The sequence below is a fragment of the Nicotiana tomentosiformis genome, chromosome 12 (assembly GCF_000390325.3).
Source record: "Nicotiana tomentosiformis chromosome 12, ASM39032v3, whole genome shotgun sequence".
Taxonomy (NCBI): Eukaryota; Viridiplantae; Streptophyta; class Magnoliopsida; order Solanales; family Solanaceae; genus Nicotiana; species Nicotiana tomentosiformis.
In genome coordinates, this window is record NC_090823.1 from 4,927,949 (window position 1) to 5,000,037 (window position 72,089).

The 72,089-nt window shown below is 36.2% G+C and overlaps 2 protein-coding genes, 2 long non-coding RNA genes and 1 pseudogene across 6 annotated transcripts; 1 reads left to right on the forward strand and 4 right to left on the reverse strand.

Moving 5' to 3' along the window:
* Nucleotides 1–14,931: 14,931 nt before the first annotated feature.
* LOC117280676 (uncharacterized) lies at nucleotides 14,932–20,722 on the reverse strand. Its single transcript, XR_011412707.1, has 2 exons — nucleotides 20,261–20,722; nucleotides 14,932–17,169 (listed from the first exon to the last, which is right to left on the reverse strand). It is a non-coding gene; the product is annotated as an uncharacterized lncRNA (long non-coding RNA).
* A 2,983-nt stretch (nucleotides 20,723–23,705) lies between these two features.
* On the reverse strand, nucleotides 23,706–28,865 carry LOC104112771 (MYB-like transcription factor ODO1; annotated as a pseudogene).
* Nucleotides 28,866–32,817: 3,952 nt separating this feature from the next.
* On the forward strand, nucleotides 32,818–35,408 carry LOC138903463 (uncharacterized). Its single transcript, XR_011412550.1, has 2 exons — nucleotides 32,818–33,141; nucleotides 34,807–35,408. It is a non-coding gene; the product is annotated as an uncharacterized lncRNA (long non-coding RNA).
* Nucleotides 33,754–39,618, reverse strand: LOC104117700 (FAM10 family protein At4g22670-like). 3 transcript variants are annotated; one of them, XM_009628778.4, is made up of 11 exons: nucleotides 39,334–39,618; nucleotides 39,079–39,121; nucleotides 37,796–37,966; nucleotides 37,615–37,702; nucleotides 37,442–37,522; nucleotides 37,265–37,329; nucleotides 36,872–37,012; nucleotides 36,640–36,756; nucleotides 36,272–36,562; nucleotides 36,019–36,076; nucleotides 33,754–34,103 (listed from the first exon to the last, which is right to left on the reverse strand). In XM_009628778.4, the coding sequence occupies exons 1-11, from the start codon at nucleotides 39,441–39,443 to the stop codon at nucleotides 34,006–34,008; spliced, it is 1,263 nt and encodes a 420-aa protein (XP_009627073.1). In that variant the 5' UTR covers nucleotides 39,444–39,618; the 3' UTR covers nucleotides 33,754–34,005. The 3 variants fall into 3 exon arrangements, with proteins under 3 accessions (XP_009627073.1, XP_009627082.1, XP_033517565.1); XM_009628787.4 differs by having other exon boundaries at nucleotides 37,796–37,963; nucleotides 39,334–39,610; XM_033661674.2 differs by lacking the exon at nucleotides 39,079–39,121 and having other exon boundaries at nucleotides 39,334–39,608.
* Nucleotides 39,619–66,635: 27,017 nt separating this feature from the next.
* LOC104117681 (non-specific lipid transfer protein GPI-anchored 7-like) lies at nucleotides 66,636–70,780 on the reverse strand. Its single transcript, XM_009628754.4, has 3 exons — nucleotides 70,388–70,780; nucleotides 68,650–68,694; nucleotides 66,636–66,944 (listed from the first exon to the last, which is right to left on the reverse strand). The coding sequence occupies exons 1-3, from the start codon at nucleotides 70,695–70,697 to the stop codon at nucleotides 66,844–66,846; spliced, it is 456 nt and encodes a 151-aa protein (XP_009627049.1). The 5' UTR covers nucleotides 70,698–70,780; the 3' UTR covers nucleotides 66,636–66,843.
* Nucleotides 70,781–72,089: the final 1,309 nt, after the last annotated feature.

Genomic DNA, 72,089 nt, shown 5'->3' on the forward strand with positions numbered 1-72,089 from the left:
ATCAGTTTCTCGGCCTCCCTCAGTCATAAATCTCTCCAGTCTCTCGGGCTCTCAATAATCATGAATCAGTCCAAACAACAATGATATGATGTATCAATAATAATAACAGAGACTGAGATAAAATGTGCAAGTAAAAACTGAGACTGAGTAAATATAGCATTTAGCAGACAATTCAATAAGTACACGACCTCTGTGGGTCCCAACAGTACTATCACATAACCTAAGCATGATTTCTAACATGATTTATAGTCAAATTTTATCAACACATATAGGGCATATAGCTAGCAACAAATTATTCAACTTTATAGTTTCTCGGGACGGACCAAGTCACAATCCACTCGGTGCACGCCCACACGCTCGTCACCTAGCATGTGCGTCACCTCCAAAATAATCACATGATACCAAAATCTGGGGTTTAATACCCTCAGGACCAGATTTAAAATTGTTACTTACCTCATCCCGTGTATTTATTTATTCTGCTATGCCCTTGCCACGAGAATTGGTCTCTAAAAGCCTCGTATCTAGGCACAATTAATTCGATTCAATCAATACCAATTATTGTAATTAATTCCATAAGAAAATACTAATTTTTCCAATAAAATCCGAAATTAACTCAAAAATCGCCCGTGGGTCCCATATCTCGGAACCTAACAAAAGTTACAAAATATGAACGCCTATCCAACCACGAGTCCAACCATACAAATTTTACCAAATTCCGACATCAACTCGACCCTCAAATCTTCAATTAAAGTCTTTGAAGATTTCTACTATTTTCAACCCAATCTATACCTATTTGAACTCAACAATCTTTCCATAAATCTTAATGATATGTATAAATGATACTATTATACCCAAGAATCATACTCTTAATCATCCATATTTATCCAAACTCGAAATTGAAGACAAGGGGTTAGAACCTTACCTCTTGGGTGAAGATGTTGTGATATTTCCTTGTTGGATTTCAAAGCTTGAACAAGATCTTGATGAACAAAGCACTTGAGCCTCTTCCTCTATCTACAGCACTCTCCCTTCTCCCTAAAAATGTCAGAATTTTGCTCCAAAATGAGTCCCAAAGCCTATTTATCAAAATGGGGTCGGGTTATGAAAATAAAATAATTAACCCTCCGAAAGCAGGTCTGCGGTCGCATAATGGACCGCAAAAAAGGTATGCGGGCCGCAAAACTGATCGCAAAATCGGCGCCCAAAACTGGGCTCTTCTGGTCTATTCTGCGACCTGTTTTGCGGTCGTAGAAGCAGTTTTGCGATCGCATAATTGGTCACAGAATTACATTTTTCCAGCCTTTGGTAATTTGGTCATAACTCTTGTAGGAATGTCCAAATGACGAACGGTTTGAAGCGTTAGTAACTAGACTCAAAGATCTTTCATTTGATAGGTAATACACCATATAACACTTAGTATCATGATAGTTATACTCATTTAAAATTAGGTCTTGTGCAAACTCACTTGAAACTTTAGTCTTATGAAATTTCCAACTTCTACATTCGATGCCGAAACCTATCGAATCAAGTCCGATTGACCTCAAATTTTTGCACACAAGTCATAAATGACATAATAAAACTATTCCAATTTTCATAATCGGATTCCAACCTCGATATCAAAAAGTCAACCCCCCCGGTCAAACTTTCCAAAAATTTAACTTTCGGCATTTCGAGATAAATTTCACTACGTACCTCCAAATAATTTTTCGGACACACTCCTAAGTTCAAAATAACCATATGGAGCTATTAGAATTATCAAAACTCCATTCCTAGGTCGTTTATATATAAGTCGACATCCGGTCAACTATTTCAACTTAAGCTTCCAAGCTAACTCCGAAGTACCTTAAAATCAAAACTGATAATTTACACAAGTCATAATACTTCGTAGGAAGTTATTCAATACTTCAAATAGTTAAAAGGAGCGTAAATGCTTAAAACGGTCGGTCGGGTCGTTACAATCTTCCCCACTTAAACATACGTTCGTCCTCGAACGTGCCAAGAGTTGTTTCCAAGCCACCACATCACTATTCCATCTTACCACACACGTACCCGGGGGTGATCGCACGTCACCATATTCTATATAGGCCTGACCACACAACATAACTGAAAATCATTAATTTAACCTTAGCTCAAAAACCATAGAGCCAAATTTCTAACATCCAAAATTTTTTTCCATACCCGAATCACACATCTACACACTGTATGAGTATGAACAAGTTGTATCCGGCCATAACTATAATCCCAGATAAAATCACTTTCTATGCCGACCTTCAATATTATCCTCCCAATATACCGGAATCTAACCTGATAGTATCCATTCTAGGTCCAATAACCTTATATTATAAAACACAACTATCCTATTGACATTCCACACCAATGCAACGCAATCCACAACTGCGCAACTTTGTACCCAAAAATGAAAAATGCCTCAAAGTAGAGAACCGTATTGTAAGTTCAACAAGAACCACCACAACTGTAATGCTATAATCTCATTATATATTGTACAACCGATACAGACAAGTTTAATAACAGTAACCAGCTCTTTTAGAGCTCACATTAACATCACTTGCACGGACAGCTCACGTGATATCATATCAATATCTGAACCCGCACGGACAACTCACGTGCCAAAAACATCAGGCCTCCAGTCCAAGAATATCATAGAGGAGCAATCAAATAAATACACATGTATGTGATAAATGAAATAATATTCACATGCTCCTGGACTGGTATAAATAACATACCATAGTGTAAGCATGTGCAAAGTCTGGTGTCACACTTCAAATTGGCAAGTTAACGCAAAAATAATAACTACCCTATTTATTTAGGGGAATTAACCTTTTTTAAACCTCAAATGTATCCCAGATAGTTCTCAACAAAGGTACGAACACGAGAAACGTTATAACTTTACGCTCAACATACAACTCTAGGCATATCATAGCCTAAGCATTCTTTCGAGTATGAGTACTTGCCCTGGTGCCCGCCTATGCACACTTATAGTGCGTAGCACAATTAATTAACGCAACTAGTGCCTCCACTGAGTAAAAGTTAAAATGCTCACCTCAAACAGGCCGCAACCTAAAATAATATACTTCTGAGAACTCCCAGTTTCCAAATTCATCAAACACATGAATCACCGTAACTGATCCCAACTCCAGCACTAGAATGACTAACACGTCTTCTTTTCACGATCTTCCCATGAGGAATACTTTCATAATTCTTTCGTGCCACATAGAAATAATTTGAATATTATCAGTCTATAACCCAGGTGGGTACCACAATATCGATGAACATCCGTATGTCAAAACATAACGCGTCTTCTGAAATGCGCACCCTTCTCAGGGATCCTCGAGCAGTTATAACATCCTCTAAATAGCTGAAACTGACCATTCTGTCCAAAATTCATGATCTTTCTTTCAAGAATGAACTTCCACCTTATGCGTGTGAATCTAAATCCCGTACAACACACCACATCTACCATGTGAAAGGCACAAGAATCTCATTATCAACTCTGAGTCACCGGCAAATTACATACCCGGTTAGTTAGAAACCTTTCTCTCGCTTCCTTCCAGGAGGAAATCACAATATACAACATATTTCCCATGCCAGTAGAAACTATCCGGTTCAAACCGTCATGAACACTTTAAAATCCATCTGCACATAAGTAAGCTATTAGAACTAAATTCCTCTAACTTGACCAAACCACGTAGGTCACCAAAACCCAAGAATATTGCCACCAAAATATATATAGAGTCTCTCCACATCATAATTACCCTTATAAATACCACAACTGAAACACCCACTCTAAAAATACCTTATTTGAGTCTAAGGCAGTTTCGTTCACCTTCCTGATACCGAAATATAAAATCCCTAATGATATACAAAAATGGCACAAATTTCGATACCATCCAACTTAAATCTCATATTTTATCCATAAACAAATTCGCCAAAAATTCTCAATTGTTACATATTAATCATGAATCCATTAGAACTTTCTTGAGAGTCACCCCCTTTGTTCAAATCCACATTATACCGCACAAATGGGCCAAAAGACATGTTCCCCATTAGCACAACAACACTCAAAGGAGTAACTCTACTTTAATACCACCTATCAAATTCATACTCCGTGCGTACTACATCATTCATAAATAACAACTCACTCATCCCACGATTTTCATATACTCATAAAGCGCAATATAACCCGTATCTAGAAATTTCCTTACTCGACTCATTCTCGAACTCCACCTCTGCAAGTCATCACTGATTCCTAAGTATACTTCAGACCAAAACAAAAAATATTTGACACAAAACTATGAATTGAATTGTCAATAGCAGGCTCCCCTACTTGTCTCAAAGCCATAGACTAAAACACTTCATAACTCACAATACCCATACTTTAATACTGCCATCATACTACAGTCAGTTCAACGAAAATTCTTCTCAAGATCAAGTCACACCAACTATAATTACCTCAAGCATCCGTTAAGTTCGCATTTATTCTCGTGACAGTCAAGTCAACTTTCTCAACCAGATTCAAATTTAAATCCCAATACATCTGCCCTACTGGTAGAAAAGAAGATTCTCCACACAACATTATAAAGATCACACCTCTGTAGTTTATTCCGCAGGTGATAAGTTTAGCCTCAAACTGGCATCTTTCTATACCCTTTTTACTCCCACAACTCCTACATAATCACTTAACCTTCATGAGTTTGAATTCATCAACAAGACACGAAAATTCAATTTGTTCCACAATTACACCACAAAAAAGATTCTTCAACACATTCATAACTCGAGACTCTATGTCAAATCGAGAGAGAAATTAAATACCCAATAGTCCTTTTTACATCCCTTAACCATCTGAATACATCCCATGGTCACAATAAAATCATCATATGGTCATCCAGCCATTCATCGAGCTACAAATTCCACTCATAGGGACACTACCACCGGACATATGAGTCCAATTGTACAAGTTCATAAAATTGAAACTACCGAGCCTAAGCTGCGGTCTAATCCTGGCCTCAAGTTCTCCATACTGGCCCATCACCAAAACACAGAATGCACATTTCGAACCTCGTTAATGAAATAACAAGTCGTGATGCACAGCTGATATCGAGCGATATGTGCATATGAATGTGTGGAAGGAATTCAAAGAGTTATGTTTCAAGATAATTCAATTCTGCATGATAGAATACAAGAAAGTGAAATTTTCCTAAGGGTTCGGCAACCTCTCGAAGATAAGTACAGACGTCTCCATACCGATCCACAAGACTCTACTAAACCTGCTCAAGACTCGTGAGACCTATGTTACCTAGAGCTCTGATACCAACTTGTCACGATCCAAAATCTCACCCGTCGTGATGGCGCCTATCTCAATACTAGGCAAGCCGAAAATCTCAATAAATCACAATTTCTCTCAAGATTGAAAATATAATATTTAAATACAATACAAACACTCCTTAAAACCTGGTGTCACTAAGTACATGAGCATCTAATATGAGTACAAGTCTAGAAAATACGGTCTATAATAGTCTAAGACCAAAATACAGTAATATAGAGACGGGGAAGGAGAGACAAGGTCTGCGAAACACGGTAGCTACCTCTAAATCTCCGAAAAATCAGGTATACGGAAGAATTAACACCCGCTATATCCGGGAATACCTGGATCTGCACACGAAGTACAGGGTGTAGTATGAGTACAACCAACTCAGCAAGTAACAATAATAAATAAGGAACTGAAGATAGTAACGAGCTACACAGTTATGGTTCATTTCCAGTAATTCCAGCAAAAGAATAGACATGCTATCAAATCTGGCAGTTTAATGTCAAATCAATTTTTATACAGTTCATGTTCATGCCATCCGTATATCAACAATCTTTCAGAGATTTCACAACAATGACAGATAGCAACTAAGTGCAACAACAAATGAAAATCAAGTACAACCTCTTAAGACAACAATCACTCACTGGGCTCCCAGCCCTCATCACTCAATGGGCTCCCAGTCCTCATCACTACCTGGGCTCCCAGCCCTCATCACTCACTCTCAATGGGTACCCGCGCTCACTGGGGGTGTACAGATTCATGAGGGGCTCCTACAGCCCAAGCGCTATAAGCACGGATAACTCACGTGCAAAAATATAAATATCTAGATCTGCACGGCTAACTCACGTATGTTGTACGGCCAACCCACGTGCAATAATAATATAAGGATCCGCACGTCCAACTCACGTGCTGCACGACCAACTCACGTACAATAATAAGCCAATAAGGCTTGTTGTAGGCGGGCAGCCCCGATCCATAAATTATCCTCACAATCAGGCCATCGGGCTCCCTCAGTCATAAATCTCTCCAGTCTCTCGGGCTCTCAATAATCATGAATCAGCCCAAATAACAATGATATGATGTATCAATAATAATAGCAGAGACTGAGATAAAATGTGCAAGTAAAAATTGAGACTGAGTAAATATAGCATTTAGCAGACAATTTAACAAGTACACGACCTCTGTGTGTCCTAACAGTACTATCACATAGTCTAAGCATGATTTCTAACATGATTTACAGTCAAATTTTATCAACACATAGAGGGCATATAGCTAGCAACAAATTATTCAACTTTACATTTTCCCAGGACGGACCAAGTCACAATCCACTCGGTGCACGCCCACACGCTCGTCATCTAGCATGTGCGTCACCTCCAAAATAATCACATGATACCAAAATCAGGGGTTTAATACCCTCGGGATCGGATTTAAAACTGTTACTTACCTCATCCCGTATATTTATTTATTCTGATATGCCCTTGCCATGAGAATTGGTCTCCAAAAGCCTCGTATCTAGCCACAATTAATTCGATTCAATCAATACCAATTATTGTAATTAATTCTATAAGAAAATACTAATTTTTCCAATAAAATCCGAAATTAACTCAAAAATCGTCTGTGGGTCTCACATCTCGAAACCAGACAAAAGTTACAAAATATGAACGCTAATCCAACCACGAGTCCAACCATAAAAATTTCACCAAATTCCGACATCAACTCGACCCTCAAATCTTCAATTAAAGTCTTTGAAGATTTCTACCATTTTCAACCCAATCTATACCCATTTGAACTCAACAATCTTTTCATAAATCTTATTGATATGTATAAATGATACTATTATACCCAAGAATTATACTCTTAATCACCCATATTTACCCAAACTCGAAATTGAAGACTAGGGGTTAGAACCTTACCTCTTGGGTGAAGATGTTGTGATATTTCCTTGTTGGATTTCAAAGCTTGAACAAGATCTTGATGAACAAAGCACTTGAGCTTCTTCCTCTCTCTAGAACACTCTCCCTTCTCTCTAAAAATATCAGATTTTTGCTCCAAAATGAGTCCCAAAGCCTATTTATCAAAATAGGGTCGGGTTATGAAAATAAAAAAATTAACCCTCCGAAAGCAGGTATGCGATCGCATAATGGACCGCAGAAAGGGTATGCGGGCTGCAAAGCTGATCGCAAAATCGGCGCCCAAAACTGGGCTCTTCTGGTCCATTCTGTGACCTGTTTTGCGATCGCAGAAGCAGTTTTGCAATCCCATAACTATTTTGCGATCGCATAACTGTTTTGCGATCGCATAATTGGTCGCAGAATTATATTTTTCCAGCCTTTGGTAATTTGGTCATAACGTTTTGTGGGAATGTCCAAATGACGAACGGTTTGAAGCTTTAGAAACTAGACTCAAAGATCTTTCTTTTGATAGGTAATAAACCATATAACACTTAGTATCATAATAGTTATACCCATTTAAAATTAAGTCTTATGCAAACTCACTTGAATTTTAGTCTTGTGAAATGTCTAGCTTCTAAATTCGATGCCGAAACCTATCGAATCAAGTCCGATTGACCTCTAATTTTGCACACAAGTCATAAATGACATAATGAAGTTATTCCAATTTTCATAATCGGATTCCGACCTCGATATCAAAAAGTCAACCCCCGGTCAAACTTTCCAAAAATTCGACTTTCGGCATTTCAAGTCAAATTCCACTACGTACCTCCAAATAATTTTTTGGACACGCTCCTAAGTCCAAAATCACCATACGGAGCTATTGGAATTATCAAAACTCCATTTTGAGGTCGTTTACATATAAGTCGACATCCGGTCAACTATTTTAACTTAAGCTTCCAACATGAAATTCATTCTTGCAAGCTACCTCCAAAGTACCTTAAAACCAAAACTGATAATTTACACAAGTCATAATATTTCGTAGAAGTTATTCAATACTTCAAATAGTTGAAAGGAGTATAAATGCTTAAAATGGCCGGTCGGATCGTTACAGTAATTTCCTTCATAGTTATTAGACACCATCAAGCAAGGTTAATAAACATTTATAAATTATAGAAAAATACTACTGAATATTTAGGTTATGAACACGGTTTACAATAGTTGAAAGCAATTTAGTTATTATTTTATTTTAGTTCGAGAATTAAGTTAAAGATTAAATTTTCCTAATCTTGTTTAATCCTTATTATGAGTTCAAGTTTATATTCATAATTCTTTTTAAATCTATATTCTATATACTTTTATTGACATATGTAAAGTTCGCGTGCAACGCACGTATATTAAAGCTAGTGTTACACAAATGGGGTTAGTGCATGTTATAACTAAGGTACTAAATTTGCTATGATGTACAATGAAGTCATTTTATTAAAGTAAATCTTAATTTGCGTTAGATGGAATATGATGGGTTTAAGTACTTGGCTATCGCAAAAAATAGAATTTTCTATCGCAAAATATTTCCTTAATTATAAAAAGTTCAGATAAATTGGTTACATGTTGAACGAATTCACTAGCGTAAGGTTAACACTTCACTGTCATATATACATAAAAAAGGTGAACTCTGTACAAAAAATAAATAATTGAGAAAATGAAAGTGGTAAACAAGAGAATGTTATAAAATAAAAGCAACTTAGTAAAACATGAACCAGATATGTTGTTATGAAATAAAATCAATTTAGTAAATCATGAACAAGAAATGGAGATAGAGAGAAGGAAGAGATTTTCTTCTTCAATTGTGTGTATTTTCCTATCTATTACAAGTCATTTATATAGGCATAAAAAGTAAAGAAAAATATCTCATTGAATATGTCATTAAGCATAGAAATATGTCATTGAATAAGTCATTAAGCATTTGAGAAGATCATGGAGGAAGAGTAGACATCCACCAGAATTTGATTTTTCTTATAACACTCCCCCTTGGATGTTCATAGATAATGTGCCTCGTTAAAACCTTATTAAAAACCTTTTGGTTTTTAATACGCCTGTTTAGAAATACGCCTTTTGGTTGCCTCGTTAAAAACCTTGCAAGGAAAACCCAGTGGGACAAAACCTTGTAAGGAAAAAAGAGTACAACGCGTATTAACTCCCCCTGATGAGATCATCAATTCACATCCTTGAGCCTTCGCATCCCAATCTTGTACACTAGTTTCTTGAAGGTTGACGTCGGTAGAGATTTGGTGAACAAATGAGCCATATTATCACTTGAACGGATCAGTTGCACATTGATATCACCATTCTTTTGAAGATCATGTGTGAAAAATAACTTGGGTGAAATGTGCTTTGTCCTATCCCCTTTTATGAATCCTCCCTTCAACTAGGCTATGCATGCTGCATTGTCTTCATACAAAATTGTGGGTAGTTTGTCACACTTCAAACCACATTTGTCTCGAATAAGGTGTATTATAGACCTCAACCATACACATTCTCGACTTGCTTCATAAATAGCAATTATCTCAGCATGATTAGATGAAGTAGCCACGATTGATTGCTTAGTCGATCGCCAAGATATGGCAGTGACTCCATATTTAAACATATAGTATGTTTGAGATCGAACCTTTTGTGGGTCATATAAATACCCAGCATCGGCATAACCAACAAGATCAGGACTGCAATTATTTTCATAAAATAATCTCATACCAGTAGTCCCTTTTAGATACCACAATATGTGTTTGATTCCATTCCAATGTCTCTTTGTAGGATCAGAGCTATATCTTGTTAAGACATTAACTGAAAAAGTTATGTCAGACCTTGTAATGTTATAAAGATACATTAGTGCACCAATTGCACTAAAATATGGTACGTCGGGACCAAGAAGCTCTTCATTATTTTTATGAGGTCGGAATGGATGTGCTTTATATATATAAAATCGCTTTAAAATCATTTTAATGTATGTTGATTGATGGACAAAAATTTCATCTTTCATATACTCAATTTGTAGACCAAGATAAAATTTTGTCTTTCCAAGATCTTTCATTTCAAATTCTTTCTTTAAATAGTCTACTACTTTAGGAAGCTCTACTGCTTTAGGAAGCTCCCTATGAGTTCTAATGATATTTAAATAATCAACATACATGGTGTTTATAACAAATTTAGATCCAGATCGTTTTATAAAGACAGAAGGACAAATTGAATCATTCATGTACCCTTCTTTCAATAGGTACTCACTCAGGCGATTATATCACATGCGCCGTGATTGTTTCAATCCGTATAAGGATTTTTGAAGCTTTATTTAATAAATTTCTTGAAAACCTTAATATGCTTCAAAACAATTTAAATCCTTCAATGATTTTCATTATACGCATATTATGTTTTTCTTGTATTGCCAGATTAAAACCTAAAATGGCGACATCCACCACAGGAGAACATGTCTCCATATAATCAATGCTAGGATATTTACAAATTTTCTTGTGACACAAGTCGTCTTTATGTCTATCGACTTGACCTTTTTTTTCGCACAAGAACACATTTATACCTCCACTGGCTTTATACTTTTAGGTGTTGGGACTATCCGTACAACTTCATATTTTTCATGTGAAATCAATTTTTATTGCGTATTTTTCATTTGGCCAATCATTTATCTGTCCAAATTTCATGACATATTTGAGCTCAAGATCCTCTTCAATATTAATAATATTGAGCGCTAGATTATATTAACAATATCGTCGACGATCATTTTATATCGGTTCTACTATTACCCAATAAAGACATAACTTATTGAGATCTTTTTATCTTATTATTTTCAGTTACCTGAGCCTCTCCCATGAGGTCTTATGAATTGTTATGTCGTGGTGCTCTTCTAGAGCACTTGCCTCCTTATTATGACCATCTTGAACATTTGCTCCTCTCCTTCTTCAAGGAGTTTTATCTTTAGAACCGATTAGTCTATTATGCTTTATGCATGCCATGGACTCTATTCATTATGAACTTTATTTTATTTGGAGTATTAGCAATTGAATATGATATTTATCTTTGGGTCAGCAAATACACCTGGCAATATTTTGTAAATGAATTATCACTCGAATTTCAAGTTCACATTTTTTCGTACGAGGATCTCGATATAAAAATAATAATTCATTACATGCATTACTTTTTCAGCTGTCCATTTTCTTCCCCTATTGTTGGGATCACCAACACATATCCCTAGCCTTTGTCACACCTCTTTTTTCCCGAAGGGAGATACGGGAATTTTTCCAATTAAAGTGACATTGTTCGAAATAGGATTATTTATTTAATTCAGAGTCGCCACTTGGAATAATTTATGGTGTCCCAAGTTATCAGTTTATTTTTAGATCCCAAATCGAGAAAATTGACTCTATTTATGGTCCGCAAACACAGAAGACCGGGTAAGAAATTCTGTTAACCAGGGAGAAGGTGTGAGGCACTCTCGAGTTCCATGATTTTAGCACGGTCGCTTAACAATTAATACTTAGCTTAATTATCTTATTTATTATATGTTTAAAAACCTATTGTGCATTTTTATTTTTTGACCGCTTTTAATCATTTTAAACAATTACGGAATTTATTAGAACAAGTCGCGATGTCGCGCACCTGCTACTTTATACATATCGCAAATCACGCCACGTAAAATATATCCGTGATTCACAACGTATTTATTTTAATTATTATTATTTGAAGTTATGGTCGGGTCACATGAAATGCACACCCGAATTGAGATTATGTATCATAATATTGTTCTTTGCTCCGAAAACTCTTCGTATTTTCAAGCAAAGAGGGGCAACTGTAAGCACATAATTTTTTACCCACGCAACTTTTAAAAGTAGTATTTCAAAAATATTTGTTTATTTTCATTTTTAATAGGATTTTAGACAACTTTTAGTTTTAACTTTAAAACATAAGTTTGAAAACACAAAAATAGTTTTATAATATTTTTTTAGCTTATTAGTATTTTATAATATTTATAACATTTTTAAAAACATATAAAAAATATTTTCATTTTAATATATAATTCACTTTAATAATGTATTCTTATTAACTAAGATTAATTAGTATATTTTGATAGTATTTTTATTTTTATTTTTATTCAATGAGAAATAATTGAATTTGGGCCAATTGGGAGCTCATTTTCGGATTTTAGTAGCCCAGTAAGACAAAGACCCATTCTTCCCAATCCTTTCTAGCCTAAACCCTTTTCTCACTCATCAAACCCCTCCTTGATCTACTTTCATCCAAGGGCCAACAATCACTCCCCACTACCATATAAAAATTAAATTAACACCCAAAAATCCTAAGCTAATTCCCTCACTTGAGTCACAAGATGCACGCATAAAAAACAGAGAAAAGAGAGACGAGGACACCCTTCAGGAGATCTCCAAAAAAGGGAAACGAGTCAAAAAGGGAGAGACGAGGACACCCTTCAAGAGATCTCTAAAAAAATAATTTTTTGAATTTTGAATGAAAGACTTCTATAAAGGAAGAAAATATTTTTGATTTTAATTTTTTTTTTTTTGTATTTAGAATTATCTAAGGAAAGACTTCTAAAGAAGGAATTAAAAGAAAATATTTTTGAATTTTTTTTTTTTTAAAAAACAATTGGGGTCTCAAAGAAAGACTTTTCTAAAGAAGGAAGTAAAGGAAAATATTTTTAGATTTTTAAAAATTATGGGACGGAACCGATGAAGTTTGCCTACGTATCTCACATCTGGTGAGAATCAGACCCGCGTAGTTCGGCAGTTTTGACGAAACAGAGGAAACACTGACTTTTGAAATTATTGGCTTATTTTCTCTCTTTTTTTCAAAATTTCGGCAGAGTTTTGAAATGTTTCAAATACCTATCTCGCACTCTTTTTTTTTATTTTTTTTTATTTTCTTTTCCTATTCTAGAAGTCAGTCAACATGCAAGCCGAAACAAACAATTGCGTATGTAACACATAAGATGCATCAGGATAGACTTTTTAATTTGGGTACACCTGTCCTAGACGGACCCAACCCCTATGTTAACTCCCCAAAGTCAAATGCATGTGATGCAAACAAACGTTCCAACTAGGGATCCGACATGAGGCTTTGTTCTTCTAAGTTTAAACCTCACGGTGTGGAGTTCTAGACAAGGCTTACCCGAGTGGACAACTCGAGTCGAGGGGGGGCAACGTACCGGGAATACAGAAGCTTCACCGACTTTGCAACTTGTCTGATCCTCGTTCTAAAATTAGGGGTATGACTCTAACAAAAAAGAAGCCACGCGAAGCGCACGCTTCCCAAAAGATTTAGAAGATTTAGAGAGAAGAAGGGTGTCGTAACAATTTTATATACAGTTCACGACAATATCAAAGCGGTAAATGAGCGGTAATTAGCACATTAGGCCCAAACATGTAATATCAGACAATCAACAAAAGTCAAGTATAACAGTCATCTAAGCTCGAATTCTGAACCCTGAACCAGAGATTCTGGGTTCTTCTTCCCAGCAGAGTCACCAGAGCTGTCACACCTCCTTTTTTCCCGAAGGGAGATAGGGGAGTTTTTCCAATTAAAGTGACATTATTCGAAATGGGATTATTTATTTAATTCAGAGTCGCCACTTGGAATAATTTATGGTGTCCCAAGTCATCGGTTTATTTTTAAATCCCAAATCGAGGAATTGACTCTATTTATGGTCCGCAAACACAGAAGACCGGGTAAGAAATTCTGTTAACCAAGGAGAAGGTGTGAGGCACTCCCGAGTTCCATGGTTTTAGCACGTTCGCTTAACAATTAATACTTAGTTTAATTATCTGATTTATTACATGTTTAAACCTATTGTGCATTTTTTTACTTTTAAAACAGCTTTTAGTATTTATGAAATTCGTTTGAACAAGTGGCGATGTCACACACTCGTTTGTTTTTGTACACATTGTGAATCGCGTCACGTGAAACACACCCGTGACTTACAACACGTTTATTTTTTATTATTATTAGAAATTATGGTCGGGTCACATGAAATGCACACCTGAATGAGATTTATGTATCGTGACCATGCCACGAGAACCATACCCATAGTCACGATGATTTATTAATCATGTCTAAAGCAAGCTACGATATTCATGATTATTTCTTTCTACGTTTGATTTTATTCACATAATCTAATTTGAACTAAAATCAGTGTTCGACTTAATCATTATTAGTCTCCAATATGGGCCGATTCAAAGCGGTGCCTGAAAGCAGAGCACCAGCATCTCAATTTTGCGGATTTAATACCTTTGCATACATTATCACAATCCCATTCAGATATTTTGATATTAGAAAAAGGAAAATCACAACCAGTGCATTCATCACAATAGTCATTTAGTTTCGCCAGAAATCTACAACTAATATTCGACATATTCTCCATTTTAATATACAAAAAGAACTCTTTTATCATGTACCAATGCAACAGAAATTAACTTTGGGCTCAGGATTCTTAAAATGCCAAAGACCAGTTGCCTATATTCATATAGTCCAAAACAAATTGAGCCATAAATCTTACATGTGATATAAATAAACTATCAGAATAGTAACACTGCTTTAAGCAAATTTGAACCCAGATATCATAAATTCAACAATTGAAATTACAAACAATTGGCTTTTCAAACACACAGGTAGTAGTAAACACCAAACAGAAAAAAAAACCAATAAACAAATTTAATAGCTAAACATGATGGCTCCGTGAATTCAAAACAAACATGTAACACGAATAAACCCAGATTTCAATTATGAATTCGACAAAGGATCATATATGAGTATGGCGTACCTCAAACAAGAAATCGACAGAAAATGACCAAATGAGGTCTGAAATATAGGGGTAAATCCAGCAACAGAAACAGAAACAGCACATCAACAATGAAAACGCAGCGAGATTAACTTCAAAGCGAGCACGCATACACAGATCCGTATCTGAAACACTCAAAAACTTTTTAGAACCTTCAGATTTCAATTGAGTGACGCAAAAAGGAAGCTTAGAAGGGAATGTCGAAATGGAACTTCGGATAGCAAAGCCGAGGAGAGAATGAAACTATGAACATGTCTGTCTTTGTGTGTATGTGTGTGCGCGCTTTCGGTCCCTTTGCTGAGACTGAGGTGAGGGAGGGGGTAGCTGCTCAGACGGAATGGATAAGAAGAAATCGGCGGATAGGGTTTTGTGAGGGGGTGTCCGTTTTCTGTCTCTGATCTTCTGTTCTCTCTCGTGTATCTACATGAGTGCGTTTGGGTTGTTGGGATACGGAGAAGGGTGGGATTCAGGCCACGTGTAGTTCAGAAGTTAATGAAGTGATAGAGTATATGAAAATGATGAGAGAGTCGAGTGAGGTTCCGTCGAGGTTCCAGTCCGCGGTCCCTGTCATTACATCATGAATTGAAAGCAAAAATTACAACAAAAATAAAAGAAAAATACAAGATCCTATCTACTTCTTCTCTTGAATCTTCCTTGAATCTCCACTTGATCCTTCAATATGAAACTGAAAATTCACCCCATTCTTCAGGTGGGCATCCTGCTTACTTGAATTTGAAGAAAGCTGGAAGTTGACCCTATTCTTCAGGCGGGCACCCTGCTGCTTGCACTTGAAATAAACTTGAACTTGCAGTAGACTTGAGCTTGCAAACCTTGTTCTTCAGGCAGCTCGCGCTACTTCTGATTTGAATTGAAAACTGGAGATTGCCCCTATTTTTCAGGCGAGATCCTGATGTCTCTACTTGAACTTGAAAACTGAAAGTTGACCATGTTCTTCAAGCGGGATCCAAATGCCTCTCTAACTTGAACTTGTAAACTGAAAATTGACCATGTTCTTCAAGCATGCTCTTGATGCTTCTCTAACTTGAACTTGAAAATTGAAAGTTGACCCTGTTCTTCAGGCGGGCTCCTGATGCCTCTCTAACTTGAACTTAAAAATTAAAAGTTGACCATGTTCTTCAGGCGGGCTCTTGATGCCTCTCTAACTTGAACTTGTAAACTGAAAATTGACCATGTTCTTCAGGCGGGCTCCTGCTGCCTCTAACTCGAACTTGAAAATTGAAAGCTGACCCTGTTCTTCAGGCGGGCTCCTGGTGCCTCTAACTCGAACTTTAAGTGAATTCTGAAATGACTTCCCTCGTTCTCTAGGTGGGCGCCTGTGACTGACTTGAACTTGAAATGAATTCCTCGTTCTCCAGGTGGGCGCCTGGTAATTACTTGAAACTTAAAATGAGTTCCCTCATTCTCCAGGTGGATGCCTGCAAATGCCTTGAACTTGAAATAAATTTTCTCATTCTCCAGGTGGGCGCCTGATGACTTAAAACCTGAAATAAATTCCCTCGTTCTCCAGGTGGGCGCCTGATGACTTAAAACTTGAAATAAATTCCCTCGATCTCCAAGTGGGCACCTGATGACTTAAACTTGAAATGAATTCCCTCGTTCTCCGGGTGGGCGCCTGATGACTTAAGACTTGAAATAAATTCCCTCATTCTCCAGGTGGGTGCCTGCTACTGACTTGAACTTGAAATAAATTCCCTTATTCTCCAGGTGGGCGCCTGCGACTGACTTGAACTTAAAATAAATTCTCTTATTCTCCGGGTGGGTGTCTGCTGACTTAAAACTTGAAATAAATTCCCTCGTTCTTCAGGTGGGCGCCTGATGACTTAAAACTTGAAATGAATTCCCTCATTCTCCAGGTGGACGCCTGATGACTTAAAACTTAAAATGAATTCCCTCATTCTTCGGGTGGGCGCATGCTAACTTAAAACTTGAAATAAATTCCCTCATTCTCTAGGTGTGCTAATGACTTGAACTTAAAATGAATTCCCTCATTCTCCAGGTGGGTGCCTGCTACTGACTTGTAACTTGAAAACTAAAAGTTGACCATGTTCTTCAGGCGGGCTCCTGGTACTTCTGACTTGAACCTAAAATCATTCAAAACAAATAAAATTTTCTGCCCCAGTTTGCACTAGGAAGATTTGTGAGTTGTTAGCAAAACTGTAAATCACTTATGCTATCGATGAAGGATGCAATGATGAGACTAGAACTAAAGACTTGACTAGGATGTGCGTCTACTGTGAGTAAAACCAAGAAAAGTTTGACTAGCAAATGCGTCTACTAAAAATAAAACCCGAATGACCCAAACTAGGAAGTGCATCTCCTAGGGGTGACACTTGAATGATCCAAACTAGGAAGTGCGTCTCCTAAGGATGAACTCAAACTACCCAAACTAGGAAGTGCGTCTCCTAGAAGTGAAATATCAATTTAGGAAGTGCGTCTCCTAAAAGAATGGCCTAAAAGACCCAGACTAGGAAGTGTGTCTCCTAGGGGTGAAACTTGAATGATCCAAATTAGGAAGTGTGTCTCCTAAGGATGAACTCAAACTACCCAAATTAGGAAGTGCGTCTCCTAGAAGTGAAATCTCAATTTAGGAAGTGCGTCTCCTAAAAGAATGACTTGAAAGACCTAGACTAGAAAGTGCGTCTCCTAGGGATGAACTCAAACTACCCAAACTAGGAAGTGCGTCTCCCAAAATTGAAATCTGAATTTAGGAAGTATGTCTCCTAAAAGAATAATCTGAAAGACCCATACTATGAAGTGCGTCTCCTAGGGGGGAAACTTGAACTAGGAAGTGCATCTCCTAGAAACTGAATAACTCAAACTAGGAAGTGCATCTCCCGGACCCTATGTGGGCAGCCTACGTATCCCGCCTCGAAAAACGAAAATCAGGTATGGGTAGTTCGGGAAGATCAAGAATAAGGAAATAAACTAACTTTCTCTTCTTCTTTTTTTGGATTTTGAATTTTTTTTAATTTCCAAAAGAAAGACTTATAAAGAAGAAAGAAAATATTTTTGAATTTCGATTTATTTTTTATTTTTTTGGATTTTTGGGAGAAAGACTTCCAAAAAAGAAAAAAAATATATATTTTTGAATTTTGATTGAATTTATTTTTTGAATGAAAGACTTCTATAAAGGAAGAAAATATTTTTGATTTTAATTTTTTTTGTATTTAGAATTTTCGAAGGAAAGACTTCTAAAGAAGGAATTAAACGAAAATATTTTTGGATTTTATTTAAAAAAGAAAAATAATTGGGGTCTCAAAGAAAGACTTTTCTAAAGAAGGAGGTAAAGAAAAATATTTTTAGATTTTTAAAGATTGTGGGCCGGAACCGATGAAGTTTGCCTACGTATCTCACATCCGGTGAGAATCAGACCCGCGTAGTTCGGCAGTTTTGAGAAACAGAAGAAACACTGACTTTTGAAAATATTGGCTTATTTTTTCTCTCTTTTTTCAAAATTTCGACAGAGTTTCGAAATGTTTCAAATACCTACCTCACACTCTTTTTTTCGTTTTTTTAAATTTTTTTTTCCTATTCTAGAAGCCAGTCAACATGCAGGCCGAAACAAACAATTACGCATGTAGCACGTAAGATGCATCAGGATGGTCTTTTTAATTTGGGTACACCTGTCCTAGACGGACCCAACTCCTGTGTTGAGTCCCCAAAGTCAAATGCATGTGATGCAAACAAACGTTCCCACTAGGGATCTGACATAAGGCTTTGTTCTTCTAAGTTTAAACCTTACGGTGTGAAGTTCTAGACAAGGCTTACCCGAGTGGACAACTCGAGTCGAGGGGGAGCCAGCGTACCGGGAATACATAAACTTCACCGGCTTTGCAACTTGTCCGATTCTAGTTCTAAAATTAGGGGTATGACTCTAACAGAAAAGAAGCCACGCGAAGCGCATGCTTCCCAAAAGATTTAGAAGACTTAGAGAGAAGAAGGGTGTCGTAACAGTTTTATATACAGTTCACGGCAATATCAAAGCGGTAAATGAGCGGTAATTAGCATATTAGGCCCAAATATGTAATATCAGACAATCAACAAAAGTCAAGTATAATAGTCATCTAAGCTCGAATTTTGTACCCTGAACCAGAGATTCTGGGTTCTTCTCCCCAGCAGAGTCGCCAGAGCTGTCACACCTCCTTTTTTTTTCCAAAGGGAGATAAAGGAGTTTTTTCAATTAAAGTGACATTGTTGGAAATGAGATTATTTATTTAATTCAGAGTCGCCACTTGAAATAATTTATGGTGTCCCAAGTCACCGGTTTATTTTTAAATCCCAAATCGAGGAACTATTTATGGTCCGCGAACACAGAAGATCGGGTAAGGAATTCTGTTAACCAGGGAGAAGGTGTGAGGCATTCTCGAGTTTCATGGTTTTAGCACGGTCGCGTAACAATTAATACTTAGCTTAATTATCTTATTTATTACATGTTTAAAAACTTATTGTGCGTTTTTATTTTTTGACCGCTTTTAATCATTTTAAACAATCACGGAATTTATTAGAACAAGTCGCGATATCGCGCACCTGCTACTTTGTACACATCGCAAATCACGCCTCGTGAAATGTATCCGTGATTCACAACGTGTTTATTTTAATTATTATTATTTGAAGTTATGGTCGGGTCACATGAAATGCACACCCAAATTGGGATTATGTATCATGACTATGCCGGGGGAACCGTACCCATAGTCACGATGATTTATTATTAATAACGCCTAAAGAAGCTATGTAGGTTTATGAGTATTAACTGTCTAAGCATGCCAAAACTAACAAATTTTAAATCATCTCAATAAGTAAACTAAAGATCCCAAAAACTAAAGGAAATAATACTGCGAGTTACGAATTAAAAGCAAAATCTATGAGATTAAATATTTTTCCTAAATGTGACAACCAAAGAAAACCTTAAACCATGTTGGAAATAACCTACTGATATACTATTAAAAAGGAAGAATGCCAACAAAATAAATTAAATTTTCAAAATATCCTACTACAAAGTATCAGAAGAACTGTAAAATAATATATGGATATAAGAATAGAAATTCTAATACCTTTGGTTTAAGAGCTTTTAAGACTACCCTAATTTAACAACTAATCACAAGGCACTTATCTTGCTCTTAGATCATTCAACATATAAGCAAGCGTGAAAATAAGAAGAGAGAAGAGAGGGACCTTTAAATAGCTTTCTTCAATATATGAGTTTGATTACAATGAACTCTGGCGAAGCAGATCTGGACCATACAATAGAAACGGCAACGAGAGCTGGAACCGTGAACCACGAACGGCGACGGAAATACGTCGGACTCCTTAAGCTTAAACCAAATACAGCCACCTCATGCTACACTCCATTTTTTTATTTTTCTTCTTAGAGATGACTAGATCAACTGCGAACTAAACTAAGGGGTGAATGTTTTCTTTTCATTTTTGAAATCGGGAGATTTACCAGCAAAGCAAACTATTCATTTTTGGTTTTCTTTCTCAAAACTCCAAAGAAACGGAAAGGGGAAAAGTTTAGGGGTGGGGTGCTGTGGAAAAATGGCTAAGGTGTGCGGCTGGTTTTCCTTTTTTGGAGATCTCCCGAAGGGTGTCCTCGTCTCTCTTTTCTCTTTTTTTGTGCGTGTCTCTTGTGGCTGAAGTGGGAGAATCAACTTAGGATTTTTGGGTGTTAATTTAGTTTTTATATGGTAGTGGAGAGTGATATTGACCCTTGGATGAAAGTAGATCAATAGTTATGATTAAGGGAGAAGTTTGATGGGAAGAATGGGTCTTTGTCTTGCTGGACTACTAAAATCCGAAAATGAGCTCCCAATTGGTCCAAATTCAACTATTTCTCATTGAATAAAAAAAATAAAAAATACTACCAAAATATACTAATTAATCTCAGTTAATAAGAATACATTATTAAAGTGAATTATATATTAAAATAAAAATATTTTTTGTATTTTTTTAAAATATTATAAATATTATAAAATGCTAATAAGCTAAAAAAACGTTATAGAACTATTTTTGTGTTTTCAAACTTATGTTATTAAGTTAAAAATAAAAGTTGACTGAAATCCTATTAAAAATGAAAATAAACAAATATTTTTGAAATATTACTTTTAAAAGTTACGCGGGTAAAATATTACGTGCTTACAGCCTTATTTGGGGATCCATCTTTGTGCTTTGTGATGGAACAATTAAATCATATAGCACATTCATATTTCTAGATGGAAATTATTTGGTTCCTGACCCTGAACCGATTGTGATAGGGAGAACTTATCATAACTTGGCTAGATGCGTACAAGTGTTGTTGTATATTAAATAATACATCACATATCAAATTTTATTTTGGCAATTTTGTTCTCATAACCAATGGTTTAGATATAATTTGAGGCATACAATTTTTGCTAAACCAACTTGGATTTAAACTAGTATTATCATGATAAATCATCATAATTTATATTCTGGAACTGTGCTCTAATAATTTGAGCAATCAATCTTGCAAAAACCAAACTACAAGTTGATAACAAATGCACATGTGACCATAGAATAGATGCATCTATTAAAATAATATAATAGTAAACGGTCCACATGGAAGGTGACTGGGCCCATATATTTATCACCATTTATTCGTTCCAGAAATCAAGGGATTCATTCCAACCTTAACTAGTATATCATGAGAATAAGCAGCACAAGAGAATTCTTGAAGAATCTTATATTTCTTCAATATATGCCAATGTAATTTTTAATTAATTTTTTTCGCATCATAATTGAACCGAGATGGTCAACCGGTCATGCCAACTAATATTTATTTCAGTAAACCTCTAGTTTACTTGTGGCTTGTGATTGCATCATCATGCTTATACTTGTGTAGTACAAATAAAAGAAAAGTTAGGTAACCTTTCATATTTACCCGGTATGATTATAGTAATATAAAGATATTCAATCTTCTTTTCATTTATAGTCTCAATATGCCAACCACCTTGGCTAATATATTTGTAAATCAAAATATTTCTTTTGAGACTTACTACAATATTAATGTCATGAACAATTTTATTCATCCGGGTAGTAACAAATTAGTTCTTTCAGAGCTCTTAACTGCTTTTGTACTATAAGATCTTTTGTCATACCATCCATATAATGAATGTCTCCTTCACAAAGAGAATCATATCGTAATAATTATCATGTTCAAAATCGTCACAAGCAAAATAATTTCTTGCTTTAATTTTGCTTTTAATAACTTTCATAAGGCATGACAAAATATTTTTTGGCGTATCATATGCATGCGACCAATGATATATTCATGTAACTACACAATAATATTCATTATCTTTCTTTGTCTCAAACATCCCTTAGAGGTGAGTTGTAGTATTTATCCAACTATGTACAAGTACATTATTATGCATAATAAAGTGGTAACTATTATTATTTTGGCCTTTCGCACGCCCACATTCATTGGTCAACCACTTGTCTTTATTTAAACTTATCATGCACTGCTATCACATTCACTTCAAGAATGAAGAAAATCAAGTGGGACAAGCTTCATGCTTTTTCATGAAAATTATATTATTTTTTATTTAGTTATTATTATTATTATTATTATTATTATTATTATTATTATTATTATTATTATTATTATTATTATTATCAATATGGTGCATTAGGACTCAAACTCAATGCCTTACCTATATAAAGGCATGCTAGGCCATAATGTACTGGAACTTGAATCCAATGTCTTTTCATCAACATAGTGCGTTGGGACTTGAACCCATCGTCTTACCCTCAATCTTTGGCATAATAGGCCAAAATTCACTAGGACTCGCACTCGAGCCTTTAAAATATTATTACTTCTTAATTATAGGCATAAGTAAATTAACTTTCAAGAAGACATATATAACTATTTCAATCTTGAAACAGTTCCTCTGCAACAAAAATGCTAGTTAGGATATATGCCAATTTTGCTTTCAATGAAATACATCATGTTATGGTAAAAATATTATTACTAAATTACCTTAATAATTATCTATCATAGTATGTAAAAGGTCAGAATATATATATACGTTGGAATATTATCTTTGTCCTATAAGAAATGTAGCAAATAAAGACATACCTTTCCAGTTCTTTATTTCACTGGATACAATTGAAAAAAAATATTTTTTACTAAACACTGCACATAAAGTTAATGCAAAGATATAAAAGTATGAATGGGTTTAGATGGACGTAAAACTTATCTTTGTATTATCATCCAAGACATTTTTTATTGTACTTGATCTCATTGTCTGCTTATAATTTACATAGTCTTGACGTAGAAGATCATGAAATAAGCAATTCGTGCTGATAACGTGTTATAAAATAAAAGCAACTTAGTAAAACATGAACAATACATGTTGTTGTGAAATAAAAACAATTTAGTAAAACATGAACAAGAAATGGAGATAGAGGAAGGAAGAGATTTTCTTCTTCAATTGTGTGTATTTTTCTATCTATTACAAGGCATTTATATAGGCATAAAAAGTGAAGAAAAATATGTCATTGAATATGTCATTAAGCATTTGAGAAGATCACGGAGGAAGAGTAGACATCCACCATAATTTGATTTTTCTTATAACAGAGAAGTGTTATTATCTTTTATTAATTTCAACATAGATATATACAATATATTTACAAAGTTTTCTTGATATATACTCGTGAACTCCATTATAATTTGCCTCAAAGTTATCATTGGCATGGGAGTAATTCCTATTAACTATTGCTACTACATACTAGCTATATACAATTTCATTTTTCATTTTTTGTGCATGGTTGATCCGAGACTTTATCTTTGGACCCTTCCGTGAATATAAAAGGCAGCACAGTGCACAAAGCATCTTGTATTCACATAGAATCCGGAAAAAGGCAGCATCAAAAGGAGTGTGATGTAGATAGTCTACCCTAATACAAGTATTAATGGATGTTTCTATGGTTCGAACTCGTAACCTATAGACATTCTACCCTTCTGACAATATATTCTATAAATATTGTACAATATAAACAAAATCTAACTATGTAGTACGTACTCTAGACATGATACCTTAGTAAACAATTAAACAAGCATGTAAAAAGATCACTATGTTGTAAATTCTAGCTAGATTTTCTTTAGTCCCATTGATTTTTCGTCTGAGAAAATCTGCAGGGATTGAGACATGCTTCAATGGAGCGATATAGATAGTAAGAATTCATACAGTAGATTCGAACTTGCTTGGGATTGAAGTTTAGTTATACTTACTGTAAAATCTGCAACTACTTTTTGTTGTCAATGTCATCTGTTGTGTTCAAGAAGATGTCCATTTTCGACGATGAAGTTATCAAAGCCACAGTCTTGAATCCCAAAATCTTGACAATCCAATAACCAATTATAATTCTTATTATCAAAATTTTTCTTTTGAGTAGTAGCATAAGCTGAAAATTTCCATGGGGAGTCAACGAGACGAGCAATATCAGTATGCAGTAGGGTATCTAGCAGCGTATCGTCTTCATTAAAGGTGTCAAGAACAAGCTGAGTTTCATCAGTAATGCAAGAAGAGTTTTCATTTGGGGAGAAAGATAAATCAGATGAAGATATTGATGAGTTCTCTAGTTCTAAGGAGGTGACTGCTTTTGTAACATTTGTACTTTCAGCTACGGCATTTGTACTCTGTGCTGTGACATTTGTATTCTCTAGTACTACATGGACCTGCTGATGACCAGTTTTGGTACTTTGATTACTTGGCTTTGTTTCCTTATTGAGCGGTACATGAGTAATAGGATCTATTCCCATCTTGAGAAGTTTTTTTTTGATATGAGTATTCCAATGATTTTTAATTTCATTATCAGTTCTTCCCGGTAATCTTGCAGTAATTTTGGACCACCTAATACTATACAATATGTTAATACCTCATAACAATCATTACAAAAATTTAACAAAATTAGAAATGAAACTTATGGCATAAAACATGTTCATGAAAAATATACAACATAGAGAGAAAGGAAGGGAAAAAAGAAAAGCAAATAACAATGCTTAACTAAATAACAATGCTTAACTATGATCAATCAAAAATAAGAAATTCTAGATAAAAATACTACTACTTGATGTATGTAAAAGAATGATAAGACTATTGTTTACTTGGTATAAAAAGTTCAACAAGTGTTCTTAGGAATGACGAGGCATAAAGGGCACATAGATAGAGAATCAAGTTGAATGTAGTGAAAATCGTCAAAAGCTAGTTGAATCCTCGATTTTAGTATGAAAAACAAAATTAATTTTCTTTCTTTTATTTTAGAGAACGAAGATAAAAAAAAAAGTATAATACCTATTTCCAAGACGGGAGTGGAGATCAATAATTAATTTCTCCTCGACTTGAGTTAGAACGCCCCTTTTCAAGTCAGGGTGAAGGTAATTACTCCATCGGAGGCGACAACTCTTACCGCAGCATCGAAGGCCGGCGAGTTTAGGGATAGAACGCTAACAACATTGGCCATTTGTGAGTGTCACACCCTTTTTCTACCCCAAAAAGATATATGTGTTATGGATTGTTATAGGTTAAAGAGTTTTTTCAATTAAACTGACAAACTTGAATAGGGATTAATTTGTTTATAGAATCGCCACTTGAAATTGAGTTTTGGGTGTTCCGAGTCACCTTTTATTTGAATCCCTAGTCAAAGGAAGGTTTGACTCTATTATTATTGGTCTACAAAAAAATAAAGTTCGGGTAAGAAATTTTGTTGAACGGGAAGGTGTAAGGCATTCTCCGAGTCCCGTGGTTCTAGCACAGTCGCTTTATTGACTACATTTGGCTTGACTTAATTTTGGACAAAACTGCAATTTATATAATTTTTATGTTTTACCTATCCACTTCTATTTCTTGATTATTAAAAAAATGGATAATATTACACTGTCATAACCATGCCGCGCAAGCGAATGCGTGATCAAAAAATAAAATTAATTAACTCATCATAATTGCACCTCGCAAGCAAATCAGAAATCATGACAACCAATTATTTGTGGTACTTTTAAGAAATTACTACATTTGAAAATATTAATTCTTAAAAATTATTAAAAATCAACTATCGCGCTACGCAAGCGAATCCGCGATATTAGCAAAGGATTAATTAAATTAAAAATTAACTAAAAACTAATGGGTATGACATGGGATTATTGAATTAATTTAATAAAAATAATATCACGCTACGCAAGCGAGCCCGTGAAGTTAAAGCGTGCCTACTAATTGCCTAGCGTTTAAATTAATTATTAAGGAGACTAAGTTGTAAAATTATTTTAATAAAAGAAAATTTTGATTTTTATTGAGATTATTTGACTAAAATAAAAATATGAAAAGTTGTGCTAACTTGTTATTTTAAAGAGTGGACAACCATTGATTTAAAAGGGAATGGGTCAACTATTTGAGTATCAAAACTGATGGCCCTTTTTGAACATGCTTTGGCATTGGGTCAGCCCTTGGTTATTAAAAATAAAAATGGGTCAGATTTGTTATCAGTGAAAATGGGCAACATATTAGTTCATTTGGCCATTTATTCTTGTTAGCCTAATCTTATTAAATACTAAACTAATATATTCTGCCCACTTTCAAACTTTTCATCAAGTCTTTAACAATTTTATTTTCTACAACATGATCAAGATTCTCATAAAATACTATTTAAAGGTTAATAGAGAAGTGCTAAGAGGAAATAAATAAATAAGACAAAAAAAGGTCATGGATTTGACATTGTGATCCAAAGCTTGATTTCAAGATTGAAACCTCAACATTCATCCATATAGTAAATTTCCTTACATATGTTTTAAGTAATCTAAACATGCTCAAATCTTCTTCAATTGCTATTAAAAAATCTGCATTACAAAGTTTAAAGGTAACCTTGGTCGCAGAAAATAAATATAGCAGTGAAGAATGAGACTTAGCAACAGAAGGCGATAGAGAACAACAACAAAATCAGCAGAAATCCAGCAACAAATCATGTTTAAATAGCCCGAAAACTTTAGAGAAGAAACCCAGAACTAACTCTAAAGAAGACTTCTACTTTTCTAAAGTTTGCACTCTAAGATTCACTCACAAAAGCGCAAAAATTTTCAGCTTACTAAAGTATTCAACTGCTGATTTTTTGTTCAACCATATATGTGTGTTCAAGCAACTCTCAAGATCTCCCTCAGTATAAGATAGAGTTTCAGTGAGTAAGGATAACCCTTTAAATAGGTAAATATATCAGATTTTGTATGCTAAACACTTTTCAAAAGCTGTCAAAAAGTATTGTATTTGTCACCACATAATGACTTTTGAGTTTTGCACTCCAAAGTCTTTGCACAGTAAAAACAACCAAACTTGTACTATTCCTTCTTTATTTTCAGCTTTTATCAACACAAAATTCAAATACTCAAATCCAATAAAAATAAATTCACTAAGCACTTGAAACTTTTATCATAAACTATCATACTAAGAGAATAGCTATTTCAAAACTAATGAATAACTAATTATCAGTGATTAATAACTATGAACGACTAAGCTAACATAGATTAAACACAACTAATAATAAAAATATAAATAATAAAAATAATAATAATAAAAATAAATAAATAAAATAATCATAAATTATGCTAGACATAAAATAAATACAATACAATTAGAAAAAATAGACAAAGAAAACGAGAATAGGGGTATACCAAACGAGAGCGTTCGAGGTGATCGCCGGAATTTGGCCGAATTTTTAGTTACCGGATTTTCGGGATGGAATTGACATCAATAGGTAGGTCTTGATGAGCTTTATCCGTTGATGTAGGTATTTTGGGGTGATAGTAGCCGGAACTTGAAGATTTTGGGCAAAAAATTGGAGGCTAAAGTTTCCTAGATCTAAAATTCAAGGAGTTTGAGGAGGTTTTGAAGGATTTGGTTTGGAGATATGGAAAGAGAAGGTTGTGGAGATTACATGGTGTGAATTTGGAGGTGTTTGGAGGTTGGCCGCCGCCAGTGGGCGATTTCCGACGGCGGTGGCGGCGGCGGAGAGAAGAGAGAGAAGAGAGAGAGAGAGAAGAGAGAAAGAGTTATGGGGAAATGAGGGAATTTTTCAGATTTTTGAGGCTTTGAATACCTTTTGAGAGATCAAATATGGACCATTAGATCAAGGAGTGATCAATGGGTGAGATTTAATCTTGGGGCACTTAATGAAACGACGTAGTTGTGAGGCAAAACTACGTCGTTTCAGACCCTTTCAAGGGCAGCCCCTCATCTTGCACTTTTGGCCACTTTCTCTTTCAAATGTAGCCCAATTTCTTCCTTAATCCTACTTATTAAACTAAATTTATACAAACAAATAAATTAATTAAGTAAGTTATTCAAATGATCAATTAACTAGATTAATTAATCAATTGAATAGTTAGTTAATTCCTAAAATGTACAAATGAAGAAAGAACCATTTTTTGGTATTTTTATGATAGAAAATATGCAATCAAAGACATAAAAATTAAAAAAATAATTAAAGTAACAAAATACTAATGACTTTAGGAGGTGTTAAAATAATGCAAAAATTAGGAAATTGATGAGTTTCTTATCTTTTTCAGTTGTCCATGACCCTTTTTTAACTCCAAGTTTGTCACAACAAGGTTGTCTTCCCATCACTAGCTTCTTACTAAGATAACATAAGAGAGAAAAAGAAACTTTATTTGTATGATAATTTGCTTTCCTACCCACCTTTATATAATCCTAACAACTTTTCTTGTGAAGGTGATGATCTCACTTTTCTCCTAGTAACTTTTCAATTGCATACTAAAGTAAACAGACGTATATATGGTCTGTGTAAAGAATTTTTTATACTATTAGATTATTCAAAAATTATCTACAGATACGTCTTCTTAAAATATTGGATTTGTATTTTACAAAATAATATAGATTACCATCTATAACAGTTAAAAATAGTATGATGGTATAAAATAGTTTACACTGACGGTATATATAACTTTAACTCTATAACTAATATCAGTTAACTTCTATTTATTAATAGTGTATGATTTATTTATTTTTACATTATCGGCTTAATTATTAACCATATGTAAATACCATATTTATGTAGGAGTAATTTAGAAGAGTAAATAACCCACTCTAATCCCAAGTGGTGGAGCTACATATGCAGAAGGGTCGTCAGTTGAATATTTTTTGATGAAATATTATATTGTATATATATAGATCAAATATTATTTTTGTGGAAGCTACTCATGAATAACAATTCCTTTTGTGATGTTATCTACTCCACCACGTTTCTATGTCCTCGTTATCTTTTGGGGGAAATAATATTGTACCATGTCATTGATTATCAACCTTAATTCCTAGCTAGCAATAGCGGATGCAGCTTCGATTGTCAATTTATTCGAACCTAATATTTTCAACGCTAAATTATATAGGTGCAAATATGAGAATTTTTGAAATCTCGTCAAATATTAGATTTGAATCAATAATTTTAAAGGTATAATAAGTTCGATGTTAATAGCTTTAAAGATTGAACCTAAACTATTTAAATTATGTATCCGCTTCTGGGGTAGATTGATCGAACCGTTTAATTAGTTTAGGAGATGATCAGAGATTTAGCTAATCATGTTAGTTAATTCTCATTAATCAGTATGGTTTTGCATTAGTGTTTGGAATATTATTCAATAGCTTCTCAAACAATTTCTATCGTCGGCCTATCCATTATAATTAGGGTAAAGAATGTTTAACTGTGTAGTAACTTGCAAGATAGAATATACTCCAAAGCAGGGCCAGGTTACGTATCGATTCAGTCAAATTCAATAGTTTTAGTTTAAATCTTTGTATTAATTTTTTTTAATTAAATATGTATAAAAGTAAATTCAGAGCCCGATTACTAATACATAATATTTATTAGGGAAAAGCTAAATTGAGAACAGAAACAAGTAACTAAACAGGTTTTGACCTTATATATACAGTGTATATTGTATCTATAGATTTGGCTATATACAATATAATTTTCAGGCGAAAGAGGTTTACTCCCCCCTGCGTGACACCACTAAGTATACTCTTTACTTCATCGTCTACAAAATTAACCTATACGGATGCGTATATGTTTGATAAAGAAAACATATTCTTATATTTGTTAAGAAATGACGTATGTACCTCAAATTTTGTCTCCTAGTCGTGACTAATTCTAGATTTTTCCATTGCGATTATTGTTTAAGTTAGCTAATTGGGTTAGAAATGTAAAGATTTTATTGATAATGTTCGTATAAAACTTCCTTGCAATAAGTACTTGTCTTAAAAAACAGATTTCTTGAGAAAAAAATCATTCTCTTCAGTAACATTATATAAGACGACAAAAATTGTCAATTACGCACAAAATGGATGTATACAATATTATTTTAAATTAACAGATGGGAGCAGGTAGAAAACCAAATTCTTAGCTTTTGACTTGAATCTAATTATCACATTTAAAATATCCAGACGTTATCATCTATCTCGTTTACACTTTACTTTGATCATGAACATGAAAGAATTAAAAGATATAGGTAGAATACGTCGACGGATCCTTAAATTATCAGAAATTTTCTGGTACAACTGAATATGTGTTAGAAAAGTCATTCCCCCCTTACGATCCTAAAAAGGGGCCGAACTTCTAAAGCTAAAGCACCCGCTTTCTTGGAATAATATCGTAGCAACATAGACCTAACTGTTGGGGTGTACAAAGAAAATCGACAAATCGCGCCAAATCGATAATCCGAGTCAAATCGAGAAAATAATCTGACTATGATTCGGTTTGATTTAGTTTGGTGTTGGGAAATAAAACCCGACCATAATTGGTTTGGTTCGGTTTTAACTAAAAAAGTCAAACCGCAACCAAACCAACCCGGCATTACATATATAGACATTTTAGATATATTTAATACATTTATTTATTAAATATACATTTATGAGTTCGACAAAAGTGGGTTGCTCTAGTGGTAAGCACCCTCCACTTCCAACCAAGAGGTTGTGAGTTTGAGTCACCCCAAGAGAAGAGCAAGGTGGAGAGTTCTTCTCGGAGAGAACCGAGGGTCTATCGGAAATAACCTTCTCTACCACAGGGTAGTGATAAGGTCTGCGTACATACTACCCTCCCCAGACCCCACTAGTGGGATTATACTGGATTGTTGTTGTTAATACATAAATGTACTTGTTGTGATGTAATTTATAAATATTTTTTAAAAAAAATCATGATTTTATCTTTTAAGTTATTATTTCAATGTTGGACTTAGTACTTTTGAATGTTCCAATAAGTTTTATAGCCATTAATATTAGTAACTCAAATAATGCTAACAAAATCCCAAACCAAAATCAGATCAATACTAATGCTGACAAAAGACATTCAATTGAATACTAGGAATGGCAATGTATTGAATATCTATTTTTTGTTTTGCAATGATTTAGATAAAAATGCATAACCTATTTTTATTTTTTTTCTTTAGTGTTTAGTCATGTAATTAATATTTTCTTATTAGTCTACTTATTTTAGCATCACTTAGTACTTTTAAATTATGTTTATTTTTATTATGACTTCTTAATTAGCAATATTTATATTACATGATTTTATTGTCTTTATTGTTGCATATTTTAGGATAATGCCATGACACATCTCATATTTTGTATTATTTTCTTGAAAAGCACCTTATATAGTTGTATCTTACTAGGATTAAAAAAATATTTGGGGCACAAATTATATGTTTTGTGTTACGAGGAAAAAAATGAAAAAATCTGAATAACCCGAAAACTCAAGAAAACCAAGATTAAAAACCCGAGTTTTGTTGGCTTGGTTTGATCTTTAGATTTAATAACCCGACACAATTGATTTAGTTTGGTAATTGCAAAATCCAAACCAACCCGGTCTATGTACACCCCTAGACCTAAGTGGTCTTATTGAATCCTTGGGAACCATCATAACTACGGCCGGCTTATATATATATATATAATTAACATGCACAGCTGAAATGGGATTGCGAGTGTTTCAGAAAATGAGAACTCTTATTAAGGTGATTAGGACTTAGGAGCAAGCTATTAAGAGGATAAAGTGTTTTAAGTCACACGGTACTTCTTTCTCAAAGTGCAAATGGGAGACTTCTAGTTAAGAGCGGAAAGACTTTCTAAGAAGCAACCTAAGTTTTGCTTCTTAGGAAGTAATAATTGATATATTTATTTATTTGTTTGTTTCAGATAAGGTGAAAAATTAGAGCAAAAATGTAACTCAGAAGACATAATTTTCCTTAATCCTAAAGGGAATCTTCGTACCAATCTATATGTAGCAAGGTAATTTTATCAAGAGCATTACATCTACGTTGAGTTTTAGGGTCATTAATTAATCTGATCTCCTCTAATGTAAGAAAAGCCCCACCAATATGGCTTAAGCACCATCTTAATTAAAGCGATTGATTAGCTAACAAATCACTTAATCTCCCTATTTATTGGATTTCTTATATCTACTATTTGGGTGACAGAACAAGATTAAGAAAACTGAAAAAGTATAACTAAAGAATAATATTATGATATCACTTGTATGTAATGCAAACATCATTAAACCGAACCAATCAAACGCATGGGCTAATCTAGCTACTTAAATTAGACATGAATACAGCAACATTCATTATCTTCGACTTAAACTATATATATATATATATATATATATATATATATATATATATATATATATATATATATATAGTAATGCAACGCCGCAATTAGTGGCTCAGTGACGAAACAATCATAAAAAATTAGATACTCTATTGACGGACGGATTAAGTTATACGTTGGTGCTTCAAAATTGTTCCGTTTGTCTCTGAAGACGTTGGTGAGGAAGTCATAGGAAGAAATTTTGTCCAAGTTTTGGTAGACAGAATTATCGGATAATTTTGCTGATAAGAGCTAGCAGGTATTCTGTAAAATTAGTTGAGATACACGCAAGCTAGCCCGGATACTAGAAACTTGCATATGTCGGAAGCTTATAGTTTCAAGCATTATTCAGAAACACTCAAGTCCAATTTCAAATTAGTCACGACTTTTTCCGTCTCCCTAAAGGTATATCTTTTATCTTCATAGAAATTTTTTGGGTTTGTCTTTAACGTCTCTTAAGTCTTACAGTTACCAAGAGTTGAGGAATCTAGTGTTACTCCTAGATCCCCAGTAACAGGAACACCACTCTTGCCTTATCATTGTCGTCCGCGCCCAGTATCAAGCCCAGCTAATTCACGTCTTGTGCACCTGACCCTGCTCCTACTGCGGACTTGTCTCCTCCTAGTGAGCCGGTTGTACTTCGGAAAGGTATACATACCACACTTAATCCTAATTGTAGGGCAATACTTAAACGGGCAAGGATAGGGCAATGCGGGTCAAAACACTTTTTTAGAAAAAAATAAATATGGCAAGGGGAATTATAACATCATTAAAAAGGTCAAAAAGTTATAAAAACTTGAATAGAATCTTGCAAATGAAAAAAGAAATTAAAGAATGAAGGAGGGTCTAAACAGGGCTTAATAGGGTGGGGCAGGGCATGGCAAAACTTGAGAAAATGCTAAATAGGTCAAGGCAAGGCGGGTCAATAGCTTAGTAGGTCACAAGCTTAGCAGGTCACAGCTTGCCCTGCCATCCTGAATTGTGCCAGTACGGAATATTTAACCCATGGAAGCTATGGAACAGTTAATCATAACCAACTATTAGTGCATCAAAAATGGTTCGACACAAAAAAGAACAGATCCAAACCATATGATAAGTGCCCATTCGGCTTCTGAAGTATAAGGTAGCTGCCCATACCAAGCAATCTATTGAAGTTGATCAACTCAATCGATGCATGACATTTAAATATATACTTGGAGAGACATATTTGGGGCATGACTTAGTGCACCTGCTTGACGATACAAGTTTACACCCAAAGAAGGAAAACTCTCACTTTGGTCCAGCAAATTTGCTCATCATCTTTGCAATAATAGGAGCAACTTTGGGATTTGCTTGATGCTTGGCCAGATTAGCTGGGTTCTTCATCACTGCAAAACAAGCAGCCATGAACAGTCGAGGACAGTGAGTTGAATATCCTAAAAGCTCTAGTAGCAGGTAATATTGTTACATATATATGTGGGAAGCATTAGGGTTAAGTGCAATATGGAGTCGTATTTCATTCATAAGCAATAAGAAGTATAAGCACCACCTATCCAGCCAACTAGACTAGAAATTCCACACCATACTACCTTAAATCTCTTTACTGACAACTAATATCTTTTATCAACAACAGTTTACCTATCTCCTCTTTCAACACCTCAATGAGCACAGGAACAAGAATAGAGATAGACAAGATACATTGCTATGCAACAGCAAACTGTATATGGAGGGACACCTACCCATACACTCCCTTTTTTCCAATTTATGTGAAGGTGTTTGACTTGGTATGAAGTTTAAGAAATAAAGGAAAACTTATGAACCTTGTAAGCTAAAACTTAAGAAATAAAGGAAAACTTATGAACCTTGTAAGCTAAAACAAACCATAAAAAATTGTGTGAATAGAAATCATCTCATTAAGGGTAAAAAAGTAAAATTAAAGTTGAATTGTTACTAAATATAGGAGTCTAACTAAAAAGGAAAGAGTTTCACATAAATTGGATCGCAGGAAGTAGTTGTTTTGCTTGTCTTCATAATTAACTCTCATAATTATCCATTTATGGCTACTTTTCTTAATTAGTTTTCTTTGTGTAGGAGCTATAGGATAGATCATGCAGCCTAGCAGCGGTTATTAGACCTGTTCTGTGATGATCCAGAAATTAGTTTCTAATTCAAGTGTTACCAACTGGCATTAATATATCATTGACATCAAATGGAGAATCAGTACATGGGATACCTTACCAAGTGTTAACTTGAAAGAAAAAGATATTTATTAGTTCAATCATATAGCATGTATACGGTTTAAGTATAGTTTGATGGTATTATCAATGTTCACGGGTATACACAATCGCATATGACATTCAGCCATTCAACCTCGTGCAGCTACTTAAAAGTCACAAAGCAAATGTTCCAAGGCATATATGACCTATGATGAAGGAACAAAAGAGCGCTACGGATTATTGCATGCAGAGGCGAATCCAGGATTTGTTCTATGAGTTCAACATTTAAGGTTCGTAGCATTGCACCCATTGTATTATTAAAATTATGGGTTCATACATACAATTTATTGCAATTTTAGTGGATATTTATAGATAAATTTATACTCCATGTCAATAGTACTAGGTTCAAATGAAACTGGTGTACCAATACCTTGCATCCACCTCTGATGCATGCTAGCGACACAGGAAATTCTCATTGCTAAATCTAATAATTATCCATTGATGTCCAATTGAACAAAAGAGTTCAACGTGGGTAAGCCGAAAAAAGAGTCTGAATAGACTCTCCTAAATGGAGAAGGATAGGAAAATCCTCCATCATACCTTGGAAGAAATGAAAGATGCACAAGATAAAAAGTTGCAGAACATAACAATTAAACAGAACCATATAGATCAACAATTCCTATGCATAAGGTATACAACTCTTTTATAAAAAAAATTCGTAGTAAGTAGGAGAATAGGGTGAAATGATCCTGAGAATGGAAATACGGATCCAAGGTATTATATAGTTTATATAATTTAAAGTACAGTGCATGCTCCGATGGCAGAAGCTTCGCTTTATTTTGAAATACTTCAAAATAAGAGGTACTTAATTGGGAGGTAACAGTGTAATATATATTATATAGAAGGTCAGTCAATCACACCAAACTAATAGGATGACATTAAGGCGTTGGGACATTAATTACAAAACCATGATTATGGATCTTGCACAATTGATAATCTTCTTTTATATACACACGCACACACATTATCTAAGAAATCCATGTACTAGAATAAAGAAAATGAATGAGTTATGATCAAAGGAAATTACCATCTTGTAGCGCAGCCATGACTTCTGGGTCCTGGAATGCAGCCATTAGTTCAGGGTCCTGGACAAGTAAAAAACATAAAGATTGTTTTAACTTAATTGATACAAAAAGAAAATGTGAATAGATGACTCCTCAGTTTACATAGTAATGAAAAAACTTTCTGATAACAATCCTCAGCAAACTAACTCTACATTTATTCATCATAATTAATGGTATAAGCATCACAAGTGAATGTATAAAAGTACAGCTACTTACATTCAATATTTTGCTGTAGTCAATATTTCCAGGCATTCCTCCAGGCATGCCCCCAGGGGAGCCTCCGGGCATGGCTCCAGGGGAGCCCCCCGGCATGCCTCCAGGGAAGCCCCCAGGCATGCCTCCAGGGAATCCTCCAGGCATACCAGGGAAGCCCCCGGGCATGCCACCAGGAAAGCCTCCGGGCATACCAGGGAAGCCCCCGGGCATGCCTCCAGGGAAGCCTCCGGGCATGCCACCAGCTCTCCTTGATGATGATTCTTCTTGCTTCTTGGCCTTTTCATAAGCAGCCTGAGATATAAATCACAAGAGAGTTCAGAGAAGTTAAAAAGCCCAATATGTAAGCAAACAAGTAACTGAGGTTTCACTTGAGCTTCAGCCTTTCTTCGTAGTCTCTCACGCTCAATCTTTCTATCTTCTCGTTCCTTACGCAGCCTTTCATACTTCTTGTGGTGCTCTTCAATTTTACGTGCATTAGGCTCAACCTGCAACACAGATATATGTAATTAAATCACTTGACAATTATCATGATGCACACAACATAAAAAGCTTAGGAACACTAGCATCCATAAAATAAGACATTATATCACTGGACGCAACCTTCTTAAGCACAGCACTAATTTCCTCATCATAGTCTAGCTTGGAGGCCACATGAAGATCCTTGGCTGCTTCGCCCCATTGTCCAAGCATCGCTCGTGCAATGCCACGTGATTTATATCCTTTAGCTGAATCAGGGTTGATCTGTAAGAGCAATTGAATGAGAAATAATGCATTAAATGCACAAAGTTGACTATGCATGTAATGATCCATCTGTTCCCCGAGCATGAAAAGCATATGACAAGTATATACCTGCTGAGGCCTTCAGGATACTTCCTTATAAAGGCTTTATGAGTAGTAATAATCACTCAATGTGGATATTTGGAATACACAAAAAATAAAAAAATAAAGACCAGAATCAGATTCTTGGCAAGCAAATCAAGTGGTAAGATCAACCTCTAAGGCTGCAGTTGCATCTCGTATGGCTGCATTTGGTTTCTTCATTTTGATGTACACTGTGGCTGTTAACATCAAGACTTTCACATTGTCACTCAATGAATGCGACTGAATAATGTAATAACATGAAACCAGCAAAAATAATATCCAAGTCGAGAAGCATATGGCAAACTGTACCTCTGGTAGCATACATAATTGCTGAAGTAGGGTTGAGGAGAATTGCCTTTGTCAAAAGTTCACTTGCTTCTTCTAGCTTACCTATCAACAACAAGCAACAAACATGAGTAATGCAACGCCAACTGATTAATACACGCTGAAAGTGTGAAGGTCTACAAATCAATCAGCATCACCTTCAGAAATTGCTTCCATGGCCTGAGATTTGGCCTCTTGAGAGGCATCACGGCTTTCCTCAGTAACCTCCACAGAGGGGTCCCCCATCTAGAAGATTAAACTTGAAAAGTTCATTTTACTGTTTCAATGTAAACATGAGCCATAGCAAAAAAGCAAAAGGGTAATGTCAGTTAGCCAGACCTGTTGTGGCTCATCATTGTCAGGGTCCACAACGTCGCTCTCATCCAGTTCAACATCAGATTCAATTATCTCAGGCTCCTCTTCCTCTTCCTCTTCAGCAGCCCCTGTTTTATGAGTCTCATTCTCAAGATCACCCATTTCTTCATCACTCTCATCCACCACATGAGACTTCTGCACAACAAAATAGTGCACAGCGTTTCAGACAATTGGAATTCCTAGAAAAGCATTTATTTTCTTTGCGCGCACAACAAATTATTTTAGACCATGGATCTAAAACGATCCTCCTTATTAAGGTCTTAAGAGAAAGCAAAATGGATGGATATAGAAGGAGTACAGAAGACCGATAACTCAATCAATTAAGTCTCTATTCCAGAATTGTTGAAGCCAGTTATATGAATCCTCTATATCCATTCTGCTTTGATATTTGTATACACATGACATTAGGACTATTTTTTATACCAGTCGTTAACCCACTGCAATCTCGAAATTTAAACAGGCTATGTGAAGCTCACGAGAAAACAAATAACTACTTGGATAAAATAAAGAGTGTAGGTTACCTTTTCAAACAATACGTACCCCCACATATTACAGCCAGTCATCTTGTATATCCCTATTTCATGACTTGAACTTGGAAGTCTTATCGTCCCTATTTAAACAAATATAAGGACATTGAAGTATTTTGTTTCCCTACTTAAACAAGGAAAGGATTTCACGTATCATTTTAACTTCTCTTATTCATTTCCTGCTAATTATGAAATCCAAGCTGGTCCTGAGGATTCAAGTAACCAAATGTAGCATGTATATTTTTTTATAACGAAGAAATCCTCGAGAACCCGTGGCACATGGTTCAAAACTCGACGGACAATGGATCCACCCCTCTTTCCTTCTCCACTTAAATACCACGCTTTCGTCACAGGGTTCGAACACGTGACGTATTCTAAACCACACATCATGTGGTGCTTTCTTACCACTAGACCAAAGCCCGAGGGTTTACCGGGCACAACATATTTACTCTCGTGGCGATTACCAAGCAAAGGCGGATCTAGTGTGGCGACATCGGGTTCATCTGAACTCCGTACTTTTGCGACGCTTTACACATTGCAACAAGTAATAGATATGAAACGATCATTTTTAATAGTACAATGAGTTCAATGCTAAGAACCTTAAAAATTAAACTCATAAAGTGTGTATCCTAGATCCACCTATGTTACCGTGGAACCATAAATATATCCAAAAGAATAAAATATACAATGCCATAACATTTACTGATTTAGGGTAAATACCGCTTTGTATTCTCCAGCCGCCGGAGGAATATTACCACCAAGACTGCCAAAAAAAATCAAACAAATAAATCCAGCTGAGAAACACTCAGCAAACACCAGAACAACAGTATGCTGAGTAGTAGTAATACATTCATATACTTAAATTTGCTTACGAAATGCCATTTGAAACCCTTATACCAAACCTAGAGTTACATAATCTATAGATCACAGGTTCGAGCCATGAAAATTATTATATAATGAGGTGAAATAGGGTACCTTTCAATGTAATCACAGAAAAAGGAAAGAGAAGGATCGGAGAGAAGTGAAGGATCGGACTTGCACTGTTCGACGAATTGCTTCAGTTGATTCAACTTTGTTGCGTCCATAGCTTTTTCGTTACCCTATTTTTTGTTCTTTGAATTTTGATACAAATTGAGAAGAACGATACCTTTGAATCGTATTCAATAAATAGGAATTTGAGGAATTTGCTACTGACGGCAGCTTCAATTACTGCTACTACTATGGTTTACTAGCGGACCTGTGAAGCGGGTGTTCTGGAAACTTCTATTAGCTTTTTTTTAGAAACTTCTAAATTTAGATTTTTTATTCGAAAAACTTCACAATAGTTCATTATTTTGGACTTAGATTCAAAATAATCATATTTCTTTCACATTGAGCACCGATAACCTGCATTCTTTGACAAAGTGTGCACTTATGGTCCTAATACCTATTTTAGACCCTTTTTTTCTTCGTGTAAACACAATCAAATTCCACAAAGTTTCTTTGTTTCTCTTTTCTTTCTTATTAATTGATTTTCATCGGCTTTTTTCCTTTTCAATTTTAATGTTTAAATTATTTCTTAAAAATGCAGGTGGATCCTTGAGGCTAGGGGCGGATTTAGGAGGACAGAAGTATGTTCGAATCCCCTTCGCTAGAATATTATACTTGTTGTAAAACTATTAGCAAATGTGGATGTCCACTACTCCCACAACTTTCACCCATGATGTAAATAACCTCTCACTACTCATCACTATTATGATTGTAACTCCCACACCTTCATAACCCCTCCCCATGATCTCCCCCTGTGATATCAATTGTTAATGTCATGTTTAAGATAATTATTTTGTAACCTTCTATGTAATAGTATAAATAGAGGCATGAAATGTGATATGGGACACACTTGAACACTTGATAAAATAAGAAAATTATTTTGTCTTCTCTTATTCAATTACCTATCTTCTTGTTTTATATTGTTTTAAACGTGGAGTTTTCGGACCAATAGTCTGAATGCCTGAAGGTGTCAAGCCAATGGGGTACAAATGAGTTTTTGTGCGAAAACGAAATGAGAAAGGTGAAGTCGTAAGATATAACACACGACTTGTGGCACAAGGGTTTTCGCAAAGGCCTGGCATTGATTATATGAAGACATATTCTCCTGTGGTAGATGCAATTACTTTGATGTATCTAATAAATCTGGCAGTCCATAAAAAGCTTGATATGCGGTTAATGGATGTTGTCATAGCCTACTTATATGGCTCATTGGACAATGAATTTTTTATAAAAATCCCTGAAGGATTTAAAGTTCTTGAAGCACATAAAAGTTCAAGGGAAACTTTTTCAATAAAGCTTCAAAAATCCTTATGCGGATTGAAGCAATCAGGGAGGATGTGGTACAATCGCCTTAGCAAGTATTTGCTAAATGAGGGATACAAAAATGACCTTATTTGCCCTTGTGCCTTTATTAAAAGGTCTGGATCTAAATTTGTCATCATAGCTATGTATGTTGATGACTTGAATATCATTAGCACTTCTAAAGAGCTTCCAAAGGCTGTAGAGTGTTTGAAGAAAGAATTTGAAATGAAAGATCTTGGTAAGACAAATTTTTATCTTGGCCTACAAATTGAGCACGTAACAAATGGAATTTTTGTCCATCAATCAACATACACTGAAAATATTTTAAAGATTTTACATGGATAATGCATATCCATTGAGTACCCCAATGGTTGTGAGATCGCTTGACATAAATAAAGATCCATTTCGGCCTCAAAAAAATGATGAAGAGCTCGTTGGTAATGAAACTCTATATCTTAGTGCAATTGGGGTACTGATGTATCTTGCCAACAATACCCGACCAAATATTGCTTTTGCAATAAGCTTATTAGCAAGATTTAACTCCTTCACAATAAGAAGACATTGGAATGGTGTTAAGCATATATTTAGATATCTTTGGGGAACTATAGATATGATATTGTTTTATTCTAATGAATTCAAGTGAGAAATTATTGTCTATGCCGATGCAAGTTATTTGTCTGATCCACATAAAGCCTGATCTCAAACAGGCTATTTGTTTATATATGGAGGTACAACTATATCATGGCATTCAATGAAATAAAAAATAGATGTCACATCTTCAAATCATGATGAGATATTAGCCATTCATGAAGCTAGTCGGGAATGTGTTTGGTTGAGACCAATGACTCAGCATATTAAGTAAATCTGTGATTTTCTTATGAAAAAAGATAATACCAAAGTTTTTTTTCACGCATGATCTTCAATAAAATGGTGAAATTAATGTTCATGTGAAAATTTGGCTGATCTATTTACTAAGGCATTACCAACTTCAACATTTGAGTAGTTGAGACAGAAGATTGGAATACGACGTATTCGAGAAATAAAGTGATGTTTTCATGAGGGGGAGTAAGATACGCGTTGTACTCTTTTTCCCTTAGCCTAGGTTTTGTCCCATTGGGTTTTTGATAAGTGTGTTTTTGACGGCTTATTAGCGCCTTTTAGCTTTTGTTTTAGTTTAAAAGCATTGAATTGTGTTCCCGAAACGAATGAAATTGTGCAAAATTATAGGAATGCTGGAAGTTGGTCTCACGAGATAAAATCTGACATAAAAAGGAGTAATCCGAAGCACAAGGCAATAAAGGACGCAACACAAATGTGCGGTTCGTAGAAGAAATTCTGCGGCCGTAGAAGAAATTGCAGACCGCAGAATTTCATATGCGACCGCAAACCAGGAGGAAGAATTTAGCAAATATTTGCACAAAGTGCGGACCGCGTATGAATTATGCGACCGCAAAGCTGGGCTAAAAGTCGAAGATCATAGAGTATGCAAAAAGACCAAGTCCATGAGCCTCAGTGAATTGCGAACCGCACAAGATTTGTACGGCCGCAGAAGACTGCCTTGCGTCCGCAATCCTAATATTGCGGACCGCAGAAGAGCTGCCTTGCAGTCGCAGTGTATAAATGTGCGTCCGCAGAACTCCAGTTCATACCAGATGAATAAATCTGTGGACCGCACATGGAATTGTTCGGCCGCAGAACCACCCGAGGGGTATTTTTGTCCGAGATTTTTAGCCTTGTATAAATAGACGAGTTTCACAAAATCAGGTCAAGTTTGAACCTCTGAAGTTGTTGTAGCCATTTTTCTTTACTACTTTAGAAAGTTTTACATTGCTTTGGTGTATTTACAATAGATTTAATCACTTTAAGCTTCCATTATGAGTTTAATTAGTTTTTCTTCCTTATTTTCTTTATACCCCATTATGAGTAGCTAGACTTTTACTACGGTTGTGACCCAACCCTAGTGTGTAAACCTTATGGGTATCTAATTTAATATTTGTTTATAATTGGGAGTTGATTATTTTGCTTAGTTCATGCTTTAATTGTAGAATTAATGGTTACAAATATTAATTTGTGCTTATTTGACTTAGTCTCTACTTTAGAAAGAGGGACCTAGTCGAGGATAACTAGGCCAACAAGGAATTGGGTCAATTGAGAGATTGATTAACCCAATTAAACGGTTCAACCTAGAGATAGTAATAACCTGACTTGAACTCTTATCAACTGTTTTGGGTATACCTATTTGGTCTTTTAGAAAGCTAAATAGGGCAAAACCACTCTCTTACTGAGAGGTATTGAGTGGGTAATTTAGAGTTGAGAGCTATAATACACCCCAATCGACAAAAACAAGCATTAAAGTCTTTAGCCCATTAAGCAAACACCTAGGTCATTGTCACATCCCTAGGTTTTTTATCCATTTGGAAAAACCTTAAAAATAATTATCTCTAGTCTTCTTTCTTTATTTTGCAATCATTAGAGTAACATTGGAAAACGAAAACAAATTCTTGTTGTGGAAGTGCAATCTAGATAATCCAATTGCTCAAATTAAAATATATACCCCTAACTCCCATCTTAGCTCCATGTGGATTCGACCCTAACTCTTAGTTGGGTTTCTATTATTACATACGACCGTTTCATATCTCTTTTGAGGTGTGCTTTGGACGTGATCAATTTTTAGAGTTGTTGGTCGCATAATTATCTTGCGGATCGCACAAATGAAGGGTTGAAATTTTAGGCTCTCTGAAGTTAGTCTGTCAGAGAAATGGTCAATGTGCGGTCGCAAGAGGAATTCTGCGGCCGCAATAAGAAATCTGCGATCACACACAAAATTGTGTAGACAGCAGCTGAAGAACCAAATATGTTTCCCCAGGTAACAGAGTGCGGACCGCACATAACAATGTGCGGCCGCACTCGACCTTTACCCTATTTTATGAATCATTAATACAAAAACAAGGGCAGGGGAAAGGGTTACAGTTTTCCCTCTCTGAGCACAAAACTTGCACTATATTGAAATTTCTTGGTGAATCATCTGCCCACACGCCCAACAATTGTGATCCCTCATTCCTTACACTCATTCACATCTGGTATACTTAAATTCCTTGTTAGAATTTTGCATTTTTGGTTTAACTTGTAGCTTTTTAATTATTTTTAGGCTATTTGTCAGCAGAACTCAATTGTGCATTCATGTGAGGATAAATCTGTAGTGGGTTAACTAATACATTCTCATTAGGGACAGGGTCAACATATTTTCATGCCTTTATGTTGTTACCATGTCAAAAATTGCATAAAAAGTACAAAACCTATATTGAAATAATGGATTGTTCGTAGTGTTTTGAATTCTGCGACCGCACCTGAAATTGTGCGGTCCGCAGAAGTTAATTCTAGGGCAGCTTTAGTAAATAATGGGTATGCGGTCGCAAGGTAAAATGTGCGGATCGCAGAATTCCCATTGCAGCCGTAGAATATCCCTTTTACTGGCATCAGAGAGTACAAAATTATGACTCAAATTTGTGGCCGCAAGGAAGAATTATGTTGTCCACAAGTCCTCATCTGCGGCCGCAAGAAAATTGTACGGACCGCAGACCCTTATCCTGCAAGCATGTTTCAACTGTGAACCTCACTGTGTTTTCTGGTGTATACTTGCATATCTCATTGTATGTCTGAACTTTGAGTTGCAACTAACAATGGACTTTGCTTGATACATAGAATAGTTCGATCTAGAGGCAGATGTGACACTTTTAAAGGGAGGGGTGAACTTTCTAGGGGTCGAGGCAAGAGTGCCTTACCCCTCGGCTAACAAAGGACAATAATAAAGAAATCTACAACCGGTAGAGGGAGAGGTGCAGATCTCTCCAAGACGAGCTCTCATGTCTCGTCTAGGGAAGCATCAAAGGGTAACTTAGCCTCTGTTCAAGAGCCGCAGGCTGTATAGTCAAGGCCTCCAGGGAGATATCAACTTAGGGATGAGCCGTCCTCATCTCATAGTACTTCTGAGGGTTCGAAAAGTGCTAGTCATGCTTCTGAGCCATCCATTGAACATGTCCTTGAGGAACAATATACATCTGTTCAGGATATCCCCGATGATGACAGAGAGGAAGATGCCACAACTGCCGACTTTGAAAGGTCGAAGAGGAAAGAGGTCTGGGAGAACCGGTTTGTCATCTCGGTCGCCTTCACTAGCTTTTGTACATGGTGGCCAGTGAGGTTGCTTACACTTGAGTGACAGTTTTAGTTGAAAGATCTAGAGAAGTAAAACCCAGCAATGTTGAGACAGTTCAAGGAACAAAAATGGTGGATGTGGTTCACCCAGAGTGTGGTGGATGCCAATGAGTACCTTGTCCGTGAATTCTACGCCAATGTGGCGCATATAAAAAATGGGACAAAGGTCACCAAAGTGCGTAACCTTAAAGTGAGATTTGATCAGCACACACTCAACATATACTTGGGTTTTGAAGATATTGAGCCAAAGGAATATTTAGAGAAGTTGGAGATGGGAGATGCAACCCGGCCTTGGTTAACATAGATTCTAGCAGCACCAGGGCCACCATCACCATGGATTGCCGCTGGGGTTCCTATCCATAGGAGAAAGATGAGTTTTAAGGCAAAGGGGTGGCAAAATTTTCTTTGCAGCAGACTAGATCCGTGCTAGAATGAGACTAACCTTCCAATTCCTTGGGAAATCTTGGTTGCTTCTATTATGGTTGGGTACCCTATCAATATGGGGGCCGTGATGTCAGCCAATATCTCAGTGATTGCTTGGCAGGATGACTCATCCTATCCATATCCTAACACTATCACATAATACATCACAGATGCACGGGTATAGCCGAGAGATTGTGACATAAAGGTGAGGCCGCAAAAGCCTTTCACTTGGTATTCACTAATGGATTCAAAGAATCCAAAAAAGAAAGTTTAGCCTCCTACCACTGCGGACCAGTATGACGAACCAGCTATGGTATCTACCGAGGCAGTTATTATTCCATCCACTTCGGTCGATCATATCCAATGCTGCAGCCATACCTCTGCCATCATCTGCAGCTCCTGCCATAACTTCCACTTCGGCTTTGAAGCCGGTGCCCATGCCTACTTCTCCACTTTGTGCGTTGCGAGTCTCCCATACATTGGCGAGCCTCAACAATTAGATACAGACAGTAACTGCAAAGTTGTCTAACCTATCCTGTACTGCTGCAGGAAAATCTACTATTTATGCACCTTAGTTTCCCCCGAAAGTTGAGGAGACATTGAAGAAGATCCTAGAGAACCAGAACACCATCATAGCTACCTTGGTACAACACGGGTCAGTGATCAAAGAGCTGGGAAAAGAAGTAAAGAAGATGAGAAAGTCCCAGGCCAGCAAGAAGTCAGTTGACAAGATCCGAAGATAGGTGACCAAGCTTGCTGCAGCCGGAGATATCCCCTTTGACATGTTGATCGACCCACACCCTTCAGGCTAAGATCCTACAGCACCATCATCCCCAGTGGCACCAGATGGACAGTCTAAGGAGCCAGACTTTGCTACCGACACTGCCAAGGCAGTGCGTCAAATGTTCACCAACCCAGTCACACCTAGAGTTGAGGATGATGAGATTCAATTAGATGAGACTGAGGGCGGTGACATTGCTAGGGACACAGAGATGTCCAAGGAGCCATAGAGAGTTTTCTTCACTTTTTCCCCTCTTTTACTCTTATTTTGTTAAGCATTGGGGACAATGCTTATATTTATTCGGAGGGGGGTGGAGTTTATTGATCATATTTGGTACATTCTGAGATATTTGGTGTGTAATAACTTGATATTATTTCCTTTTTCTTTCTTATTTTGTATATATTCTCTCTTTTTCTCTCATTATGTGTATTCAGTAATTTTTGTTTATTAGCTTCTTTATTTTTGTTCTTTGTTAGTTCTTAGTTTGAGTTAGTAGCTTCTTTGTTTGCTTTAGTATCTTTTTTTTATGTTTTAGTAGATAATAAGCCTTTGGTTTTCTTAATGTCACAGTTCTTTCCAAAGGTAGTTGTTATGTTAACCGGGTGACTTGTCCCAACGATGGATGGCGTGACAACCTTCTTAAGGGAATGAGTCCGTTTATTTTGTGTTTAGGTAATAATAGTAGTAGTAATGAATAAAAAGACCTAATTAAGTCATGCTCGAAGAGTCAAACATGCTTCAATTGGTACCAACACACTTAACTAGGTGCTTATGGTTAGAAATAAGGTTTTTGAAAGAAATAGCTCTAGTTAGTGACTTTGTGACTCGTGTGTTGACTTTGGCAACCATCGAGTGATTTAATTGAACCATAGTGATTTTTAAAATTGAATGTGATCATTGTGGTCCCTCGAATCTGTCCTCATTAACAGTCCGGTTACGTGAGGGGTGAGATAAATTGTTGCTAGTCCAAGTATCCACGCGAAGGGTCTAGAACTTGCCCCGAATGTGTTTCAAGGCGAAATCCTAAGTTTTGCTTGGTTTGAAAAGTGATTGTAGACCCTCCTTGGCCCGTTTGAGTTTTCTATTGTCAACCAATGTCATTATCCCTAGTCAACCCTTTGAGCCTCGAGCCTTTCTCATTTGATGACCATGTTACAAACCTTCACCTATTTTGTCATGACCCTCTCTTGACACCTGAGCTTTCCTTAATACTCTTGAGAAAAAAATGGCTAAGAACATAAGTTTGGGGGAGATACGAGGAACTTAAAAAAAGTATCAAGGCACAAAAAGTGAAAATAAATGATGAGAAGGAAAGGCAAGAAAAGAAAAGAACAAAAAGAAAAATGCAAAATAATGAATAAGCGGAAGAGTTGAAGGGATTCAAAAGGGAGGTAATGATCCCAAACATGGAGAAATCAAAGAGGGAAAAAATGAATGTAATGATCAAGAAAGAGTGATGTTAAGTCTCTCTACTCTCCCAAGGAAAAGAAAGTGCCTCAAATAATTGGCAAAGTGTGAGCCGAGAAATGAAAAATGGAGTGCTTAAGGAAAGGTGTAACCACTCACCCATATTGTATCTAACCCTAATCCAAATGCCTTCATTACATCCCGAAAGAAGTCCTACTTGATTTCAATCCGCGTGAGCTTACATTAGTGGCGATCTATATGAGGGGTAAGCCTATGGTACTTGAAATCGTACTTGCGACATTCTCTTGAGAAAGATGAGTGAACCTTTCATAAATCTTTTGATTGAGTGCTAAATTTCTTAAGTGAACCAGGGAAATGGAAAGTATAGGAGGAAGAGTTTGGAGTCCACCATGACCTGCATGATAGAGCAAGAGTCCTTGATGAGTAAAGTCAATTCTTGAAGTTCAAATGTCACATTAGAACTATATGTACATGAATATTTAACTTGTCGCCTTGATGATAATACATGAGTAGTGTGGGTCATTGTTGGTCCCAATTAAAGTATGGATGGCTTACCTTTGAGTCGCTGGAATTATCCTTAACTTTTAGAGGTGGAAACTAATTTGTTTACCTGAGGACAAGCAAAAACTTAAGTTTGGAAGAGTTGATAAGTGGGGTTTTAACAGTTTATTAGCGCCTTTTAGCTTTTGTTTTAGTCTAAAAGCATTGAATTGTGTTCTCAAAACTAATGAAATTGTGCAAAATTATAGGAATGCTAGAAGTTGGTCTCCCGAGAAGAAATCCAACTCAAAAAGGAGCAATCTGAAGCACAAGGCAATAAAGGGAGTAGAAGCACAAATGTGTGGTCCACAGAAGGAATTCTGCGTCCGCAGAAGAAATTGCGGACCGCAGAATTCCATTTGCGGCCGCAAACCAGGAGGATGAATTTAGCAGACATTTGCACAAACTATGGACCGCATATGAATTGTGCGCCCGCAAAGCTGGGCTAAGAGTCGAAGATCAGAGAGTATGCAAAAAGACCAAGTCCATAAGCCCCAGTGAATTGCGAACCACACAAGAATTATGTGGTCGCAATCCTAATTGTGCGGACCGCAAAAGAGTTGCCTTGTGGCCGCAGTCCAAAAATGTGCGGCCGTAGAAGAATGCCTCGCAGCCGCAGTTCAGAAAAGTGTGGTCGCAGAACTCCAGTTCCTGCCAGACGAAGAAATCTATGGACCGCACATGGAATTGTGCATCCGCAGAACCTCCCGAGAGGCATTTTTGTCCGAGATTTTAAGCCTTGTATAAATAGACGAGTTTTACAAAATTAGGTCAAGTTTGAACCTCTAAAATTGTTGTATCCATTTTTCTTTACTACTTTAGGAACTTTTTCATTGCTTTGGTGTATTTACAATAGATTTAATCATTTTAAACTTCCAATATAAGTTTAATTAGTTTTTCTTCCTTATTTTTTGTTTAAACCACATTATGAGTAACTAGACTTTTACTAGGGTTGTGACCCAACCATAGTGTGTAAACCTTATGGGTAATGATCACGTCCAAAACACACCTCAAAATAGGTATGAAACAATCATTTTGCAATAATAGAAACCCAACTAAGAGTCAGGGTCGAATCCACAAGGAGCTAAGATGGGATTTAGGGGTATATATTTCAATTTGAGCAATTGGATTATCTAGATTGCACTTCCACAACAAGAATTTGTTTTCTTTTTCCAATGTTACTCTAATGATTGCAAAATAAAGAAAGAAGACTAGAGATAATTGTTTTAAGGTTTTTCCAAATAGATAAAAAGCCTATGGTTGTGACCATGACCTAGGTGTTTTCTTAATGGGCTAAAGACTTTAATGCTTGTTTTGTCGATTGGGGTGTATTATAGCTCTCAACTCTAAATTATCTACTCAATACCTCTCGGTAAGAGAGTGGTTTTGCCCCATTTAGATTTCTCAAGACCAAATAGGTATCACCTAAAATAATTGATAAGAGCTCGCGTCGGGTTATTACTATCTCTAGGTTGAACCCTTTAATTGGGTTAATCAATCTCTCAATTGACCCAATTTTTTGTTGGCCTAGTTATCCTAGACTAGGTCCCTCTTTCTCAAGTAGAGACTAAGTCAAATATGCATGAATTAATATTTGCAACCATTAATTCTACAATTAAAGCATGAACTATGCTAAATAATCAACACCCAATCATAACAAGCATTAAATTAGATACCCATAAGGTTTACACACTAGGGTTGGGTCACAACCCTAGTAAAAGTCTAGCTACTCATAATGGGGTATAAAGCAAAATAAGCAATAAAAACTAATTAAACTCATAATGGAAGCTTAAAATAATTAAATATATTATAAATACACCAAAGCAATGTAAAACTTCCTAAAGTAGTAAAGAAAAATGGCTACAATAACTTCAGAGGTTCAAACTTGACCTAATTTTGTGAAACTTGTCTATTTATACAAGCCTGAAAATCTCGGACAAAAATACCCCTCGGGAGGTTTTGCGGCTGGACAATTCTATGTCTGGTCCACAGATTTATTCATCTGTCATGAACTGGAGTTCTGTGGCCGCAAGGCATTCTTCTGCGACCGCACATTTTTGGATTGCGGTCTGCAATATTAGGATTGCGGCCGCAAGGCAATCTTCTGCAGCCGCACAAATCTTGTGTGGTCTGCAATTCACTCAGGATCTGGACTTGGTGTTTTTGCATACTCTCTAATCTTCGACTCTTAGCCCAGCTTTGCGGCCGCATAATTCATGTGCGGTCTGCTATTTTCACAAATGTTTGCTAATTTTTCCTTCTTTGTTTGCGGACGCATATGGAATTTTGCGGCCCACAATTTATTCTACGGCCACAGAATTCCTTTTGCGGACCGCACATTGTGTGCTTATGTGCCCTTTATTGTCTTGTGCTTGGACTGCTCCTTTTTAAGTCGGATTTCATCTCGGGAGCCCAATTTCCAGCATTCCTGTAATTTTGCATAATTTTATTAGTTTCGAGAACACAATTCAATGCTTTTAGACTAAAATAAAAGCTAAAATGCGCTAATAAGTAGTCAAAATCTCTACTTATCAACTCCCCCAAAGTTAAGTCTTTGCTTGTCCTCAAGCAAATAATTTAGTTCCCATCTCCAAAAGTTAAGGGTCATTTCAACGAGTCGAAGGTGAGCCATTCACACATCAGTTGGGACCAACAATAACCCACACTACCCATGTATTATCAACAAGGCAACAAGTTAAACATTTATACACATATAGTTTTAATGTGACATTTGAGCTTCAAGAATTGACTTCACTCATCAAGGACTCTTGATCTATCATGTAGGTCATGGTGGACTCCAAACTCTTCCTCCTCTACTTCCCATTCGCTTGGCTCACTTAAGAAATTTAGCAATTTATCCAAAGATTTATGGTAGGTTTACTCATCTCTCTCAAGAGAATGTTGCAAGTACGACTTCAAGTACCATAGGTTTACCCCTCATGTAGATCACCGCTAATGTAAGCTCACTCGGATTCAAATCAAGTAGGACTTCTTTCGGGATGTAATGAAGGCTTTTGGATTAAGGTTTGATACAGTATGGGTGAGTGGTTACACCTTTCCTTAAGCACTCCATTTTTTATTTCTCGGCTCACACTTTGCCAATTCTTTAAGGTACTTTCTTTTCCTTGGGGGAATAGAGAGACTTAACATCACTCTTTCTTGATCATTACATTCATTTTCTCCCTCTTTGATTTCTCCATGTTTGGTATCATTACCTCTCTTTGAATCCCTTAAACTCTTCCACTTATTCACTTATTTTGCATTTTTTTTGTTCTTTTCTTTTCTTTGCCTTTCCTTCTCATCATTTCTTTTCTCTTTTTGTGCCTTAATACCTTTTTGTCAATCCTCGTCTCTCCCCCAAACTTACGTGTTTAGCCAATTATTTCACAAGAGTGTTAAGGAAAGTTCAGGTGCCAGGAGAGGGTCACGACCAAACGGGTAAATACTTGGAACATGGTTGTCAAATGAGAAAGGCTCGAGGCTCAAAGGGGTTGAATAAGGATCACAACATTGGTAGGTAATAGAAAACTCAAACGGGCCAAGTGAAACCTACAATCAATTTTCAAGCCAAGCAAAACTTAGGATTTTTCCTTGAAACAAATTCGGGGCAAGTTCTAGACCTTTCGCACGAATACTTGGACTAGAAACAAAGCATCTCACCCCTCACGCAACTAGATTGTTAAAGAGGATAGAGTCGAGGGCCCACAACGACCACATTTAAGATTAAAAATTACTATGGTTCAATTAAACCACTCGATGGTTGCCAAAGTCAATACAAGAGTCACAAAGTCACTAACTAGAGTTATTGCTTTCAAAAACCTTGTTTCTAATGATAAGCACATAGTTAAGTCTGTTGGTACCAATTGAAGCATGTTTGACTCTTCGAGTATGACTTAATTAGGTCTTTATATTCATTACTACTACTATTATTACATAAACACCAAAAATAAACTCATTCCCTTAAGAAGGTTGTCACGACATCCATCGTTGGGACGAGTCACCCGGTTCACACAACTACCTTTGGAAAGAACCGTGGCATTAGGAAAACCAAAGGATTGTTATCTACTTGAACATATAAAGAGGCTAATAAATCAAACAAAGAAGCTACTAACTCAAACTAGGAACTCACAAAGAAACATAAATGAAGAAGCTAATAAACAAAAACTACTCAATATACATAATGAGAAAAAAAGAGAATATATACAGAATACGAAAGAGAAAGAAAATAATATCAAGTTATTACAGGTCAATTGTCTTAGAATGTACCAAATAAGATCAAATAAACTCCACACCCTGAATAATAATAAGATTGTTCCCAATGCTTAACAAAATAAGAGTAAAAGAGGAAAGAGAGTGAAGAAAACTCTCTATGGCTCTTTGGACATCTCTGTGTCCCCAACAATGTCACCGCCCTATGTCTCATCCAACTGAATCTCATCATCCTCAACTCTGGGTGTGACTGGGTTGGTGAACATTTGATGCACTGCCTCGGCAATGTCGGCAGCAGAGTCTGGCTCCTTAGACTGGCGGATCTGGGTCGATCAACATGTCAAAGAGGATATCTCTGGCTGCAGCAAGCTTGGTCACCTATCTCCGGAGCTTGTCCACTGACTTCTTGATGGCATGAGACTTTCTCATCTTTTTTACTTCTTTCCCATCTCTTCGATCACTGGCCCGTGCTGTACCAAGGTAGCCATGATGGTGTTCTGGTTCTCTAGGATCTTATTTAATGTTTCCTTAACTGTGGGGGAAAACTGAGGTGTCTGAACAGTAGACTGTGCTGCAACAACACTGGATAAGTCAGACAACTTTGCAGTTGTTGTCTGCATCTAGTTGTTGAGGCTCACCAATGTCTGGGAGACTCACAACCTAGAAAGTGAAGCAGTAGGCATGGGCACCAGCTTAAAAGTCTAAGTGGAAACTGTGGCAGGAGCTGCAGAAGGGGCTGTGGATAATGGTGGAGTCATAGCTACGGCACTGGAGGAAGACTCGGCCGAAGTGGAGTCATAGCTGATGTGCGACCGTAGTATGTTTTCTGCAGTCCCCACAATTTGTCTTGCGGCCGCACATTTGAGTCACAAATTTGTAGACTCTCTGATGACAGTACAATGATTGTTTTGCGACCGCAATGAGAATTATGCGGTCCACAAAATGTTCTTGCGGCCGCAGATTGTTTCTCACTAGTGTTGACCTAGATCAACTTCTGCGGACCACACAATTTTCTTGCGGCCGCAGAATTCAAAGAACATGAACTGTCCAGTATGATTAACTAGGTTTTGTAATTTTTGTGCAAATTTTGACTTGGAAACAACATAAATGCACAAAAATATATTGACCTAGTCCCCAATAAGCAAGTATTAGTTAACCCACTACAGATTTACCCCCACATGGTTGTACAATTGAGTTCTACTGACAAATGGCCTAAGAGTACTTTAACACTACAGTTTAAACTAAAAAATGAAAATATTCTAACAAAAAATTTAAGCATACCAGATGTGAATAAGTGCAAGGGAGAGCACAATTGTTGGGCGTGTGGGCAAATGATTTACCAAGAGATTTCACTATAGTGCAAGCTTTTGTGCTCAGAGAGGGAAAAGTGTAACACTAGCCGTAGCCCTCTATTTATATAGTTGATGGTCTTAAGGGAAATAGGGGCGAGTGCGGCAACACAATTTGAGTTGCGGTCCGCACTCTGTTACCTGGGAGCTTAAGTCGACTTTTTATTTGCGGTCCGCTGAATTGTGTGTGCGGCCACAGATGCCTTGTTGCAGCTGCAGATTTCCTGGTGCGGCCACAAATCGACTCTTTTTATGACAGACCAACTTCAGAGAGTTGGTATATTCCACCTTCCACTTGTGCGGTCCGCAAGATAATTGTGCGGCCGCATAGCACTTTTCCTGCAACAACTGTAAATGTGCGTTCCGCACAATTTAACAGCGGTCCGCAAATCTTGCAACAGTTAGACAGTTTTCTGTCCACCATTCATGTAAGGAACACTCATACATGTAGCACACTTCGGATCAAGTTAACACAAAAATAACACCTAACTACAAAAGAAGAAAATAAAAGGAAAAGAAACATGGGTTGCCTTCCAAGAAGCGCCTGATTTAATGTCGTGGCATGACACAGAATACCATCAATTGAAATGAATGACCGCCACGACGTGGCCATCTCCAACTTTTCCCAAATAGTGCTTCACCCGGTGACCATTGGCTCGGAATACCTCATTGTTTTTGTTATTCAAGTCCAATGCACAAAAAGGCGTTACACCCACAATTTCAAAAGGGCCACACCATTTAGACTTTAACTTCCCGGGAAACATTCACAACCTTGAGTTAAACAACAATGCAAGATCGACAAGGATGAACTGCATCCCCAAGTGTACACTTTTCCAGGTATTGTTTTGGCTCGACATAATCAAAGCCCAAGTATGTGTTCAGTGTGTGCTGGTCAAATTGCACTTTGAGATTTTTCACTTTTGTCACCTTTGTCCCCTTTTTGATATGCGTCACATTGGCGTACAATTCCCGGACAAGGTATTCCTTAGCATCCACCACACTCTGGTAAACCACGTCCACCCCTTGCGCTCCCTAAACTTCCCCAGCACGGCCGGGTTATCCCTTTCTTGATCTATCAATAAGATCTATTGCTCAAGTATTAGCGACCTCACTGGCCACCATGTACGGAAACTAGTGAAAGTTGCTAGGGTGACGAATCGGTCCTCCCAAACCTCTTTTTTCTTTGTTCGTTCAATCCCAACAGTTGTGGCATCTCCCCCTCTACCTTCATCGGGTATGTCCTAAACTGATGTAACTGGTGCCTCAAGGAAAAGTGTAGTGGATGGCTTAGAATCTTGACTAGCACTTTCCGAACCCTCGGAAGTGCTGTGGGATGAGGATGGCTCGTCCCTCAATTGAAATCTCCCTAATGACCTGGATTGTACTGCCAGTTATTCCTGGACAGAGGTTGAGTTTCCCTCTGATACGTCCCTAGACGGGGCGTATGAACTCGTCTCGGAGAGATCTGCACCTCTCCCTCTCCCTCTCCCAACTGTTGTCTTTTTTTTTGATTTCCTACTGTTGGGCACTATGTAAGGCTCTCTTGCCTCGTCCCTGAGAAGGTTCACCCCTCCCTTTAAAAGTGTCACCTCTGCCTCTAGATTGAACCATTTTCTGTATCAAATAGACGCAGTTGTTAGTTACAATTCAATGTTCAATCAGACACAAGAGATATATAAGAAAACACCAAAAAACACAGTGAGGGTCACAAACACAATATTCTTGAGGGGAAGGACCCGCGGTCCGCACATTTTTATTGTGGCCGCATATAAAGGCTTGCGCACCGCAGAATTTAGGATTACGGCCGTAGAGGTGAAGTGCGGTCCGCACAATTTTACTTGCGGCCGCAACTCAGAGACTTAAAATGTGCCAACTCTTTGATGACAGATAATTGGCTGATGTGCGGCCGCAGTATGTTTTCTGCAGTCCCCACAATTTGTCTTGCGGCCGCATATTTGAGTCATAAATTTGTAGACTCTCTGATGACAGTACAATGATTGTTTTGCGACCGCAATGAGAATTATGCAGTCCACAAAATGTTCTTGCGGCCGCAGATTGTTTCTCACTAGTGTTGACCTAGATCAACTTCTGCGGACCACACAATTTTCTTACGGCCGCAGAATTCAAAGAACATGAACTGTCCAGTATGATTAACTAGGTTTTGTAATTTTTGTGCAAATTTTGACATGGAAACAACATAAATGCACGAAAATACATTGACCTAGTCCCTAATAAGCAAGTATTAGTTAACCCACAACAGATTTACCCCCACATGGTTGTACAATTGAGTTCTACTGACAAATGGCCTAAGAGTACTTTAACACTACAGTTTAAACTAAAAAATGAAAATATTCTAACAAAAAATTTAAGCATACCAGATGTGAATAAGTGCAAGGGATGAGTGATCACAATTGTTGGGCGTGTGGGCAAAGGATTTACCAAGAGATTTCACTATAGTGCAAGCTTTTGTGCTCAGAGAGGGAAAAGTGTAACACTAGCCGTAGCCCTCTATTTATACAGTTGATGTTCTTAAGGGAAATAGGGGAGAGTACGGCAACACAATTTGAGTTGCGGTCCGCACTCTGTTACCTGGGAGCTTAAGTCGACTTTTTGTTTGCGGTCCACTGAATTGTGTGTGCGGCCACAGATGCCTTGTTGCGGCTGCAGATTTCCTGGTGCGGCCACAAATTGACTCTTTTTATGAAAGACCAACTTCAGAGAGTTGGTATATTCCACCTCCCACTTGTGCGGTCAGCAAGATAATTGTGCGGTCGCATAGCACTTTTCCTGCAACAACTGTAAATGTGCGTTCCGCACAATTTAACTGCGGTCCGCAAATCTTGCAACACTTAGACAGTTTTCTGTCCACCATTCATGTAAGGAACACTCATACATGTAGCACACTTCGGATCAAGTTAACACAAAAATAACACCTAACTACAAAAGAAGAAAATAAAAGGAAAAGAAACATGGGTTGCCTTCCAAGAAGCGCCTGATTTAATGTCGCGGCATGACACAGAATACCATCAATTGAAATGAATGACCGCCACGACGTGGCCATCTCCAACTTTTCCCAAATAGTGCTTCACCCGGTGACCATTGGCTCGGAATACCTCATTGTTTTTGTTATTCAAGTCCAATGCACAAAAAGGCGTTACACTCACAATTTCAAAAGGGCCAATCCATTTAGACTTTAACTTCCCGGGAAACATTCACAACCTTGAGTTAAACAACAATGCAAGATCGACCACCTTGAAATCTTTGTTCCAAATATATTTTTCATGAAGATATTTCATCTTTTGTTTGTACAAGGACGAACTTGCATAAGCATGGTACCAGAAATCATCCAATTCATTCAAATGTGCAACCCTAAGTTAGCGGGTACATCCCAATCAAGATTCAACTTCTTTAGAGCCCACATGGCCTTGTGATCTAGTTCCACCAGAAGATGACAAGCTTTTCCGAACACCAACCGGTATGGCGACATTCCGATAGGTGTTTTGTAAGCCTCCGATAAGCCTATAATGCATCATCAAGCTTCTTGGACCAATCAATTGGAGACTTACATTTGACCGCTAGCTTGCGGATGATAGGGAATCATGACTTTATGAGTAACACCATACTTGATAAGTAAAGTGTCGAAGGCCTTGTTGCAAAAATGTGACCCCCCCTCCACCATCGCTTATAATAGCCCTCAGAGTACCAAACCTTGTGAAAATATTCTTCTTCAAGAATGCCACCACACTTCTTGCCTCATTGTTGGGTAGAGCAACGACCTCAACCCATTTAGACATATAATCAACTGCGACCAAGATATAGGTGTTTCCACAAGAACTCACAAAAGGACCCATGAAGTCAATACCCCACACATCAAAAATATAAATCTCCAAAATGGTAGTGAGAGGCATATCATTTTTCTTCGAGATTCCACCCCCCTCCCGTTGATATTCATCACATCTTTTCACTAGCTCACTAGCATCCTTATAAATAGTGGTCTAATAGAAATCGCAACTTAGAACTTTTATCGTCGTTCTTGCTTCACCATGATGACCACCATATGGCAAAGAATGACAAGATCCAAGAATTTCACATTGCTCTTCTTCCGGTACACATCTTCTAATCACCTCATCCGTATAAATCCAGAAAAGATATGGTTCATCTCAATAATAATCTTGACAATCCCGTTTGAGATTCTTCCTTTAGTTTAAAGAGAACTCATCCGGGATGATACCACACACAAGGAAATTTGCTAGATCCGTGAACCATGACACCTCTTTCTTTGAAATAGCTAAGAGTTGCTCATCGGGGAAGTAGTCGTTGATTTCAAGTCTATCATGCCGCCTCTTTTCGTCCTCCAAATGAGACAAGTGGCCCGCCACTTGCTTTTCACTTCCTTTTCTATCTTGGATATCAATATCAAATTCTTGCAACAAGAGCACCCATATCATCAACCGAGTTTTGGAATCTTTCTTGCTCATTAGATAATGTAGTGCCGCATGATCCGTGTGGACAATGACCTTGGCACCCATCAAGTACGGGCGAAATTTCTCAATTGCAAACACAATGGAAATGAGCTCTTTCTTCATAACGATATAGTTGACTTGGGCACCATTCATGGTCTTACTAGTATAGTAGACCAGATGAAAAATCTTGTTGATGTATGACCCCAAAAGAGCCCCAACCACTACGACACTTGCATCACATATGAGTTCAAAAGGAACACTCTAATTTGGAGAGGCGATGATGGGAATAGTTGTCAACTTGAACTTTAACCATTCAAAAACTCTCATGCAGTCATCATTGAAGTTAAACTTAGAATCTTTCTCAAGGATCTTGCATAACGGGTTCACCACCTTAGAAAAATCTTTGATGAAATGCCGCTAAAACCTCAGGTGGCCTAAGAAACTCCACACACCCTTCACCAAAGTTGGAGGTGGAAGTTTAGAAATTACCTCAATATTTGCCTTATCAGCTTCAATTCTATTCTTTGAGATTTTGTGGCCAAGGACAATGCTTTCCTCGATCATGAAATGACACTTCTCCTAGTTGATCATCAAATTCGTTTCTTCACATCCTGCCAACACTTTATCTAAATTTGCAAGACAATCATCAAAAGAATCCCCAACCACCGAGAAATCATCCATGAAAACTTCAAGGTAGTCCTCCACTATGTCCGTGAAGATAACCATCATACACCTTTGAAAGGTCGTCGGTGCATTACACAAACCAAATGGCATTCGCTTGAAGGCGAAAGTACCATAGGGATATGCAAAGGTTGTTTACTCTTGATCCTCCGGAGCAATAAGGATTTGGTTGTAGCTCGAATACCCATTAAGAAATCAATAGAAAGCACGACCGACCAACCTATCAAGCATTTGGTCTAGGAAGGGAAGTGGAAAATGATCCTTCCTTGTGACTGTTGAGCTTGCGATAGTCCATACATAATCTCCAACCGATCACCGTTCTTGTAGGAATCAATTCATTCTTGTCACTGGTGACCACCATCATGCCCCCCTTCTTTGGGACACATTGAACCGGAGAAGTCCACGAACTATCCAAAATGAGGTAGACAACCCCGACATCCAACCACTTGATAATCGCCTTTTGACAACTTCTTGCATAGCCTCATTGAGTCTCTTTTGATGTTCAATAGATAGTTTGGCGCCTTCCTCCAAGTTGATATTATGCATACAAAATGCAGGTCTTATCCCCCGAATATCTGCCAATGTCCACCCAATAGCCTTCTTCCTCTTATGTAGCACCTCCAATGTAGAATCTACCTGCACGTTAGTCAAACAAGAGGAAAGAATAACCGGTAAAGTAGAACAATGGCCAAGAAATTCATACCGAATATATGGAGGTAATGACTTCAACTCCAAAGTAGGAGGCTCTTCAATGGAAGGCTTTGTAGGAGGAGTTTTCCTATTTTCAAGATCCAAAGATAGTTTCTGGGGTGCATAATTGTACGACCCAATTCCTTGCAAAGAGTTCACATATTCCACGAAGCCATCCATATCGTCCTCATCAAGGTTGAGCAAGACGGCCTCCAACATATCACCAATATTGATTGTGGTACTTGTATCATCAACAATAACATCGGTCACTAAATACACAAAAGAACACATCTCGTTGCTATTTGGTTGTCGCATGGACTTGCACACATGGAATATCACTTTTTCATTACCCACCCGGAAAGTGATTTCTCTGGCTTCAACATCACAAAGATCCTTCCCTGTAGCAAGGAAAGGTCTTCCAATAATAATCGGTACCTCATAATCAACTTCACAATCTAGAATGACAAAATCCGCTAGAAGAATAAATTTATCAACATGAACCAAGACATCTTCAATCACCCCAAAAGTCTCTTCATGGTACGATCATCCATTTGCAATCTCATATAGGTGGGTCTTGGTTTCCCAATTTCCAAGGTCTTGAAAACCGAATAGGGCATCAAATTGATACTTGCCCCAAGATAACAAAGAGCTTTAGCAAACTCGGCACTTCCAATTATACAAGGAATCGTGAAAGCACCGGGATCTTCCAACTTATGAGCCATTGAATGCACAATTGCACTCACTTTAAGAGTTACTTTTATAGTTTCAAAATTCATTTATTATTTCTTTGTCACAAGATCTTTCATAAACTTTGCATAACCGGGCATTTGTTCCAAAGCTTCAACTTATGGCACATTGATTGAGAGACTCTTCATCATTTGAATGAACGTTTTGAATTGATTCTTGCCATTTTGTTTGACAAGTCTTTGAGGGTATGGAGATGGAGGATTAGGAAATGGTGCCTTAGCCTTTTGCACTATCGGTTCCGGTATGTCAATAATGTGATCCCTAGATGGGTTCACCTCCTCTTGAGTCTCTTCTAAATTATCATCAATATCAATCCGAACTTCTTCATTTGCTTGCACCATATTGTTCGAGATCTTCTTCTTGATCCACTTGCTCATTTGCTTTTGACTTGAGGTGGATGCATTCCCACCTCTTCCACTTCTTTTAGTAACGGCCATGGCATGCCCCATGTTGTTGCCACCCTTTGGGTTTACCACCGTGTCACTTGGTAGTGTCCCATTAGGATGAGAATTTAAAGCTTGAGAGGTTTGACCCATTTGAACTTCTAAGTTGCGGATCGATGTGTTGTGTGAGGCAAGTTGGGATCCGAATCAGCATTATTTTCCATAATTTGCTTAAACATGTTCTCAATACTCCCATCTCATTGGTTGAAAAACTAAGACCATGGGAAGGATACAGAGGCGGGTTGTTCAGTTGTTTATACATTGGGGGCCTTTGAAAACCCAACCCCCGATTGCCTTGATTATGGTTCCATCCGCCGTGATTGTTCCCCCCCCCCCTCAATTTCCTTGATTATTGTTGTTATGCTAATTCCCTTTATTGTTTTCACCACTCCAATTTTCTTGGTTGTTAGAATTCCAATTGCCTTGATTGTTTTGAGGTCGCCATTGTTGTTGTTTTGGGCCTTAGAAGTTGGTTCGTTGCCCTTGAAAGTTGTTCACATATTGCACCTCCTCTTATTGGTCATTGTAAGAATCATCTTCATCAAAGCCACTATCCTCTTCCACAAAATTGTCCACTCGATGTTATACTTGTGGACCTTGGTTCTCCTTTTGTTCACCATCATGTTTACCCCCTCCATGGCATTGACTTGCTTAGGATTTTGCACTTGTTGAAGTTGAGCCTTTTCTAATTGATTCATGGTGGTAGTCAATTCGGCAATGGTTTGCCCATGGTCATGCAACTCTTTGTGAAGGTGGATCGCGTTGGGATCACCTTGTGGAACATTAGCCCGGGATTGCCATGCCAATGATGTTTCAGCCATTTCATCGAAAACTTCACACGCCTCCTCATAAGGCGTAGTTAGGGGTGTACATGGACCGGGTTAATTCGATTTTTATCAAAACCAAACCAAACCAACTATATCGGTTTGGATTGGTTCGGTTTTGTCGGATTTTTTGGGTTTTCTGATTTTTTGTTACTTAAATATTATTTCAATCTTACTTTGTTAAATATTTGATAAGTAAATATATATTAAGTAAAAATATAAAAAAATTGACAAACATATTATCGATTAAAATATTCTTATGGGAGAATTCTATTAGTAAAACATAATAGTTATTTTTTTAGTCGTCTGGCAATAATTTTTCGTTGATGTACACTTTTAGGTTAACCAAATCTAGTAATTAAACATAAAAATCAATATGATACCTAAATATTAATAATCACTTCACATTCAAAAAACGATATAAGAATTTAATAGATCTTAACATATAATATGAATATGGAAGAACAAAGAGATAAACGCATTTCAGTAACACTTGATAAGAAAGTGATCATACAACCCATTATTTAAGGTCAATAAATATGGAGCACTTCATATTCTATTAAAATTTATATCCCGCAAGAGAATCCCAAATATTTCTAGACATTTTTTAAAGAAAATTCTATATAAAATATTAAATGTATATATAAAAATTATATATTTATATGTTGTGTTGATTCAGATTGTTTTTACTCAATACCAAACCAAATCAAACCAAACCAAGTCATTTTTTTAATCAATTTGGTGCGATTTTTCGGTTCGATTTGTACACCCCTAGGCGTAGTCATGAAGTTCCCACCTACAAGTTGATTCACTACACATTGGTTGGTTGTGTTGATCCCACGGTAGAAAGTTTTTTGAATCATATTCTCCGTCATATCGTTGTTGGGACATTCCCTAACCATTGTTCTATAGTGTTCCCATATCTCGTATAGTGATTCATTTGACTCTTGTTTGAATGCCAAAATCTCATCCCGAAGTGTAGCCATGTGCACCGGAGAGAAGAACTTAGAAATAAACTTTTCCACCAACTCATCCCAAGTGTGAATGGAATGGTTCGGCAAATGTTCCAACAAATCTAAAGCTTTTCCCCATAGAGAGAAGGGAAAACCCCTTAGCCTCAATGTATCCTCAGAGATATTTGTTTGTTTTCTCCCCCAACAAGTGTCCATAAACCCCTTCAAATGTTTGTATGCATTTTGACTTAGAGCACCGGTGAAGAAACCTTGTTTCTCTAGCAAAGTGAGCATCACATTGGTGATTTGAAAGTTGCTCGTCCTAATACGGGTAGGGACTATTGAACTTGCATATCCTTCATTTGGGTAACACCCAGTGTGGAGCCGCTCGTAGTGGAGGTGGGGGTGGAACGGAGACATTGAGGCACCCGACCTCTTATATTAGCTTGAGGTTCAAGAAGAACCTCATCAACTTGTTAATCCTCGACGTCCACATCCCCCAAAATAATATTTATGAGCTCATTGTTTTTCATGGTTGTACCTACGATTTCTCAAGCAAGTTAGTAACACGGAAGGAAAAGAAGATACTCCAAAAACACACCCAAATATATATATAGCTAACCCGTTTTTAACTCCTCGGCAACGACGCCAGAAATTGATCACGTCCAAAGCACACATCAAAAGAGGTATGAAACAGTCGTTTGCAATAATAGAAACCCAACTAAGAGTCATGGTCGAATTCACAAGGAGCTAAGAGGGGAATTAAGGGTATATATTTCAATGCGAGTGATTGGATTATCTAGATTACATTTCCACAATCAGATTTATTTTTTATTTCTAATTTTACTCTATTAATTGCAAAATAAAGGAAGAAGACTAAAGAAATTTTTTTTAAAGGTTTTTCCAAATGGATAAAAAGCCTAGGGTTGTGACCATTACCTAGGTGTTTGCCTAATGGGATAAAGACTTTAATGCTTGTTTTGTTGATTGGGGTGTATTATAGCTATCAACTCTAAATTACCCACTCAATACCTCTCAGTCAGAGAGTGGTTTTGCCCAATTTAGCTTTCTCAAGACCAAATGGATATAACTCAAAACAATTGATAAGAGCTCAAGTCGGGTTATTACTATCTCTAGGTTGAACCCTTTAATTGGGTTAATCAATCTCTCAATTGACCCAATTCCTTATTAGCTAAATTATCCTAAACTAAGTCTTTCTTTCTCGAGTAGAGACTAAGTCATGAACTGATGTTTGCAACCATTAATTTCATAATTAAAGCATGAACTAAGCTAAATAATAAACATTCAATCATAAATAAGTACTAAATTAGATACCCATAAGGTTTACACACTAGGGTTGTGTAACAACCCTAGTAGAAATCTAGCTACTCATACTTGGATTTGAAGAAAATAGAGAAGAAAGACTAATTAAACTAATAATGAAAGATTAAAATGATTAAATCTATTGTAAATACACCAAAACAAAGTAAAACTTCCTAAAATAGCAAAGAAAAACGGCTACAGTAACTTCATAGGTTCAAACTTGACCTAATTTTGTGAAACTAGTCTATTTATATAAGGCTAAAAATCTCGGACAAAAATACTCATCGGGAGGTTCTGCGGCCGCATAATTCCATGTGCGATCCGCATATTTCTTCATCTGGCATGAACTAGATGCAAGGCATTATTCTGCGGCCACACATTTTTGGACTGTAGCCGCAAGGAAGATCTTTTGCGGTCCGCAATATTAGGATTGCGGCCGTAAGACAATCTTCTGCGGCCGCACAAATCTTGTGTGGTCTGCAATTCATTGAGGCCTGAACTTGATCTTTTTGCATACTCTCTGATCTTCGACTCTTAGCCCAGCATTGCGACCGCACAATTCATGTGTGGTTCGCAATTTGCACAAATGTCTGCTAATTTTTTCTTCTTTGTTTGCGGTTCGCAATTTCTTCTGCGACCGTAGAATTCCTTCTGTGGACTGCACATTGTGTGCTTGTGTGCCCTTTATTGCTTTGTGCTTGGACTACTCCTTTGTGAGTCGGATTTCATCTCGGGAGCCCAATTTTCAACATTCTTGTAATTTTACACAATTTCATTGGTTTTGGGAACATAATTTAATGCTATTAGACTAAAACAAAAGCTAAAAGACGCTAATAAGTAGTCAAAATTCCCACTTATCAGGTATCTAATTTAATACTTATTTATGATTGGGTGTTGATTATTTAGCTTAGTTCATGCTATGATTGTAGAATTACGGATTGCAAACATTAATTCATGCCTATTTGACTTAGTCTCTACTTGAGAAAGAGGGACATAGTCTAGGATAATTAGGCCAACAAGGAATTAGGTCAATTGAGAGATTGATTAACCTAATTAAAAGGTTCGACCTAAAGATAACAATAACCCGACTTGAGGTCGTACCACCTATTTTGGGTGATACCCATTTGGTCTTGAAAAAGCCAAATGGGGGAAAATCGCTCTTGTACCGAGAGGTATTGAGTGGGTAATTTAGAGTTAAGAGCTATAATACACCCCAATCAACAAAATAAGTATTAAAATTTTCAGCGCATTAAGCAAACACCTAGGTCATGGTCATAACCCTAGGTTTTTTATCCATTTGGAAAAACCTTAAAAATAATTATCTCTAGTCTGCTTTCTTTATTTTGCAATCATTATAGTAACATTGGAAAAAGAAAACAGATCCTTGTTGTGAAAGTGCAATCTAGATAATCCAATTGCTCAAATTGAAATATATACCCCTAACTCCCATCTTAGCTCCTTGTGGATTCGACCCCGACTCTTAGTTGGATTTCTATTATTGCATACGACCGTTTCATATCTCTTTTAAGGTGTGCTTTGGACGTGATAAGTTTTCCTGGTAAGGTTTTTAACGAGGCATCAAATAAAGCGTATTACAGATATGTGTACTTTTTTTCCTTCACTAAGATTTTTTCCACGGGATTTTTTCTTAGTAAGGTTTTAACGAAGCATATTATCTATTTTTTGACATCCAAGAGGAAGTGTTGTAAAATTATTAGTAAATGTGGATGTCAACTACTCCCACTAATTTAAGCCATGATGTAAATAACCTCTCACTACTCATCACTATTATGATTGTAACTCTCACACCTCCATAACTCCTCCCTATGATCTTCTCCTATGATCTCAATTGGTAATGTCATGTTTAAGACAATCATTTTGTAACCTTTTATGTAATAGTATAAATAGAGGCATGAAATGTGATATGGGACACACTTGAATACTTGATGAAATAAGAAAGTTATCTCTCTTCTTCTCTTATTCTTTTACTTATCTTCTTGTTTTATATTGTTACTTTGAGCTACATTATATATATATATATATATATATATATATATATATATATAGTGATGGCAAAATAGTTAAAAAATAATAATTATCCGTCCATATTAACCATTAAAAATGGATTAGATAATGAAATTTTAAAAACGGATCAAATATGGATAAGAACCATATTATCCACTTAGAAAATGGATAACCAATGGATAACTAATGAGTTTAACTTTTACATTTGTAAAGTCTCAAATTGAGGGTTTCTCAAGTTTGGGAGACTAGGAATTCTCCTTAAAGTGATCATATTCAAGAAGTCGTGGATAATATGGATATCCATAATATCCGCAGGTTAACCCATTTTTTATCCGCATTAAATATGGATCAGGTCGGATAATTTATCCATTTTTTTACATTACCCATTTTGGACTCGCTCATATCCGACCCAACCAGCTCGTTTGCCATCCCTTTATACATATAAGGCAATATTTATTTTGTATCTCTATATATTATATTTTGAATCCCCTTGCCACGGTGCAAAAGTATAACTCAGTGGTTAACGGATTCAAAATTTTTGTGAGATCACTAATTCAATTCTCACTAGCCATACTCCCTTTCTTTTTTGAACCCCTTTAGTAGAAATCCTGATTGACAGAGTGAATAGTGTAAGAGGAAAGAAAGGAAAGATTAATTGGACAGATTCACTAGGAGAGGATAAGATGTAGCTTGGTTGAGAAGTTAATTTCTCAACAACAAACAAAATGTCATATCTTTTGGAGTTTGGTTACTGAAAAATACTTTCGAAATATCTTAAAACTTACTCTGTATTTAATTAACAATACATAATACTTTTTGCTTTTTCTATAACTTCCAATATTTGAGAACAAATTCAGCTTGCGAGCAATTACTATATATTCAAAACTACCAAATCCATACACCAAGAAGGTAACACTACACATAGTATAAACGATGAGTGAAACAAACAACAATACAGCCTCTGGCTTGGAATCAGCCAAATTTTCTCACTAGTACATTAGGTAAGGACTAAGGGAATAAATCATCATATTTCCCTAAAAATTGAACATAACAAGTGATTCTAAGCAAGCACTAAAGAAGCAAAAAGAACAAATAAACTTGAGGTTCCAGTCCATGCAATCTTGTTTACTCCATTGCTATCATTTTTCCCACCTGGCGTTGCTGTAAAAATTGCAATCATGACAGTAAAAATTGTTAGCAAAACTTCCCCACACTTCAATATGTGGCAGCTCTTCTAGTAGTAATAATTAGAGAGCTTTTTTGTTTTTCATTCGACGTCCTTCGCTTTTAAGTGCCAATTAATTCAGGTTGTGTCGCATTAGGTTCATTAAAAGGAAAAGTGTTCCTTACTATGATATTTTTATTCTCAGAGCTCTAATATGAGACCTCTGATTAAAAGTGAAATGATTTATCCATTCCGCCATCCCTCCGATTAATTATGAGAAGTTCCATATATATATATATATATATATATGATAGCAAGATGCAGAAGACTATTAATTACTTCCTCAATTTCATTTTATACCATGATGTGTTGACGGTTATAAGTTTAATAAAGAACAACATACTTTTGACATATACCAAAAGCATAGTTAGGACACGCGATATTCTATATATAAAGTTTTTTTTTTTTGGAACCCCAGGAAAAACCGTAGCCGCTACAGCCTCTGCCACAGTCTCTGCCCTTCGGGTGAGCACTCTGTGCGCACTGGGTAAACTTCTCACTATGTAATAGCCTACAAACCACACAAGGGGATATAAACCGCACTAGGCAAGCCCCGTGCGACAGGCTCAGACCCAAAGAGACATTGCGGTGGATAGAACCCGCGTCTTCCGTGTGGAAATCGCCCACCAAACCCAACTGGGCCGCCAAACCCAACTGGGCCGTCCCTTCGGGACTATATAAAGTTTATTATTAAGTGTAAAACGATAGTTTAGAGTTAAATTTTCTTGCAATATATAATGTATTATTATTTTTTGGAACATTGAACAAAAAAAATTAAAAAGTAGTATCATGTAAAATTAAAGTTTTTCTTATTTCCTTGTCCAACATTTCATACGACTATTATGATAAGTCTAGAACAGCATTATTGGAAAGTTGGAACAAGCAATGGAATACAGCTATTGTGTCATTTTCAACGTTGGGTTCCTAAAATTATAAGTTGAACAAAGACCAAATCAAAGTCCACATTTGAAGCAATGACTTGGAGAATTATCACAAGGCTCTTAAAATAAAAATAAAGCCAGATAGAACTTCTTTATCATAGTTAAGGAAGTTAATGAAACACTAGTACTAGCACTCCGGTGACGGGTTCAATTGAACCCATAACTTTTGACGCGTAGTATAAATTAATGTGTAAAAATTCACTAAAATTACAATAAATAATAGATTGAGCCCATAATTTTAAAAATATAATGGATTTAATACTAAAAACTTGAAACGTTGAACCCATAGAATTTAAATCATCCATCCGCATTTGCTACTACTAAAACTTATCATTGACCGTAAAAAGGGGGCCTAGTTACATCATCAACCAATAAATATCCGGAGCTATTTGATTCAAAGAATTAGGTGGGTTATCCCAATATAACTTTTGGGATAAAATTTATCCCCTTTTTGGTTGAAGGTATTAACTAATATCAGTACTCCTATGTTTCAATTTATATGGTGAATATTGACTCGATACGGGTTGAAGAATAAAAAAGACTTTAAAAATTATGGTCTCAAAATTTTGATATAACTTATCCCATACAGAAGATAGCATTAATTATCCAAGTTATAATTCTAGTTTTAAATTGCAGTTGTTTGGGAGAAACAATTAATGAATATTTGTTAAAATAAAATAAAAAATTAATTCTTAGTTACCTGGTGGTGGCAAGGTTTCAGAACCAGGACCTGGAGCAGCGTTACCTATACACGAAAATAAATAATCAAGACTAAAATAGTACCCTCTACAACAACTTTGAAAGAAAAAAAGTAACAGGTGTATTTTGTTATGAATTCAAATATGATTTCTGAACTTTATTTTTATTTTTTTTAAATTACATATTCATGAACTTCGAAAAATTATACTAATACGAACACAATTAAAGTTTTTGTTATTGCACGAGGGAGTAATATTTCCCTTATAAAATGACCAAAAAGAGAAGTAAGGGAATTAGAAAATGATTACAAGTAAAATTCTATATAATATAGTATCTTTTTTCTAAAAATATTTTATCTCACTAACCAAACACTGAAAAATATTATATCTTCTAAAACAATATTGTATGAAAAATGACTTCCATCATACTAAATACACTCAAAAGATTCTGAATTAGAAATTTGGAAACATAGTACACATTTTAATTTCTGGATCAATAGTAAAGAAAAACCATTAACTCCAAAACATAAAATTATTTATTCCACAGCAATTCCTCAACAAATTCAAATTAATTAGTTATGAGCGGCAATGTGAATTCTCAATTTGATTCCATTTCTTTTAGACACATTTTCAAGAACTAAAATTAAGATTCCTGATGATAAGTGAGAGATCATAAACTTAATTATTTATACAATAAGTTCAATCCCAACTCTTTCACTAAGACCAGTAACTTTCTTATATATGTAATTGTACACAATTTTTATGATTTTGGATTAATTTGACCTTTTAAAAATAATCTATAAGTAAATAAAAAGGCTATCTTCTTCTTTCTTTCCAAATCTAAAGACAACTAATAGCATGTTTGACCCAAACTTCTAAAATCGACTAATTTTAAAAGTACTTTTATTAAAAGTGTTTAAAAAAAAATACAATTAGTGAGAAGCATTTTGTGTTTGACTAATTAATGTGAAAAATATATTTGAGCAATAATTACTGTTTGACGAAACTTTTAAAAAGTGATTCTAATAGCCTGTTTGGTCAAGTTTTTTTTTTTTTTTTTTTTCAAATTTGAAGTGTTTGGCCAAGCTTTTAGGAGGAAAAAAAGTGCTTCTGAGGAGAAGCGGAAGCAGTGTTGGAGAAGCAGAAAAACGTAGCTTCTTCCTAGAAATACTTTTTTGAGAAACACTTTTGAGAAAATACACTTAGAAGCACTTTTTAAAAGTTTGGCCAAACACTAATTACTATTTAGAAGTACTTTTAAAATTAATTAGCCAAACACAAACTGCTTCTTACCAAAAGTACTTTTTAAAAAAAACACTTCTCAAAATAACTTGATTTTTCCAGCTTGGCCAAACGGATTATAAGTATATTTTTCTTAAAAATACTTTTGGGGATAAGCTACTTTTTTTGCTTCTCAAAACTACTTTTACTTCTAATCAAAAATACTTTTTTTACTTTTAAAAGCTTGGTCAAACTGGTGACGAAGTCAAAAATTTCCTTAAGGGCGTTCAAACTTGAAAGAAGTGAATAAAATTCTCCGATAAAGAATGTTCAATATCTGTTATATAATTTTCAGATTAATGAGGTAAGTTGAACACCCTTTAAACATTTGGCTCAGGGTCAAACAGAAAAAATTACTTTTGGCCAAAGAAAAAGACTTAACCAAAACAGGCTATTAAGTGATACCGAATACCGAATATCCAAAGCAGAAAAAAATAAATGAAGAAGAAAAGATCATACCATTGCAAGAACTGAGATCACCAGGAATATTACATGCTTTAGGAAGTGCAAGTGCTTGAGTAATATTAATACCAAATGAAGGCAACACCGTAGGATTTTCGTACAATTTACACAGACAATCGAGTTCATTAGTTATGGCTTCTTTCAGCGGATCACAACATTCTGCCGGCGGTTTGGTGGAATTAAGGTAAGGTGCACATGGGACTAATTTCGCAGCACACGACGGCGTTTGAGCTTCTGCCACCGTCGCCGCCATAATAGCCACCGTGACTACCACCGTGATCAGAGCAGACATTTTGGAAGAAAACATCGTTTTTTTTTTCTGTTTTGTTTTGTTTTGTTTTGTTTGGTTCCGTATTGTTCTACGTTGTGTTTCTATGTTGGAAATGTTAATTGCTAAATTTATAGCGGTGGTTTGGTTGGGTTTTTATTTTTTTTTACCTTATTTTTGGAAATTTGTGCTTTTAATCCATGGAAAATTGACAAATTTTGATTTTAACCTTCAATTAGTTGAAATGTGTACTTTTGATCCTTCTTTTTATTAACTTCACAAAATTTTAACAAATTATTCCATCCGTTTCAATTTACGCGAACATATTTAACTTGATACAAAATTGAACAAAAAAAGAAAGATTTTTTAAACTTGTGATTTTAGACATGTCCTAACAATGGTGTGACCAAAAGACCTCTGAAACTTGTAGCGTTAAACATGTTATAACATTTATGTAGTCATATAAACTTCTCATTACGGGTAAAATAAAAATTTTAAATTAAATTGTTTATAAATTTAGAGAAGAATCACTCTTTTTGAAACAGACTAATAAAAAAAAATAAGTTTACATAAATTAAAACAGATGGAGTATTAACTTCTAAATCAAAATTATTCATTTGTTATGTTAAGTTCGAGGACGAACCCGTTTGGATTAGCTAATTATAAATAACTGATAAGCTTGAAGTGCTAAAATTTTTTTTAAGTGTTGAAACTGATTTTTTAAATAAACATTTACGTGTTTGGATAGACGTGCTGAAACCGATAATAAGCAGTTGAAGTATTTGATCGAACAGTGCTTATAAGTTGTTCTTTAATTAAAATAACTAAAATATCCTTAAAAACTTTATAAAATAAAATAAATTAAAAAATTTATTTGAAAAGAAAAAGATGAACAACAAATATAGAATGAAAAGAAAGTTAGAAAATTTATTTTGCGAAAAATATTTTGTGAATTAGAAAATATTATTAAGGATAAACTAGTAAAAATCTTAGTCAAACTAAAAGTGCTTATAAGCTAAAAATGCATAAGTTGAAAGTGACCAACTTATGACTTATGGCTGATTTGCACTTGGCTTATAAGCACTTTGAATGTGTATATAAGTCAAAAAGTACAAATAAGCCAATTTGAGCAGCTTATAAGCTCAACCAAACATCATATATATATATATATATATATATATATATATATATAAATCATATTAATAATCTAAATATAAACATATTTCTATCAATAGTTGATGGAGCAAAAGTGCAATTATCCCGTTATTTAATCCCTTATTTTTGACTTAGTACTCAAAGACTTCGGTCATTTACGCGCATTTGGGGAAACACACAAAAATAAACTAGTAAGAAACATTGTCAAAAAACGAGAAAAATCTTCTTTTTGTTGTTTGTTATGTATACTTTCTTCATCTTTTTTGCACACTTTCT

What these genes read in the sequence shown, in the direction of transcription:
- LOC104117700 (XM_009628778.4), bottom strand. Translation starts at nt 39,443, where the DNA reads ATGGACGCAACAAAGTTGAATCAACTGAAGCAATTCGTCGAACAGTGC. An exon ending in AATTATGTATGCTACCAGAG is followed by an intron (nt 37,330 to 37,441) that starts GTACAGTTTGCC and finishes TGATGTTAACAG; the next exon opens with CCACAGTGTACATCAAAATG. An exon ending in ATGCAACTGCAGCCTTAGAG is followed by an intron (nt 37,013 to 37,264) that starts GTTGATCTTACC and finishes TTGCTCTTACAG; the next exon opens with ATCAACCCTGATTCAGCTAA.
- LOC104117681 (XM_009628754.4), bottom strand. Translation starts at nt 70,697, where the DNA reads ATGTTTTCTTCCAAAATGTCTGCTCTGATCACGGTGGTAGTCACGGTG. An exon ending in TGATCTCAGTTCTTGCAATG is followed by an intron (nt 68,695 to 70,387) that starts GTATGATCTTTT and finishes TTTCGTGTATAG; the next exon opens with GTAACGCTGCTCCAGGTCCT. An exon ending in TGAAACCTTGCCACCACCAG is followed by an intron (nt 66,945 to 68,649) that starts GTAACTAAGAAT and finishes CAATTTTTACAG; the next exon opens with CAACGCCAGGTGGGAAAAAT.